Below are 72,089 nucleotides of genomic sequence, written 5' to 3'. Positions count from 1 at the left end.
ATGAGTACAACCCCAATAACACCATCCCAACCGTGAAGCATGGAGGTGGAAACATCATTCTTTGGTGATGCTTTTCTGCAAAGGGGACAGGACGACTGCACCGTATTGAGGGGAGGATGGAAGGGGCCATGTATTGCGAGATCTTGGCCAATAACCTCCTTCCCACAGTAAGAGCATTGAAGATGGTTCGTGGCTGGGTTTTCCAGCATGACAACGACCCGAAACACACAGCCAGGGCACTTTAGGAGTGGCTCGGTAAGAAGCATCTCAAGGTCCTGGAGTGGCCTAGCCAGAACCCAATAGAAAATCTTTGGAGGGAGCTGAAAGTCCGTATTGCCCAGCGACAGCCCCGAAACCTGAAGGATCTGGAGAAGATTTGTATGGAGGAGTGGTCCAAAATCCCTGCTGCAGTGTGTGCAAACCTGGTCAAGAACTACAGGAAACGTATGATCTCTGTAATTGCAAACAAACGTTTCTGTACCAAATATTAAGTTCTGCTTTTCTGATTTATCAAATACTTATGTCATGCAATAAAATGCAAATGAATTACTTAAAAATCATGGATTTTTGTTTTAGATTCCGTCTCTCGCAGTTGAAGTGTACCTATGATAAAAATTACAGACCTCTACATGCTTTGTAAGTAGGAAAACGTGCAAAATCGGCAGTGTATCAAATACTTGTTCTCCCTACTGTAGATTTAATGTATTTCGATTCCTTCTTCAGCATAGCCAGGATTGGAGTGTTTAGGAGAGTGAGGTGAGTTCAGCAGTTCTGCATTAACCAAATCAGCACTGTAGGACCTGCTATTTACAGATAATTTAATAATCATGTTAATAAAAGCACAGGTGTGCACGTTCAAGCACACACCCTAACGGGAGCCTGTGGGGGATTCTCTGTACTTCTACATACTCTGGGTCCTTTTTCAGTGGGTGGACGGCTGAGCGGACACCCCAGGGCCAGCTGGGGTCCTCGACAGTCCTGGGTCCTAGTTAGAGAGATCAGGCACATGCATGGGCTACCACGTCACGAGGAGGCCAGCCCAACGGAACGTTACGTAACAGGACTTTATCCCGAGGGAGCAACCCCTGAGGGCCGGTCACAGCAAGAGAGAGAGATGGAGACAGATAGAGGGAGAGTTTTTTTGTTGTTGTTGTGTAGAACGTTTTGTGTTTTATATTTGTCACCTTTTATTATTTTATTTGTTAAGCACCTTGAAATGCATTTGTTGCAAGAAATGTGCTATGTAAATAAAGTTTGATTAAATAGGGAGAGAGAGAGAGACAGGCAGTCCTCATAATAAGTGTGGCTGGGCTGACTGAAGTGCTGCTTCAAACACAACCAGGCTGCCGAGGCTTCAAAGCACCTTAGATTCTCTCTGTAGGGGCCCACGGATGAGGAGAGAAATATTGACACTAAATTTGCCATCAGTGAGTGTACATTGTGTGTGTGGACGTGTTTAACTATACTTGTGAATAGTAACAAGAATAGAAAACAAACAAAAACTTGACCAACTGGGGACATTTTGTTAGTCCCCACAAGGAAAAAGGCTATTTCTAGGGGGTTTAGGGTTAAGGTTAGAATGAAAGGTTTATGGTTAGGGTTAAGGTAAGGCTTTGGGGTTAAGGTTAGGTTAGGTTTGGGGCTCGGGTTAGGTTTAGGGTTAGGGAAAATAGGATTTTGAATGGGAATCAATTGCGTGTGTGTGAATAAGTAAATGAGAGAGTTAGTGAGTGATATGATGCTCTTATGTCACATGTAAGAGTGAGTTAATGGTCATGCACATGTACAGTACCAGTCAAAAGTTTGGACACATCTACTCATTCAAGGGTTTTTCTTTATTTTTACTATTTTCTACATTGTAGAATAATAGTGTAGACATCAAAACTATGAAATAACACATATGGAATCATGTAGTAACCAAAAAAGTGTTATACAAATCAACAACAGACAAAAAAATATATATTTGAGATTCTTGAAAGTAGCCACCCTTTGCCTTGATGACCGCATTGCACACTCCTGGCATTCTCTCAACCAGCTTCATGAGGAATACTTTTCCAACGGTCTTGAATTAGTTCCCACATATGCTAATTACTTGCTGGCTGCTTTTCCTTCACTCTGCCGTCCAACTCATATCAAACTATCTCAATTGGGTTGAGGTCGGGTGATTGTGGAGGCCAGGTCATCTGATGCAGCACTATCACTCTCCTGCTTGGTCAAATAGCCCTTAAACAGCCTGGAGGTGTGTTCTGGGTCATTGTCCTGTTGAAAAACAAATGACAGTCCCACTAAGCGCAAATCAGATGGGCTGGTGTATCGCTGCAGAATGTTGCGGTAGCCATGCTGGTTAACTGTGCCTTAAATTCTAAATAAACCACTGACAGTGTCACCAGCAAATAACCCCCATACCATCACACCTCCTCCTCCATGCTTCACGCTGGGAACCACACATGCGGAGATCATCAGTTCACCTACTCTGAATCTCATAAAGACATGGTGGTTGGAACCAAATATCTCAAATTTGGACTCATCAGACCAAAGGACAGGTCTAATGTCCATTGCTCGTGTTTCTTGGCCCAATCAAGTCCATGCTTCTTGTTGGTGTCCTTTCTTTGCAGCAATTCAACCACAAAGGCCTGATTTACGCAGTCTCCTCTGAACAGTTGATGTTGAGATGTGTCGGTTACTTGAACTCTGTAAAGCATTTATTTGGGATGCAATTTCTGAGACTAGTAATTCTAATGAACTTCTTCTCTGCAGCAGAGGTAACTCTGGCTCTTCTTTTCCTTTAGAGGTCTTCATGAGAGCCAGTTTCATCCTAGCGCTTGATTGTTTTTGCACTTGAAAGAACGTTCAAAGTTCTTGAAATGTTCTGCATTGAAAGACCTTCATGTCTTAAAGTAATGATGGACTGTAATTTCTCTTTGCGTATTTGAGCTATTCTTGTAATTTCTCTTTGCGTATTTGAGCTATTCTTGCCATAATATAGACTTAGTCTTTTATCAAATAGGGCTATCTTCTGTATACTATCCCTACCTTGTCACAACACAACTGATTGGCTCAAACGCATTAAGAAGGAAATAAATTCCGCAAATTAACAAGGCACACCTGTTAATTGAAATGCATTCCAGGTGACTACCTCATGAAGCTGGTTGAGAGAATGACAAGAGTATGCAAAGCTATCATCAAGGCAAAGGGTGGCTACTTTGAGGAATCTCAAATCTAAAAAAATATTTTGATTTGTTTAAAACTTTTTGGTTAATTCATGATTTCATATGTGTTATTTCATTGTGTCTAATGTCTTCAAAATTATTCTACAATTTAGAAAAGAGTAAAAACAAAGAAAAACCCTTTAATGAGTAGGTGTGTCCTAACCTTTGACTGTGTGTGTGTGTGTGTGTGTGTGTGTGTGTGTGTGTGTGTGTGTGTGTGTGTGTGTGTGTGTGTGTGTGTGTGTGTGTGTGTGTGTGTGTGTGTGTGTGTGTGCGTGCATGTGTGTGTGTGTGTTATCTGACCTCAATGAGACGTCAGCTCTGTAAAGTGGGTTATGGAATGGCAGGGTGGACCGGGGTAGAAAGTGTGCCATCAGGACAAACAGAGCCGAGCCGAGAGCAGGTCTGGTACTGCACACACAGCCTACGTTCCAAATGGTACCGTATTCCCTACATAGTGCAGTACTTATGATCAGAGCCCTATGGGCCCTGGTCAAAAGTAGTGTACTATATCGGGAGTAGAGTGCAAATTTAGGACAAGCCAACACATCCCAGGAAGATATTTAAAGGGCTTCCGTCCTCCCCAATGCACCATGCAGGCTAAAATGGGCCAGGCAGGACCAAGCCCAGAAGACAGAGAGAGAGAGTCACACTACCCAACTCTTTTTATCAGGGTTTGCTGTTTCTAATGTATTTAGGACATATTATTTAGTAGAAAGAATGATAAAAAAGGTACTTTCTGAAACATATTTCAAGGTATGCTTTGAGAAAGTGGGAAGTGGGTGTTTCAGTAACGGGAAGCCTTCTTTACATGGTGATCAGAAATGTTTGGAGAAACAAAGAAACTGTTTATAATTTAAAAGCCTACTTTTTTTCAATCCATACAATGGAGAACTTTCTCAATGGATATTGTATTAATCATCAAGAGAAGTTTCCTTTCTGCAGACTGTTGACTTCCAAGGATCAAAGGACTTCTTATATATTTGGGGGGTTCTGTGGATTATTTTCCTTTTGATTGTTACACAGACTGACAAGTGAACTGGTAGAGATGGAACTTAGGCTTATGAGTGTTTTAACTATGCGTCGTTCCTCCAAAGGCCGCAGATGTATCATGCATTTCCCAAAACACAAAGCATGTGTCGATACTGATTGGATAGAAAAAAGGCAGTGCTCAGATCAGCTTTCTCCATTCAAATCTTACCTTAACATCAGAATTATTTCACAATACTGACAACGGATCAGCTCCTGATATAACCTGTGGCTGCAAATATTGAGGTGGCTTAACCTAGCCTATTCAAATACTTACCCAATATTTCTGCACTAAATAACATATACTGTATGGTACATCATTGCGCTGATGTTACACATTGTGTAATATATTGAGGCAAACATTAGGCTACAATTAGCTAAATATAGCTCAATTGATTGAACATGAAATTAATTTCAACATTATTTAAATAATATAGGCCTTATTAGCCTATACTGTAGTCTATTTATATTTTAATGCATTCATCTCAGTTTTTTATTTGAAGCATCCTTTGCTTGTTTGTAACAATTGCAAAAACACTGGCAACTTTGTATTTGTAGTCAACTTCGTTTGGAAATATACACACCCCTTGACTTTTTTGTTGTGTTACAGCCTGAATTTAAAATGGATTAAATTGAGATTTTGTGCAACTGGCCTACACACAATACCCCATAATGTCAAAGTGGAATTATGTATTCATACATTTTTACAAATGCTGAAATGTCTTGTGAAAATAACTATTTAACCCATTTGTTATTATGGCAAGCCTAAATAAGTTCAGGAGTAACAATTTGCTTAACAAGTCACATAAGTTGCAATAATAGTGTTTAACATCATTTTTTAATGACTACCTCATCTCTGGAACCCACGCATACAATTATCTGTAAGGTCTCTCAATCGAGCAGGGAATTTCCAACACAGATTCAACTATGAAGACCATGGAGGATTTCCAATGCTTCGCAAAGAAGGGCACCAATTGGTAGATGGGTTAAAAAAAAAAGCTGATTTTGAATATCCCTTTGAGCATAGTGAAGTTATTAAGGACACTTTGATTAGTGTATCAATACACCCAGTCACTACAAAGATACAGGCGTCCTTCCTAAAGGAGAGGATGGAAACCGCTCAGGGATTTCACCCAGGCCAATGGTGACTTTAAAATGGTTACAGCGTTTAATGAATGTGACAGGAGAAAACAACAACAATACTAACATAAATGAGTGAAAAAGACGGAAGCATGTACAGAATAAAAACATTTAAAAACATGCATTCTGCTTGCAATAAGGCACTAAAGTAAAACTGCAAAGAAAATTGGCAAAGAAATGTCCTGAATACAAAGCGTGCAAATCCAACACAACACATCACTGTGTGCCACTCTTTATGTTTTCAAGCATGGTGGTGGCTGCATCGTGTTATAGGTATGCTCATGAGTGTTTTCTGAAGGTAGTAAACTTCTTAATTCTATGTTTATCAAAGACCTTCTGTGTATAAAGTGACGAGGAATGGCAAAAAAGCGTCTGATGACGCACTTAGCCTTTCTGATAAATAACAAGCATTTTCAAGTGCAGTAACAATGGTTTAGGGAAAAAGCTCAGAGATTTAACAATGCTCCTACAAAGGTTCTAACGATGAACTTAGCCTTAAGATGCTTTTGGGAAACCGTGCCCTGTTAAGATCTATCCTTATTTCATTGTCTTGCTGATGGATCATTTGGATTTTTGCTTATTATTTTGGATTTCTTGCTTTTGGAACAAAACATGTACTTTAATTGGAGGACAAAGACATTTAACATGATTTAGCATTTTCATTTGTGATTCAGAGGCTGATCCTATACATTTGAGTTGATTTTGGGGGTATTTTGTTTTGCTTAGAGTCTGTATGTCAGTTGATTCAATTGTGAATACTCATAATTGTTTCCATGATATTCGTGACTTACATTATATTTCTATTCGCTGCATTGGGTTTACAGCTAGTTTACCGTTATAAAACACAATCATAAATACCTGTTACTAAATGGTTCCTAGTGGTGCAAAACACAGCAAATCTAGCATTTGTTAATGAGAGCAGTGCAATGGTTTGGGGTCACTCTGGGTCACTGTAGTGCTTCCGTGCTTCTGCCAAGGTTAAAGACCAAAGTGGCAATCCCTGTCCCTGCACACACATACACACACAAGCAGCCCCTCCTCCACTGCGATGGATGATTTTGGGGACAGGTGTTTCTCCCAGGGCCTTAGCGTGCATGACGTGTAGCGTGTTGCGTGTACTGTGTGGGGTGTGAACCTCCAGATGTATGGAAGACACTGTGTAGGACTTCTACTGTGTATCACAACACAGATGGGGCCATGTATATGCGATTTTCCTGGTATAACCTACCAATGTTGTGACAACATCACAGTATGCACCATAACCTTAATGGTTAATATTGCCAGCCCTCGCTATTTTTGACTTTACCTGTGGTCTACCTTGTGTGAGGCAAAATTAGGAATAACTGACTGCTACTGGCACCTGAAAGAGAAGGAGAGAGAACGAGACAAGGATCCACAGCAGTGTAGAGGGACCAAGAAAGAGTGGTGACTGAAGAATAATAGAAAAGTGGCTACAGAGAATGAATGGAATAGTGGCAGTAGAGGATGAATGGAAAAGGGAGAGAGCGAGAAAGAGAGTGCGTGTGATGGTACTGCAAGCCCTTGGCTGAATGGTCCCCTATCTGGAACATGGTCACCCATGGCTAACTGTAGGTTAGTTGGGCCCATTCCATGGTTAGGCTGCCTCTGGCTAGGGAGCATATGCCCGCACTGGGCTACCAGGTGTCCATTTGGAAACCTTGTTAAGTTATTACTTAACAGCAACTCTTCTGTTTCATCACACGTTAGTTCACCACAGGCCCACATAGCAGTCATTTTACCGTTAAAGCTATTGTGGAGAGTATTGCATTTTTTTCTTCATGCCATTATGCCTATTTACTTTTATGTGTCATGACATAGCAAACCTTACCATTAGCTTTTAATAGGTCTTGTCTGATCTCCTCTAACATTTATTTCATGACCCAACACACACACACACACCCTCACACACGGTACACACAAACATTGTACACACACACACTTGTGAGCGTCCGTCCCTCAGCAGCCCATTAGGTGATTAGGTAACATCAAGGCCTCCCACGCGGATGGCAGTAATGAACCACAAATTTGGATCTAGACGATCCAGAAGCGCTGAGAGGCCGTCTCATTGGGTGTCTCACACTTACTCCATGTTCCAAACCCTACACCTCAGGTTCCAAACCCTACAACAGCCCAATTTTACCCCTCTGAATTGGGGCCTTAGAGGGGGGGGGGGAGAGGTGGGAGGGGGTATCTAATATCCTTCCACAGATCAACCAACCGGACGTTTGAGTACTTTCAATTTCCAGCTTCATGCTGTTAGTTAGACCAGACAGGAAGCAGCTCCCAATAGATGTGGGTGTCTAGGCTGCAAAAGGTGGTAAAATTAAATAAATATTACAAATGGTCAGAGGACAAAGGTTGTGTTACCAATATGTGAGTTTAACAAGTGATACTGGCAGTGGCAAGTACAGTGTAGGATTTAATTCTCTCTAAAGTTACATTAGAGCAGACTAACATGAAGGAAAGAGAAGGCTACGCTACCCTTTCTACACACCTGTACCCCTGTTTCAACATCAGTAACTTGATAACTCATGGGAGACCAAGCAGTGTGTACTCTGTACTATTTCCTGATAGCTTCGATGAGATGGTAGCTATTTCCTTGACAGCACATGGTATCCATTGTTTAGATATTACTCACACAGAGTTGGCTCTGAGGCCAACAGAGAGAATAAGAATACATCTGACGAGTGGAAGAGATGTGAGATGTGATGAAGCATGTAAGTCCCACACAAGTATGGACTGACTGTTAATGTCTCTGGCAGCACTATCGTTGATAGTGAGGATGATAAGTAGTCTGGCATCCAAACTGATTTAGGGCTAGATTCAATCCGTAAGTTTGTATCGCGATAAACCTTTTAAGGGAATTTCCGATTGAGCCGACCAATGCAGTGTTTACCATGAATGCAGTCTCTGCAAACGCAGGAACGTTGCTTTTAAATTTCAATCCCGCTATAGGGTGGGTCTTCACTGTTTCACTGTTGTTTCACTTACAACAATGACATTAACGAAGTCAGAAGATCAGACAACCAGTGGGAGAATCACGTGAGCACAGGTGCCACTAGATGTTCCTCACTGAGACGTTACTAGCTGTCAAATCATTGCCTCCTTTGTCCTTGTTTTCTCAAAGAACATTAGAGGTGAGGATTCAAGGTCCCTCCCTAAGACCTCTTCTCCTATGAGCTTTGAGAAGAATTGAGGAAACAAGGACAGAGGAACCAAAGGTACCATATTCTTACATAGTGGACTACTGTGGACCAGAGCCTTGACCAGAAACCTATGGCTCTGATGTCAAGAATGGCGCTACAGACGATAGCTGCCGTTTTACAGGCTCCTGACCAATTATGCTATTTTGTGTGTTTTTTTATGCTGGTCTTAACTTTTTTGGTTCAAAATGCGTCCGCCATCATTTCCTATGACCGAAAATGGCTTCTAGACATCAGAGTAGTGATCACTAACCTCGATTTGAATGAAGAGTTCTAATGAGTGGGAACCTCTAAACATTCGGCTTACTTCAGGCCAGGCCCTAATTCCCGGGACTCGAAAGAGGAAGCGACGACGAAAAAGAGGCATGTGAGGCGGCCTCCTAACGAGATTACGTTAGCGAACAAATAGACCACCATTGCTCACTGTTCTGTTGGCGAATGTGCAGTCACATGAGAACAAACTGGATGAACTCTGCTTGAGACAATTCTATCAACTGGACTTGAGTCTTGACTGAACAAGAACAGGGACAATATATACAATATCTCAAGGGATTCTCCATGCATTGTCTAGATCAGACAGCAACCTCAGGTGTGTTTCTTTGTTAACAGCAGCTGGTGCGCGATCTCTAATGTTAAGTAACTTCCATGTTTTTGCTCGCCTCAGTTAGAATAACTAATGATAAGCTACTGACCAAACTATTTACAAAGATAATTTTCATCTATATTTTTCATAGCTTGTCTATTTACCACCACAAACTGATGCTGGCACTAAGACCAGACTCAATGAGCTGTATAGGACCATAAGCAAACAAAAATGCACATCCAGAGGCGTCGCTGCTTGTGTGCAGGGAAAAAAATATTATTTTACCTCATTTTAACCAGCATGTCACCTGTGCAACTAAAAGGCAACAAAACTCTTGATCCCCTTTACTCCACACACAGAAATGCATACAAGGCTCTCCCTCGCCTTCCCTTTGGCAAATCTGACCATAACTATATCCTCCTTTTTCCTGCTTACAAGCAAAAACTTAAACAGGAAGTACCAGGAAGTACCAGCTCAATATGGAAATGGTCCGATGAAGTGGATGCTACAGGACTGTTTCACTAGCACAGACTAGAATATGTTCCGGGATTCATTCAAAACAATGAGGAGTTTACCACATCAGTCAACGGCTTCATTAATATGCGCATTGATGACGTTATCCCCACAGTGACCATACATAGCACAACCAGAAACCATAGATTACAGGCAACATGACTGCACTGAGCTAAAGGCTAGAGCTGCTGCTTTCAAGGAGCAGGACACTAATCCGGATACTTATAAGAAATCTCGCTACGACCTCCTACGAGCCATCAAACCGGCAAAACATCAATAGAAGACTAAGATTGAGTTCTACTGATGCTCGTTGGATGTGGCAGGGTTTGCAAACTATTAGGGATTACAAAGGGAAACCCAGTTGCGAACTGCCCAGTGACGAGAGCCTACCAGACGAGCTAAGTGCCTTAAATACTCACTTCGAGGCATGAGAGCACCAACTCTGGGTGATCTGTGTGATCTCACTCTCCGTAGCTGGTATAAGACCTTTAAACAGGCTAACATTCGCAAGGCCGCGGGGCCAGATGGATTACCAGGATGCGTACTCAGAGCATGCAGTGATCAGATGGCAAGTGTTTTCACTGACATTGTCAACCTCTCCCTGACCCTGTCTGTAATACCAATACCAAGGTATTACGGACCACCATAGTCCCTGTGCCCAAGAACGACATGGTAACCTGAATATCACCAATCCATAGCACTCCCATCTGTAGCCATGAAATGCTTTGAAAGGCTGGTCATGGCTCACATCAACACCATCATCCCAGACACCCTGGACTCACTCCAATTTGCATACAGCCCCAACAGATCCCCAGACGATGCAATCTGTGCACTCCACATTGCCCTTTCCCACTGCCCTTTCCCACTGCCCTTTCCCACCTGGACAAAAGAAACACCTACGTGAGAATGCTGTTCATTGACTTCAGTTCATCGTTCAACAGCATAGTGCAACTGGATCCTGGATTTTCTGACATGCCACCCCAAGTGGTGAGCGTATGCAACAAAACATCTGCCACACTGATCCTCAACACAGGGCCCCTCAGGGGTGCATGCTTAGTCACCTCCTGTACTCCCTGTTAACCAACGACTGTGTGGCAAAGCACGACTCCAACACCACCATTAAGTTTGCCAAAGACACAACGGTGGTAAGCCTGATCACCGACGATGATGAGAGAACAACCACTCCCCCAAGGTCAGAAAGACAAAGGAGCTGATCGAGGACTACAGGAAATGTTGGGCCAAGGACACCCCTATTCACATTGTGGGGCTGTAGTGGAGCAGGTCGAGAGCTTCAAGTTAATTGGTGTCCACATCGCTAAGGACCTATCATGGTCTAAACGCACCAACACAGTTGTGAAGAGGGTGCAACAACTCCTCTTTCCCCTCAGGAGACTGAAAATATTTGGCATGTGCCCTCAGATCCTCCAAAAGTTGTACAGCTGCACAATTGAGAGCATCTTGACTGGTTGCATCACCTTGGCATCCGACTGTAAGGCGCTACAGATGTAGTACATCACTGCCATCCAGGACTTCTGTATCAGACAGTGTCAGTCGAAGGCCCTCCACCCAAGTCATAGACTTTTCTCTAGGCTACCACACGATACTGGAGCGCAAATTCTGGGACCAAAAGGCTCCTGAACCTCTTCTATCCTCAAACCATAAGACTGCAGAAACAGTTAATCAAATGGCTACCCTGAATATTTGCATTGACACTTTTTTGTTGCACTGACTCTCTTGCACTGGCTCCATGAACACTCACTGGACTGTACCCACACACTCAGAAATACTACACTGACATACACACACACACACTTACACACACACGCTCACACACACATGAATATTGTGGCCACACGCACACTTTTAAACTCTTCACATGCACTGCTGTTACTTTGTTATTATCTATCTTGATTGCCTAGTCACTTTTACCCCTACCTACATGCATGCTGAACACAAATTTAAATGCAACATTTAACAATTTCTAAGATTTTACTGAATTACAGTTCATATCAGGAAATCAGTCAATTGAAATAAATAAATTACGCTCTAATCTATGGATCACACTTGACTACGAATACAGATATGCATCTGTTGGTCACAGATACAAAAATAAAAGTCTGTGGATCAGAAAACCAGTCAGTATCTGGTGTGACCACCATTTTCCTCATGCAGAGTGACACATCTCCTTCACATAGAGTTGATCAGGCTGTTGATTGTGGCCTGTGGAATGTTGTTCCACTCCTCTTCAATGGCTTTGTGAAGTTGCTGGATATTGGAAGGAACTGGAACAAACTCTCGTACACGTCGATCCAGAGCATCCCAAACATGCTCAATGGGTGACATGTCTGGTAAGTTTTCAGGCCATTGAAGAAGTGGGACATTTTCAACTTGCAGTAATTGTGTACAGATCCTTGCGACATGGGGCCGTGCGTTATCATGCTGAAACATGAGGTGATGGCGGCAGATGAATGGCACGACAATGGGCCTCATAATCTCATCATGATATCGCTAGCATCGATAAGATGCAATTGCGTACAACGAAATCTTTTAAAACGGCGTTGGAGGCTGCTTATGGTAGAGAAATGTACTAGTTCCCTTTTTAAAAAATACTCCTCATTGTCGGGAAAGGACTTGTAAATAAGCATTTCACGGTAAAGTCTCCACCTGTTGTATTCGGCACGTGTGTGATTGTGTATGTGTGTGTGTGTTAATGACTAAGACAAATCTGTGCCCCCACTAAAACCGTATTTCCAATTTCGGAAAACACCTCTGTCTTGCCCCCATCAAATCTCAAAACATGCTTGATGGTTTATCATCCATGATGCGCATAAATGCTCTACATTCGTAAATGTAATAGCCTTGCCAATTCTTGTGATTTCAATATTACAATTCACTTGACTCTCATAAATGTTAGCTGACACAAGAATTGTAATTGCAATGCTGTTTACTGCCACACTTTTGCAGGTCCAATATTGTACGTGAAACCTTACTGTATTCTAGCTGGTGTTGTGCTCTCCAGCATTTCAACTCACTCTTATGTAAGGGGGGTTGTGTAACAATTGTGGATACATTTTTATTTGGGATATAGCCTCACCTCCCAAACACTCCCCAATGAGCCAGAAAGGTCAGATCATCCACAGGGATTGCCCGGACAGGGGTGAAGAGGAAGGTGGGGGCGGACAGAGGACACGGGGGGGGTTGGCACACACCCATGCACACGCACACACTTGTAGACACTCACTCACTCTCATGCAGCACTGAGAATTATGGCGCAACCCCTCTTGTTTGATTACTGTAAGTATTAAAAGGACAAGACTACACCACCTTAATGCCGAGACAGTTTTCAAGGTGGCGGCGTAACACAAACGCATATACGCATGCACAGGCATGCACACATACGCCTGCACACACACTCACACAAACAAACATCAGCAATCTATGTAAGTTTAAATTGGCAACAAGAAATCAACCAACACATTCATGACTACACCAACAGGTAGTGCAGTAAATGGATTGTGTGTGTATGTGTGTATTTTATGTGTGTAAACTTGTGTATGTTTTGGACTCTGCAATATTATAATTAATATGTTTATGTATGGTGTCAAGGTTGTTGAAAATGTGTGTTACTTAATGTGTGTTCAGTTGTTTGTGTGTACACTGAGCATCAGGCTGCATCTCAGTGCCAACGCAGTTCTTCGGGAATGGACAAGCGCATAGTCTAAAAATGCCAACCACAGTGACACAGACGGAAAGAGGGAGGTAGAGAGAGAGAGAGAGCGAGCGGGCAGTGATCAACAGTGAGTGAGCGAGAGATAGAACTGCAGCAGACCTGGATCAGATAGCAGAGATAGAGAGAAAGAGCGAGAGACAGAGAAAGAAGAGAGGGTGACTGTGTGGATTGGACAAGGTTGGGGGAAACATTGATTTAAACAAGTGGACCCCTCCAGAGAGAGAGAGAGATCCCCAAAGATCTTTCAGACCGGAATATCATGCTTCTTTTCCCAGAAAATTGTTATCTAGAAATGTTACCTTTGGTCATTTGCGAAGGGCTACTTTCCTTCCCAATTTTCCCATCTGTCTATTTCTGAAAACGAGAGCACCTATCGAGTGCGTCTTGCTGGAACAGGTGTTGTGTTGTGCAGCGGTACGGTCCCTGTCCTGTCACTGCGTTGTGTTGTGCAGACACTTTTCCTGAACGGAGAAAGAGACTATTGACGACCAGGACCAATCGAGATGAAGAAGCTCAGCGGGTTTTTCCGGTTCTGTCTCACTCGGATGGAGTGGTTCTACCCATAAGGGATCTGAAGAGAATTAGCCAGAACCCAGCAGAAAACATGCTACAGTTTGGCTAAAGAACCTTAGCGAGCAGAAGGGGAACTGGAAAACCTCTGTGGAAATCTCTGTACCTCTGTTCTAGAACAGTTGGAGAAAGGGGACTTTAACTTGAACAAATAGGGATCATCACATCACAAGGTAAGCAGCTGGACTATCAGACTGGCATTGATTGACACCTGTGAAGGAATTAATTCACCACCTCTTTCTTCAACAGCTGTCTAGTGCAGATTCATTACCCTGAAAATCTGACAACTGACATTTTGGATGTAGCCTACATTCTCTGTTAAAATAACAGTTGTTGTACAGAAATACACGTTTATAATCATACATATTGTTTTGAGGGCCGGAAAGGGTCAGAGAGGAGTCTAAGAGAACGGTATGGATATTAATATATCTGGTATGGTTCGCCGCTGGCATCCTAGAAACTGTATTGAGCAGCTACGGTGTGAAACACACCAGCTGGCACAGATGACGTTTTCTACCTGCTCCCAACCTGCTGTACATCTGGGACATAACGAATTGAACCTGGGGCAACATGTTAATGCTTAAGCTGTTCTAAAACTGAACCTGCATGGGTCTAATGGGAACACACTGATGAGATCGTTGAGGAGTAGATAGCTTAAATTCATACTCAAATATAGGTACCGTTATCTAGGCTATTAGTAAAGAGAGTCATTTTCCTCTCACTAAACAGTCCAGACAATTTCACCAGGAATCAATGTTTCAAAGTCAATCATTATCTAGCTAAGTAATATATATATTTTACCTTTATTTAACTAGGCAAGTCAGTTAAGAACAAATTCTTATTTTCAATGATGGCCTAGGAACAGTGGGTTAACTGCCTTGTTCAGGGACAGAACGAGAGATTTTTACCTTGTCAGGTCAGGGATTCGATCTTGCAACCTTTCAGTTACTAGTCCAACACTCTAACAACTAGGCTACCTGCCGTTGAACATTATATCAATTGAACATTTTCAAAATAATAATTTCTGCCAGGAACAACATAATTGAATAGGTCTCACGGTTTTGGATCTGTATTTATATATTTTACATTTTTTATACATATATATATATTTTTTTATTTTACCCCCTTTTTCTCCCCAATTTCGTGGTATCCAATTGTATCCAATCTTGTCTCATCGCTACAACTCCCGTACGGGCTCGGGAGAGACAAAGGTCGAGAGCTATGCGCCCTCCGAAACATCCAACCCGGAAGCCAGCCGCACCAATGTGTCGGAGGAAACACCATGCACCTAGCGATCTGGTCAGCGTGCATTGCGCCCGGCCCGCCACAGGAGTTGCTAGTGCACGATGAGACAAGGATATCCCTACATGCCAAGCCCTCCCTAACCCGGACGACGCTAGGCCAATTGTGCGTCGCCCCATGGACCTCCCGGTCGCAACTGGCTGCGACAGAGCCTGGGCTCAAACCCAGAGTCTCTGGTGGCACAGCTAGCACTGTGATGCAGTACCTTAGACCACTGCGCCACCCGGGAGGCCCCCACATATATATACAGTATATATATATATACATATATTTATATATTTTAAACATAGGGGATGGATCAGCTTTAATATTACAGATAGATTGTTGCTTCCATCAATGTAATTGTCTGCATCATTTCCAATCCCCCATATCTTTTTGGGGTACAGTTTTTATATATATATATATACACATAGTGTACATACACATACCCACATACATATAGGTGAGATGGAAGGTCTGTATGAATGGACTTTGGAATGCCAACTGCCAGAATAGCTAGTAAAGTTTTTCAATGGGATCTACCCATAGTGGGAGCCTGGGCAACTGAAATGTCTGACCTTTTTCAACAGTCTGACTGTGTGAAATATCTGTATGAAAACCGAATTAAGGGAGACATAGATATGATTACAAAACAACTGTTGATGCAATATGAAATAAAATGGGTGGAGGTGATTAATTATAAACCCAAATTGAGAGCCTTTTGTTTGATTAAGGGTTAATTCGTGTGTGAGAGATATATTATATATAACCTACCTAGCAAGAGATCGCTATGTGCACAGGTAAGATCGGGGATGTTGTCTCTCTGCGTATTAAAACAGGTGAGTTCAGGGATATTGCCTCTGCGTATTGAAACAGGTCAGTATTATGGTGAAATGAAAGAGGAAAGGACATAACGAATTAATTAAATAGTACGCGCAAAACACTAGTCTCAACGTCAACAGTGAAGCGGCGACTCCGGGGCGCTGGCCTTCTAGGCAAAGTTGCAAAGAAAAAGCCATATGTCAGACTGGCCAATAAGAAGAAAAGATTAAGATGGGCAAAAGAACACAGACACTGGACAGAGGAACTCTGCCTAGAAGAGCTTGTTTATGTGCCAATTCATCCCATAGGTATGGGTTGCCAATTGCCGATTTGACACCAAAATAACATTTCATTCATTCATTCGTCATTCTTTGATTCATATATATATATAAACATTCATACATATACACCTATATGTACATACCAACATATATATACATATATACACATACACAGTTTTTTTAGAATATACCTTCCTTTATTATTCCCCACAAACCCTACCACCGCTCCCCCAATTGGGGTAAACTAATAAACAATAACACTTAGGCTTCTGCTTACAGCTTATACATACTATACACATTTTAGACACAATTTATTTTACAATAGATATATCTGGTTTGTTTTTAGTCTTGGCCTTCCTCTGTTTCTGATGTCCATCCACTTTGATTTCTATTTTCCATATATTTGTAGCTGTGCTATTTCACAAAAATTCTGAACCTATATACACTTGAGATGGGCTCGGTGATGGTGCAACTGCTGAGCATCTGAGTGTATGGTTGCTTGTGAGGGAAAGGGGTTGAGTGTATATGAGTGTATGAGTGTTTGTGTGGGTGTGTCAGTGTGTATGTTAGATGTTAGGGACAATATAGGATGAATCACAATAATTGTTTGCAAAAATAATAATTGCTTTCTAAATGTAATTTTTGTAATACTGGTAAGAGTTAACAAACCTTTGCATAAACTGCCTAGATTACTACAAATATGAATAGCTAATGGAAATGAAGAGAAACAGGATTTTTTTAAAAATACATTTATTTTTTAATAGCTATATGTAATACAAATCGAGGTGAGGGCAATGGAAATGCTTTTGGCGTTTGATCTGCTTCTGTTCTGTGGGTGGCACTGTGTGGTCTTTCGAAGGATGGTCACGGTCTCTCCAGGGCCATGGGATCCGGGTGGTTGGGGGTGGTCTGTCGGTCATTGGGATGACAACCCAACTTGGGATGAGGAGGGGTTTTAGCGGGTGGAATAGTGGTGACCAATTGGAGTTTATTTAGTTGCAATACAAATATCATGATCATGGTACAGCTATATAGACACTCAATCATCATGTTACTGTTTAATGGTACGTTTACAAACATATATTATGATACCTCTAATTGAAACTTGTGTCTCATTATGGTAATTGGTGAAATAAGTATAGCCAGTTATAATTGTAATGGCTTAGCAGATAATAAGAAAAGAAGATCAGTATTTACCTGGATAAAAGTGAAGGAATATATTATCTATTGTTTACAGGAAACTCATTCAACAATTTTAGATTACGTTTTGTGGAAAAAAGGACTGGTGTAAAGAAATTCAAAAGGGGTGATGATCTTAATCAACAGTAATTTTGATCCAAATGTGCAAATTGTCTAAACAGATCCTCAAGGTAGATGGATGATTTTAAGTATGTTATTGGACCATGAACAGATATGTCTTATTAACCTATATGGTCTAAATAATGATGATCCAAGCTTCTTTGAAAATGTATCAACCCTACAAGCAACACAAGGCTCCATTATTATGGTGGGAGATTATAATACGGTTTTAAATACCTTTATGAACCGTAAAGGAAATCACACTACAAACTATCACCCTCAGGCATTTAAGGAAATCATGAATGTCATGGATATATTGGAATTAGTGAATATATGGAGGCTTAAATACCCTGACCTAGTGAGATATACATGGAGGAGGCTTAAACAAGCTAGTCATCTTGATTACTTTCTTATGTCGTTCCTTTCTGGCACCAAAAGTTTAAAAAGTATTGATTGGAGACAGAATGCGGTCGGACCATCACATAATTGGCATACATATTACTCTTACAGAATTTCCACGTCGGCGAGGACATTGGAAATTGAAACAAAGCCTACTGGATGATAACTTGTTTTTAACTAGGACAGAGGCTACCATAGAGTCTCAGAGTAAGTAGAGGAAAAACAAAAATAAATGGAGGAACTTATTCAACAAAGATACAGTGTAATATATTATGAAAAATAAAGCGAACTGGATGGAATATGGGGGAAAATGCACCAAATTCTTTTTCAATTTTCAACATAGAAATGCCACCAATTTTTTTTTACTGAAACTTCTTCCAAATGATGGAGTCACTCATGATTCACTGAACAATATTTTGAAAGAGAAAGTAAAGTACTTTTCGTTTCAGTCTCCTCCATCTCCACTAACCGAAGCTAATTGTATGGATTTTATTTATATTAATAATGTAAAATTAACATCTGTACAGAAAGACTCATGTGAAGGCCAAATTACAGAGGAGGAACTTATTGATGCAATTAAAGCCTTTATGTCTGGGAAAACTCCAGGGCTGGATGGCATACCAGTGGAAGTACACCAAACTTTTGTTGATATACTCAGAGGACCATTATTAGCATGTTTTAACCAATCCTATATAAATGGCAGATCCAAATGTTTTGAGTAAATAACAATACATACTTTTTTTTGTTTAGCTCGTTGAAAGATGAATAATCACAATAAAGTTGATGTATCATGCATTTTTTCCCACTATTAAAAGCAGAATGATAGCCTGCTCACTTGGTATTATGGATATTTTACAATATACAATGTTTCTTTACCAAATATTCTTATTACTCGCTCACAACTATTTTGTTTGATCACTGAAATAAGCAAATGGTTGTTAGTTACATCAGAAGTTGAAATAAGTACCTGAAAATGCCATGTACCAGCACTATGTGTCCTGTAATACACACATGTTCAGGTCCAATCATATTGTGGCTCCCGAGTGACGCAGAGGACTAAGGCACTGCATCTCACTGCTAGAGGTGTCACCACAGACTCTGGTTTGAGGCTGTTCCAGGCTGTATCACAACTGACTGTGATTGGGAGTCCTATAGAGCGGTGCACAGTTGTCCGGGTAAGGGTTTGGCTGGGGTAGGCCATCCTTGTAAATAAGAATTTATTCTTAACTGACCTAGTTAAATAAAGGTTAAATAAAAAATATATAAACCTTTCTCTATTCATAGGTGTCAGCTGGTCTGAATTGGGATTCAGTTCAAATCAATGGATCAACAGAAACAGCCATGCTTACATTTAGTCATTTATTGTACTTTGTAGTTTTAGTTGATCATCTGGTAATAAAAATGTGTGATTACTGAATCACTGTATAGCTTGAGATCAACAAGGTGGTTTATTTGGAGTCTATCTGATTCAGGGCAAAACTTACCCCATGAGCTGTTCTAATTGTCTTTCATTTACAGTGGCAGTTGCAATATCAATCAAATGACTGTACATAATGATTTCTAGATTGAATAGACAAGTATTTACTTGACAGATTTTTCAGATACAAATGTAAGTGGAATTCATTTACATACAGCTTCCAAATATTTCTGAGACCTTCACAGAATTTAAAATCATTGTAAAATGTCTGTGTCTGTTTCATACAATTAACATTTAATGAGTGTGCCACTTCATATTTCACCATGTTTAATAGAACGTGTACAGTACGTGTACTTTTGGACAGTTGTTTGGACAGTTAAATTAGTGTGTGTTCTGTTGCTGTCTGTCATCACCACCACCATCCGACACCATACCAAGACCAGCTCTGTGCTCTCTTTCCCTCTTAGTTTACAGCAATAGCAGGACACACATGTAAACCCCCTTCCACCATCCCACCTCTCCCTCCCTCCCGTTTCACAATTTGTTTCTGCCCCAAACCTGCCAGCTTCCAACACCAGCTGGCTGTATCGGAGTCACAAGCGCCTTCCTAACGAATCAATCAGGTTTCGGTGCACGGCGGTGGGAAACCCAATTATGTAGACGATGATGCTTCCAAGCTATGAACTACGTGTAAAGAGCATCTGGCTGGTGGTGGGGTGTGATGACAAATAGCACCCTATTTCCTAAAGTAGTGCACTAAATAGGGAATAGGGTACCATTTGTGTTGACAAAGCATAACGAGTGTCTCATCACTTATTAATCTTACTTTGGAACAGATAGTACCTCCAGAAAATATTGACGCCCCTTTACATTTTTTCACATTTTGTTGTGTTACAAAGTGGGATAAAACGGATTAAAACTAATAAAAAGTCATTTTTTGTTAGCGACCTACACAAAATAATGTCCAAGTAGAAGAACAATTTTAACATTTGTAAAACAATTAAGAAAATTAAAACTGTAATATATCTTAATTTGATAAGTATTCAACACCCTGAGTCAATACATGTTTGGCAGCGATTACAAGAGTCTTTCTGGGTAAGTCTAAGAGTATTGCACACTTGGATTCCATAATATTTGGACCCTATTCGGTCCCGCTTTAAATTATGTTTAGCTTATAAAAGTGATGTAAAATCCAGAAAATTATGTCATGGCTTTAGAAGCTTCTGATTGACTAATTGACTCTAATTTAAGTCAATTGGAGGTGTCCCTGAAGATGTACTTTAAGGCCTACCTTCAAACTCAGTGCCTCGTTGCTAGACATCATGGGAAAACCAAAAGAAATCAGCCAAGACATCAGAAAAAAAATTGTAGACCTCCACAAGTCTGCTTCATCCTTGGGAGCAATTTACAAACGCCTGAAGGAACCACGTTCATATGTACAAACAATAGTACCCAAGTATAAACACCATGGGACCACGCAGCCGTCATACCGCTCAGCAAGGAGACGCGTTCTGTCTCCAAGAGATTAACATACTTTTATGCGCAAAGTGCATTTCAATCCCAGAACAGCAGCAAAGGACACTTTGAAGATGTTGGAAGAAACAGGTACAAAAGCATCTATATCCACAGTAAAACAAGTCCTATATCGACGTAACCTGAAAGGCTGCTCAGCAAGGAAGAAGCCACTGCTCCAAAACTGCCATAAAAAAGCCAGACTACGGTTTGCAACTGCACATGGGGACAAATATCGTACTTTTTGGAGAAATGTCCTCTGGTCTGATGAGACAAAAATAGAGCTGTTTGGTCATAATGACCAACGTAATGTTTGGAGGAAAAAGGGGGAGGCTTGCAAACAGAAGAACACCATCGCAACTGTGAAGCACGGGGGTGGCAGCATCATGTTGTGGGGGTGCTTTGCTGCAGGAGGAACTGGTGCACTTTACAAAATAGATGGAATCACGAGGAGGAAAATTATGTGGATATATTGAAGCAACATCTCAAGACATCAGTCAGGCAGTTAATGCTTGGTCGCAAATGGATCTTCCAAATGGACAATGACCCCAAGCATACTTCCAAAGTTGTGGCAAAATGGCTTAAGGACAACAAAGTCAAGGTATTGGAGTCGCCATCACAAAGCCCTGACCTCAATCCCATAGAAAATGTGTGGGCAGAACTGAAAAAGCGTGTGCGAGCAAGGAGGCCTACAAACCTGACTCAGTTACACCAGCTCTGTCAGGAGGAATAGGCCAAAATTCACTCAACTTATTTTGGGAAGCATGTGGAAGGCTACCCGAAACATTTGACCCAAGTTAAACAATTTAAAGGCAATGCTACCAAATACTAATTGAGTGTATGTAAACTTCTGACCCACTGGGAATGTGATGAAAGAAATAAAAACTGAATAAATCATTCTCTCTGCTATTGTTCTGACATTTCACATTCTTAAAATAAAGTGGTGATCCTAACTGACCTAAGACAGGGAATCTTTACTAGGATTAAATGACAGGAATTGTGAAAAACTGAGTTTAAATGTATTTGGCTGTATTTGGTATTTTCACAATTCCTGTCATTAGCCAAATACATTTAAACTCAGTTTTTCACAATTCCTGTCATTTAATCCTAGTAAAAATTCCCTGTGTATGTAAACTTCCAACTTCAACTGTACATACATGCCTTGTATCATATGACACTATACTTACTATAAGGTCAGACACCTTTGGTCATTCATAACACAAACATAAAGGCTTAATGATGTAACAGCTAAACAACTAAAACAAATAAACATTAAAGACATGTTCAAACAATACATTTCCATTTATTTGAACATTAAAAATAAAAATAAAAAACGTTACGTTTCAAAAAGTCCAGCAATGCAATTACACTATATATACACAATTATGTGGACTCCCTTAAAATGTGTGGTTTTGGCTCTGTCAGCCACAAGATTGCTGACAGGTGTATAAAATCGAGCACACAGCCATGCAATCTCCATAGACAAACATTGGAAGTAGAATAACCTTGCTGAAGAGCTCAGTGACTTTCAACGTGGCACTGTCATAGGATGCCACCTTTCCAACAAGTCAGCTCTTAACATTTCTGCCTAGCTAGAGCTGCCGGTCAGCCATAAGTGCTGCTATTGTGAAGTGGAAATGTCTAGGAGCAACAACATCTCAGCCTCGAAGTGGTTGGCCCCACAAGCCCACAGAACGGGACCGCCGAGTGCTGGAGTGTGTAATGCATAAAAATTGCCTGTTCTCGGGTTGCAACACTCACTACCGAGTTCCAACTTCAGCACAAGAACTGTTAGTCGGGAGCGTCATGAAATGGGTTTCCATGACCGAGCAGCCGCACACAAGCCTAAGATCTCCATGCGCAATGCCAAGCATCGGCTGGAGTGGTGTAAAGCTCACCGCCATTGGACTCTGGCGCAGTGGAAACGTGTTCTCTGGAGTGATGAATCACTCTCCGCCATCTGGCAGTCCGATGGACGAATCTAGGTTTGGCGGATGCCAGGAGAACGCTACCTGCCCAAACTGTAAGGTTTGGGGGAGGAGGAACAATGGTCTGGGGCTGTTTTTCATGGTTGGGGCTAGGCCCCTTAGTTCCAGTGAAGGGAAATCTTAATGCTACAGCATTCAATGACATTTTAGACAATTCTATGCTTCCAACTGTGTGGAACAGTTTGGGGAAGGCTCTTTCCTGTTTCAGCATGACAATGCCCCCATGCACAAAGCGAGGTCCGTCCAGAAAAGGTTTGTCGAGATCGTTGTGGAAAAGCTTGACTGGCCTGCACAGAGCCCTGACATCAACCCCCTTGAACAACTTTGGGATGAATTGGAACGCGAACTGTGAGCCAAGTCTAACCGTCCAACATCAGTGTCCGACCTCACTAATGCTCTTGTGGCTGAATGGAAGCAAGTCCCCGCAGCAATGTTCTAACATCTAATGGAAAGCCTTCCCAGAAGAGTGAAGGCTGTTATAGCAGATAAAGGGAGACCACCTCCATATTAATGCCAATGATTTTGTAATGAGGTGTTCAACGAGCAGGTGTGCTCATAATTTTGGTAATGTAGTGTACATGGAACATTACACAGGACTGTGGATAATGTAGCTTGTCCCTGAGCTGGAGGACGAATGGTTCTTGCCTCTCTTCCTGCTGGAGGTATTGCATGTTGGTTCCAACCTTAAAGTAACAATAAAGAATGTTAGCAGGTCTGTTAGGAAATGCCTTTGTCACATCATCTGGATAAGGGCATTTCTCTGCTGCGCCAGAAACTCTACAGTACATGGGAAGCTGGGAAACTCCATTCAATTAGTCTTATTAAATTCCTCTTTCATTTACAAATCTCATGATGTGACTATGAGACATGGCTGTATTTAGGGGGATTGTCACACCGTGGTCTTAGTATTTTGTGTTTTCTATATTTATTTGGTCAGGCCAGGGTGTGACATGGGTTTATTTTGTGTTGTGTTTATATATGGGGGTTTTTCGTAGGTTTTGGGATTGTGGCTTAGTGGGCTGTTCTAGCAAAGTCTATGGTTGCCTGAGGCGGTTCTCAATCAGAGGCAGGTGATTCTCGTTGTCTCTGATTGGGAACCATATTTAGGCAGCCATATTCTTTGAGTGTTTCGTGGGTGATTGTTGCTGTCTCAGTGTTTTGTATTTCACCAGATAGGCTGTATAGGTTTTCACGTTCCGTTTGTTGTTTTGTATTTCCTGTTTATTTGTTTATTAAACATGTATCTAACTTACCACGCTGCATTTTGGTCCAACTCTCTTTCGACGGAAGAAAACCGTAACAGGGATTTGTATTTTGATGAGCTAGATAGGAATACTGTGAAGTCACTGAAATTATTTGAAACAACGATTGAGGTAGCTACAGTAAGTAATCTATAACTCAACACTTAACTACTACAAACTCATTTAAATTACAATAAATAAAAGTTAACTTACCTGTTTTTCGCTGTCCAGTGGCAGCAAAATACGGGGCATTTGATTTGCAAACTCGTCACATTACCAGCTTCTTGTTAGCGACACTAAAAAAGTACTTCCTGGTCAGGAATTTTGGAAATGTTCAAAATGAAAGCCTTCACGTAATATTAGAAAAGCCAATAACCATTCACGATATATGAAAACTTGTCACGACTTCCGCCGAAGTTGGCTCCCCTGCCTGTTCGGGTGGTGCTCGGCGGTCGTCGTCACCGTCCTACTAGCCACTACCGATCCCTTTTTCGTTTGTCTGTTGGTTTTGTCTTATTAGTTTCACCTGTGTGTATTTTAGTTTAATTAGTGTCCTTATATATAGTAGGTTGTCCCGCCCTTGTTTTGTGCGGGATTGTTTTTGTTACTCTGTTGTATGGTGGTTTTTTCGTGTGGTTATTCTCCGGACTATTTTGGTCCTGTGTTTGGGCTGGTCTATTGTATGCGCCCTGTGTGTTGGCGTGACCGTTTTTGTGCGCCGGAGAATAAATTGACAATCTACTGAACCCTGCTCTCTGCGCCTGATTCCACCCACCACTCCTAGTAAATCGTGACAAAACTTGTCTAAGCATTAACAGTAATTTATATTTGTTTATATAAATTATTCATATATAAGTGACATTTGCATAACAAGGTGGGTTTCAAAATATGTTTCAATACATATGTATACAATATATAAATATAAATGTATGTATATAAATATATATACAGTGAGGGAAAAAAGTATTTGATCCCCTGCTATCCAGAAAAACGCATGTCAAAACTTTTATAAATTGATTTCCATTTTAATGAGGGAAATAAGTATTTGACCCCCTCTCAATCAGAAAGATTTCTGGCTCCCATGTGTCTTTTATATAGGTAACGATCTGAGATTAGGAGCACACTCTTAAAGGGAGCGTGTTACCTCCGCTTATCTCAGCGTGTTACCTGTATAAAAGACACCTGTCCACAGAAGCAATCAATCAATCAGATTCCAAACTCTCCACCATGGCCAAGACCACAGAGCTCTCCAAGGATGTCAGGGACAAGAATATAGACCTACACAATGTTGGAATGGGCTACAAGACCATCGCCAAGCAGCTTGGTGAGAAGGTGAATACAGTTGGTGCGATTATTCGCAAATGGAGGAAACACAAAAGAACTGTCAATCTCCCTCTGCCTGTGGCTCCATGCAAGATCTCACCTCGTGGAGTTGCAATGATCATGAGAACGGTGAGGAATCAGCCCAGAACTACACGGGAGGATCTTGTCAATGATCTCAAGGCAGCTGGGACCATAGTCACCAAGAAAACAATTGGTAACACACTACGCCATGAAGGACTGAAATCCTGCAGCGCCCGCAAGGTCCTCCTGCTCAAGAATGCACATATACGTGCCCATCTGAATGATTCAGAGAACAACTGGGTGAAAGGGTTGTGGTCAGATGAGACCAAAATGGAGGTCTTTGGCATCAACTCAACTCGCCGTGTTTGGTGGAGGAGGAATGCTGCCTATGACCCCAAGAATTACCATCCCCACCGTCAAACATGGAGGTGGAAACATTATGCTTTGGGGTTGTTTTTCTGCTAAGGGGACAGGACAACTTCATCGGATCAAAGGGACAATGGACGGGGCCATGTACCGTCAAATCTTGGGTGAGAAACTCCTTCCCTCATCCAGGGCATTGAAAATGGGTCGTGGATGGGTATTCCAGCATGACAATGACCCAAAACACACGGCCAAGGCAACAAAGGAGTGGCTCAAGAAGAAGCACATTAAGGTCCTGGAGTGGCCTAGCCAGTCTCCAGACCTTAATCCCATAGACAATCTGTGGAGAGAGCTAAAGGTTCGAGTTGCCAAATGTCAGTCTCGAAACCTTAATGACTTGGAGAAGATCTGCAAAGAGGAGTGGGACAAAATCCCTCCTGAGATGTGTGCAAACTTGGTGGCCAACTACAAGAAACGTCTGACCTCTGTGATTGCCAACAATGGTTTTGCCACCAAGTACTAAGTCATGTTTTGCAGAGGGGTCAAATAATTATTTCCCTATTAAAATGTAAATCAATTTATAACATTTTTGATATGCGTTTTTCTGGATTCTTTTGTTGTTATTCTGTCTCTCACTGTTCAAATAAACCTACCATTAAAATTATAGACGGATTATTTCTTTGTCAGTGGGCAAACGTACAAAATCAGCAGGGGATCAAGAACATTTTTCACTCACTGTATATATACAGTGAGGCAAAAAAGTATTTAGTCAGCCACCAATTGTGCAAGTTCTCCCACTTAAAAAGATGATATAATTTTCATCATAGGTACACTTCAACTATGACAGACAAAATGAGAAAATAAATCCAGAAAATCACATTTTAGGATTTTTAATTAATTAATTTGCAAATTATGGTGGAAAATAGGTATTTGGTCAATAACAAAAGTTTATCTCAATACTTTGTTATATACCCTTTGTTGGCAATGACAGAGGTCAAATGTTTTCTGTAAGTCTTCACAAGGCTTTCACACACTGTTGCTGGTATTTTGTCCCATTCCTCCATGCAGATCTCCTCTAGAGCAGGGATGTTTTGGGGCTGTCTATGGGGTTGAGATCTGGAGACTGGCTAGGCCACTCCGGGACCTTGAAATGCTTCTTACGAAGCCACTCCTTCGTTGCCTGGGCGGTGTGTTTGGGATCATTGTCATGTTGAAAGACCCAGCCACGTTTCATCTTCAATGCCCTTGCTGATGGAAGGAGGTTTTCACTCAAAATCTCACGATACATGGCCCCATTCATTCTTTCCTTTACACAGATCAGTTGTCCTGGTCCCTTTGCAGAAAAACAGCCCCAATGCATGATGTTTCCAGCCCCATGCTTCACAGTAGGTATGGTGTTCTTTGGATGCAACTCAGCATGCGACTCCAAACACGATGAGTTGAGTTTTTACCAAAAAGTTATATTTTGGTTTCATCTGACCACATGACATTCTCCCAATCTTCTTCTGGATCATCCAAATGCTCTCTAGCAAACTTCAGACGGGCCTGGACATGTACTGGCTTAAGCAGGGGGACACGTCAGGCACTGCAGGATTTGAGTCCCTGGCGGCGTAGTGTGTTACTGATGGTAGGCTTTGTTACTTTGGTCCCAGCTCTCTGCAGGTCATTCACTAGGTCCCCCCGTGCTGTTCTGGGATTTTTGCTCACCGTTCTTGTGATCATTTTGACCCCACGGGGTGAGATCTTGCGTGGAGCCCCAGATCGAGGGAGATTATCAGTGGTCTTGTATGTCTTCCATTTCCTAATAATTGCTCCCACAGTTGATTTCTTCAAACCAAGCTGCTTACCTATTGCAGATTGTCTTCCCAGCCTGGTGCAGGTCTACAATGTTGTTTCTGGTGTCCTTTGACAGCTCTTTGGTCTTGGCCATAGTGGAGTTTGGAGTGTAACTGTTTGAGGTTGTGGACGTGTGTCTTTTATACTGATAACAAGTTCAAACAGGTGCCATTAATACAGGTAACGAGTGGAGGACAGAGGAGCCTCTTAAAGAAGAAGTTACAGGTCTGTGAGAGCCAGAAATCTTGCCTGTTTGTAGGTGACCAAATACTTATTTTCCACCATAATTTGCAAATAAAATCATGAAAAATCCTACAATGTGATTTTCTGGGAAAAAAAATCTCATTTTGTCTGTCATAGTTGAAGTGTACCTATGATGAAAATTACAGGCCTCTCTCATATTTTTAAGTGGGAGAACTTGCACAATTGGTGGCCGGCTAAATACTTTGTTGCCCGACTGTATATATATATATATATATATATATGTCCCCTTGTCCTCAAGTTTTATCATTGGAGTGGGATACAAAAGGACTCACGGGTGTGCTTTAGGACCATGCGGACGCCTCCAAGCAGTCGGGTAGGCTGTTTGGAGTGTTTATCCTACTGGAGAATTAAAACAAAAATACAAATATGCCCCCCCACTTCTAAAACCAAAGTTGCGCCCCTGCATATTGGTTTAGAGCAGGAACTATTAAGGGTGCAGCAGTAAAAGTATGGGAATACTCAGTAGGGTCTGTAGACTGTATACATGGTGTCATTTCATGGGGCTCTGAATAATACAGTGTTGCTGACCTTTTACTCCACCCATTCCACTGGCGGCTGCATCACATGTGCGATTGCTGCACTACAGAAAACCTGCTAGCCAAACAACAGTGCTGGGCATGCTCACTGAATTAAAGGGCAACTACACTCAAAAATCTACATTTCTTTCGACTTCAAAAGGCATCCCCTGATGTGGTTTAAGCATTGTTGTGAACAAATGAATCCAATGAGTGTGAATAAATGGGGTAAACCAGAAAAAAATGGGGGAAATCCGAAGCCTGGAAAAAAAATAAAGAAAACGGAATTTGAAAAAAAAAGAAGTAGGCAGATTTTAAAAGGCCCTACCAACCATTTTTTTTGCTGTGTATGACTGCACTTTAGAGTGTGTGTCATCCTGCAGCACTGCATTTTGGGGAAGTTGAGGTCAGATCCAATATTGTCTATGCACCCAAGAGGGAAAGAGGTTGGGCCATCCTAGGAATATTTTGGTGAAATATAATATATACAGTTTTGCAGACACTTTTATCCAAAGCTACTTACAGTCATGTGTAAATACATTTTAACATATGGGTGGTCCCATGAATCGAACCCAATATCCTGCCATTGCAAGTGGTGCTTTTGCCACCCTGTATAAAGCATAAGTTTATGCCATATTTGTCAGAGTGGGTTATGTCACATTTGACATTGGTGGTTGATTCACAGTTATGCAACATTTATAAAAATCATGGCATACAGTTATAGCTGATTTGTAACACATTTAGGATGTCTTTATGAAGCCTCTATAAGCTGTATGTAATTTTAAGCGGGACGCATTATTCTCTAAAAAATTCTTCAAGTTCTGTCAAGTTGGTTGTTGATCATTGTCAGACAGACATTTTCAAGTTTTGCCATAGATTTTCAAGCCGATTTAAGTCAAAACTGTAACTAGACCACTTAGGAACATTCATTGTTAAGCAACTCCAGTGCAACTCCAGTGCCTTCAGAAAATATTCATACCTCTTGACTTATTCCACATATTGTATGTAAGCCAATCAGGAACATTCAATGTCGTCTTGGTACAAAACTCCAGTGTATATTTGGCCTTGTGTTTTGGGTTATTGTCCTGCTGAAAGGTGAATTTGCCTCCCACTGTCTATTAGAAAGCAGACTGAATCCTTGAGGATTTTGCCTGTGCTTAGCTCAATTCCATTTATTTTTATCCTTAAAAACTCCCTTGATGATGACAAGCCTACCCAGAACATGATGCAGCCACCACCATGGTTGAAAATATGAAAAGTGGTAGTCAGTGATGTGTTGGGTTGAATTTGCCCCAAACATAATGTCTTGTATTCAGGACAGTAACGGCAGATCTCCTCTTCTACAGAAGAGGAGTAAGGATCGGACCAAGATGCAGCGTGGTAAGTGTCCATAATGTTTTTAATAAAGACAAATGAACACTCGAACAAAAACAATAAACGATAATGTGAAATCGAAAAAACGAAACAGTACCATGTGGCGACAAACACACACACACGGAAACAAACACCCACAAACCAACAGTGAAACCCAGGCTACCTAAGTATGATTCTCAATCAGAGAACCATACTAGGCCGTAACAGAAACCAAACATAGAAAAACAAACATAGACTGCCCACCCCAACTCACGCCCTGACCACACTAAATAAAGACAAAACAAAGGAAATAAAGGTCAGAATGTGACAGTACCCCCCAAAGGTGCGGACTCCAGCCGCAAAACTTGAACCTATAGGGGAGGGTCTGGGTGGGCGTCTGTCCGCGGTGGCGGCTCTGGCGCCTCCTCAACCTCCCCCGTGGCCTCTTATGAGCGGCGACCCTCGCCGACGAACTCCGACTGGGAACCCTAGCCATGGGTCCCAAATGGACGGGAGATTCCGGCAGCGCCGGACAGGCGGGAGACTCCGGCAGCTCCGGAGTGAAGGGCGATTGATGGCTCTGGCAGCTCCTGGCTGGCTGATGGCTCTGACAGCTCGTGGCTGACTGACGGCTCTGGCAGCTCCTGGCTGGCGGCTCCTGGCTGACTGACGGCTCTGGCGGCTCCTGGCTGACTGACGGCTCTGGCGGCTACTGGCTGACTGGCAGCTCTGGCGGCTCCTGGCTGGCGGCTCTGGTGGCTCCTGGCTGGCTGACGGCACTGGCGGCTCCTGGCTGACTGGCAGCTCCTGGCTGACTGGTGGCTCTGGCGGCTCAGGACAGACTGACGGTTCTGGCGACTCCTGGCTGGCTGACGGCTCTGGCAGCTCCTGGCTGACTGACAGCTCTGGCAGCTCCTGGCTAACTGGCGGCTCTGGCGGCTCCTGGCTGACTGGCGGCTCTGGCGGCTACTGGCTGACTGGCGGCTCTGGTGACTCCTGGCTGGCTGGCGGCTCTAGGGGCTCCTGGCTGGCTGACGGCACTGGTGGCTCCTGGCTGACTGGTGGCTCCTGGTGGCTCTGGCGGCTCAGGACAGACTGGCGGCTCTGGCGGCTCAGGACAGACTGGTGGCTGACTGGCGGCTCTGGCGGCTCCTGGTGGCTCTGTAACGGCATTCCTCCTCCTCCTCTGAGGAGGAGAAGCGAGAAGGATCGGAGAACCAATGCGCAGCGTGGTAAGTGTCCATAATGTTTTTAATTAAGACAAATTAACACTCGAACAAAAACAATAAACGATATTCCTTACAGGCTTCCTTCTTTTCACTCTGTCATTTAGGTTAGTATTGTGGAGTAACTACCATGTTGTTGATCCACCCTCAGTTGCCTCCAATCACAGCCATTAAATTCTGAAACTGTTTTAAAGTCACCATTGGCCTCATGGTGATATCCCTGAGAGTTAGGAAGGACACCTGTATTTTTGTAGTGACTGGGAGTATTGATACACCATCCAAAGTTTAATTAAATAACTTCAACATGCTCAAAGGGATATTCAAAGTCTGCTTTATTTATTTCCTATATCCACCTACCAATCAGTGCCGTTCTTTGCAAAAGGCATTGGAAAACCTCCCTGGCTTAGCCGCTGGTAGTAGGGGTGCTGAGGGTGCTGCAGCACCCCCAGAAAAATATGCATGAAAAAATGTAATTGTTCAAAAAAGTACTTCACTGTGTCTTTCCCAGTCCTGTATTAGCAGACCGATAGTAGCATGGGTAAAACAAAAAAAATATGCGCCTCCGTGGTAAGCTCTTAACAGCTAAGACTGCAATTTATTGTCCCAGAGTCCCACTTAACAGACAGTTTGAAACCTGCTTGACAGCTGTTAACCTGCTTAACCTTAGCTGCTAGCTAAGCTGCTAGCCATCAACTAACGAAGATAGCTGCTTTGATTTTCCCAATTTGGGACTGCCTCTTCTCATGGAGGCCTCCCCATTACCGACCGGATATTTAATGCAAGAACTAAGGAGGACTGTAGGACAGAGCTGTCTACCCTAAGCAAGCAAATCTCGGCGTTGCACAACTTGCAGAGAAAGCCATGGCCGACTACCTTCTCCTTCTCTACACCTCAGGCTGGATGTCGTTTCGATCTGGTGAGAGTATCACCACCCTGTTACCACTCTTTGACTGACTGGCCAGTCCTTCACAGGGACCTCTCGCGGGCGAAGTCTCCCCTGTCTGTGGACAATGGAACAGGACTGACACTTTTAGAGGACCTAGCGGATGCCACAGGCTCCAATCCCATTCTCCAGCAATGGGACGGCAGGTAGCCTAATGGTTAGAGTGTTGGGCCAGTAACTGAAAAGTTGCTAGATTGAATCCCTGAGCTGACAAGGAAAAATGTGATGTTAACCCACTGTTCCTAGGCTGTCATTGTAAGTAAGAATTTGTTCTTAACTGACTTGCCTAGTTAAGTAAACAAATGGAAACATGTCAGTTGCTGTAAGCCTATGGTGAACGGGGCTTCTTTGGCTTTGTGAAGCCCAATCCAGACATTAAGGATCCCTGTGGCCTTGGAGGTGGGATCCTACCTCGGGTTAAGATCTTCCCAGCTCCCCCCTTATCAGACTGTGAGGGTGTCTGAACTCCGGCCCCTTTATCAGCCATGATGGACTCTACGGCTGGCTACTCGAGGGGCCTCCTAAACCATTCGAGGCGATTAAATGTCTGGAACTCCTCTGCCATTTCACCAGCTGTCATCATTGGCAGCTCTATGGTGAAAAAATATTTTGGTTCCCGGGGCCAAAACCCTGTGCTTTCCTGGAGGATGATTACATTACAAGGCTGCTTCTTACCGTTCTACGACAGCTGCCGGGGGCTGATGCTGTCATAGTTCATGTGGGGTCAAATGACATTAGGAATGTTAGATCGGAACTAATGAAACTGGATTTTAGAGAACTGATTCTAGCTTTGAAAGACTCCAAAAATAGGCCAATTATGTCAGGCCCTGTACCATCGCTGGGCCGCGGCTGAGAAAGATTAAGGAGGCTACTGGCATTACACATCTGGCTAAAAGACTACTATAGCTCTGTTAGCTTAACTTTTAAAGAGTCCCTCCAAGTCATCTTGGTGTCTGGACCTTGTCCGCGTATTTCAAGGCCGAGTTGAGACAATTATTTATCTGTGACTCAAGCCCTGTTCACTTAATCCCTACCATTGTGTCGCTGGGTTGTCGTAGTATGCTGCAAATGTACATTGTCCCAGGGGTGTTGTGAAGTCATAATGTAAGTAACCTAATTTATAATCCTCTAACTCCCCAGAATGCCTGTCAATGCAACGGCTATTTTCAGCAGTAATCATGTGCCTATGAACCTGAGTTATACTGTAAGCAATGAGGCGGTTTGCCCTAGTAGGAAGCCCACTGTGTGCAATTCACCCTGCACTATCAGCTCCAACATAAATATTACTGTCATGTCTACCTCTACTAAGCCTCATAGTAAAGCAATAAAAACGACTGAGAATCCCAGAAAAGTGCCCACATTAACATACAGTCAGGTCCATAAGTATTTGGACAGTGACATAATTTCCATCATTTTGGCTCTGTACGCCACCACAATGGATTTGAAAGGAAGCAATCAAGATGTGATTTAAATGTAGACTTATGTCTTTAATTTAAGGGTTTTGTCAAAATTATTGTATGAACCGTGTAGGAATTACAACCATTTTTATACATAGACCCTACATTTTTGGGGCTCAAAAGTAATTGGACAAACTAACATAATCATAAATGTGAGTTTTAATACTTGGTAGGAAATCATTTGCTGTCAATGACTGTCTGAAACCTGGAACCACCAGACATCACCAGATACTGGGTTTGTTCCCTGGTGGTGTTCTGCCAGGCCTTTACTGCAGCTGTCTTGGAGCATTTTGGCTCCAGTTTTATCTTCAGCAAGTGAAATGCATGCTCAATTGGATTCAGCTCAGGGGAATGACTTGGCCATTGCAGAACCTTCCACTTCTTTGCCTTAAAAAAGTATTGGGTTGCTTTCACAGTATGTGTCGGGTCATTGTCCATCTGCACTGTGAAGTGCCGTCCAACGAGTTTTGAAGCATTTGGCTGAATCTGAGCAGATAATATAGCCCTAAACACTTCAGAATTGACCCTGCTGCTTTTGCCAGCAGTCACATCATCAATAAATACAAGGTAGCCAGTTCCATTGGCAACCATACATGCCCATGCCATAACACTACCTCCACCACAATTCACAGATGAGGTGGTATGCTTCGGATCATGAGCAGTTCCTTCCATTCTCCATACTCTTCTCTTCCCATTATTAAGGTGCAAGTTGATCTTTGTCTCATCTGTCCATAGGATGTTGTTCCAAAACTGTACATCCTTTTTTAGATGTTTTTTGGCAAAAACTCTAATCTGGTTGTTTTTGAGGCTTACCAATGGTTTACATATTGTGGTAAACCCTCTGTATTTACTCTGATCTTCTCTTGGTTGTTGACTTTGACACAGATACGCCTACCACCTAGAGGGTGTTCTTGATCTGGCCACCTGTGAAGTGGTTTTTCTTCATCAGGGAAATAATTGTTCTGTCATCCACCACCGTTGTTTTCCGTGGCCTTCCTGGCCTTTTGGTGTTCCTGAGCTCACCAGTGTGTTCTTTCTTTTTAAGAATGTACCAAATAGTTGATTTGGCCACAGCTAATGTTTTTGCTATCTCGCTGATGGGTTTGCTTAGATTTTCCAACCTTGCTTCACTGGCAGTGACAGCTCTTTGGACTTCATATTGAGGGTTAACAGCAACAGACTCCAAATGCAAATGCAACAATAGAAATCAACTCTAGCCCTTTTGTCTGCTTACTTGTAAATGAACTAATGAGGTAATAACACACACACACCACCTAATTTAAACTCCAATATGCTGTGGTAGACAGCTAAAATAATAATAACTTGGTCAATGTCCAAACATTTATGGACCTGACTGTATGTAGCCTAAGAAAGGTTCATGAAAGGTTCATGAAAGGTTAATGAAATTGATAACTTGCTGGTAACAGATAACATGAACATCTCTGAAATGCAATTAGATAATACTTTGATGATAGCAATACATGGTTACAACATCTTCAGAAGAGAAGATGTTCAGAACAGAAGAGACATGAATTCAGAAGAGACACGAATGCCAATGGGGGTGGTGTTGCTATTTATATTCAGAGTGATATTCCTGTAAAGTGGTCCCTTGTAGCTCAGCTGGTAGAGCATGGCACTTGCAATGCCAGGGATGTAAAAAGGAAGGATGTAAATATAAGGCTTAGAGAGGAGGTTCACCTGCCTCACCTAAAGTCTAATCTTGTGGGAAGTTGCTAAGATAAATGAGATCATACAAGTGTTTTTTTAGTGATTCCTGTGTTGAAGCTGTAAAGAATATTTGCTGGACTGTTGTATGTAATGAGAATCAACCAGACACTGCACTTGATGTATTTATTACATTAGTTATTCCAGTTACTAATAAGCATGCACCCATTATGAAAATGACTGTAAAAACGGTTAAGTCCCAGTGGATAGATGAGGAATTGAAAAATGGTATGGTTGAGTGGGATGAGGGAAAAGGAATGGCAAATAAGTCTGGCTGCACAGCTCATCTGTCACGTTTTATCAAGGTGGGTGGAATCAGGCGCAGAGAGCAGGTTTCAGTGATTCGACAGTTTATTCTCCGGCGTACAAAAAACATGGTCAACCCAACATACAGGGTGAATAATCCAACACAGGATCAAAAATAGGCCCCCCACCCGGCGTCTCGAATCCAGAATGCCCCGAACTGTGTACGCCGGGGACCCCTCGATGTCCAGAGGGGGCGGAGCGACCTCAGGCACCTCACCTTCTTGCAGGGGACCAGCCACCACCGGCCTGAGGAGAGACACATGAAACGAGGGGTTAATACGGTAATACCTAGGAAGTTGTAACCTGTAACACACCTCGTTTATTCTCCTCAGGACTTTGAACGGCCCCACACACTGCGGCCCCAGCTTCCGACAGGGCAGGTGGAGGGGCAGGTTTTGGGTCGAGAGCCAGACCCTGTCCCCCGGTGCAAACACGGGGGCCTCACTGCGGTGCTGGTCAGCGCTCCTCTTCTGCCGTTCTCCCGCTAACCGTAGTGAGTCCTGAACGGCTTTCCAGGTGTCCTTGGAGCGCTGTACCCATTCCTCCACCGCAGGAGACTCGGTCTGGCTCTGATGCCATGGGGCCAGGACCAGCTGGTAACCTAACACACACTCAAAAGGGAACAAGTTAGTTGAGGAGTGGCGTAGGGAGTTCTGAGCTAGTTCAGCCAAGGGAACATACCTTGCCCACTCACCAGGCCGGTCCCGGCAATAGGATCGCAGAAACCTGCCCACATCCTGGTTTACGCGCTCCACCTGCCCATTACTCTCGGGGTGAAAACTTGAGGTTAAGCTGACCGAGACCCCCAGTCTCTCCATAAACGCCCTCCACACTCTGGACGTGAATTGGGGACCCCCGATCAGAAACGATGTCCTCAGGCACCCCATAGTGCCGGAAGACATGGGTAAACAAGGCCTCCGCAGTCTGCAGGGCCGTAGGGAGACCGGGCAACGGGATGAGACGACAGGACTTAGAAAACCAATCCACAACGACCAGGATCGTAGTACTTCCCTGGGACGGGGAAAGGTCGGTAAGAAAGTACACTGATAAGTGTGTCCATGGCCGTTGTGGAACGGGGAGGGGTTGTAATTTCCCTCTAGGCAGGTGCCGAGGAACCTTGCTCTGAGCACACACTGAGCAGGAGGAGACATAAAATCTCACATCTTTAGCCAGCGTGGGCCACCAGTATCTCCCTCTCAGACTCCGCACTGTCCTCTCGATGCCAGGATGACCCGAGGAGGGGAGAGTATGAGCCCACCGGATCAGCTTGTCCCGGACCCCCCTCGGCACTTACTGAGTCCCCACTGGACAGTTAGGGGGGGCCGGCTCTGACCGTAAGGCCTCCTCTATCTCCGCGTCCACCTCCCATACCACCGGTGCAACGAGACATGACGGTGAAATGATGGGAGTTGGCTCAACGGACCACTCCTCGGTATCATAGAGGTGGGACAGCGCGTCGGCTTTGGTGGTTTGGGAGCCTGGCCATTATGAGAGTGTAAACCGGAACCTGGTAAAAAACATGGCCCATCTAGCCTGACGTGGATTTAGTCTCTTCGCTGCCCGGATATACTCGAGATTACGATGGTCAGTCCAGATGAGAAAAGGGTGTTTAGCCCCCTCAAGCCAATGTCTCCACACCTTCAGAGCCTTGACTACAGCTAACAACTCTCGGTCCCCCACATCATAGTTTCGCTCCGCTGGGCTGAGCTTGCTCGAAAAGAAAGCACACGGGTGAAGCTTGGGTGCACGCCCGAGCGTTGGGACAGCACGGCTCCGACCCCAGCCTCGGACGCATCCACCTCCACTATGAACGCTAAAGCGGGGTCCGGATGCGCCAACACGGGCGCATTGGTGAACAGCTCCTTCAAACGACTGAAGGCTCTGCCCGCCTCTGCTGACCAGCGCAAGCGCACCGGTCCTCCCTTCAGCAGTGAGGTGATGGGAGCAGCCACCTGACCAAAACCCCGGATAAACCTCCGGTAGTAATTGGCAAACCCTAAAAACTGCTGCACCTCTTTCACCGTGGTCGGAGTCGGCCAATAACGCACGGCTGTAACGCGGTCATCCTCCATCACCACCCCGGAGGTGGAAATACGATATCCCAGGAAGGAAACGGACTGTTTGAAAAACTCGCATTTCTCCGCCTTGTAATACAGGTCATGCTCCAGCAGTCGCCCAAGTACCTTACACACCAGAGACACATGCGCCGCGTGTGTGGCAGAATATATCAAGATGTCATCGATGTACACTACCACTCCCTGCCCGAGCAGGTCTCGGAGAATCTCATCTACGAAGGATTGGAAGACGGCTGGAGCATTCTTCAACCCGTATGGCATGACGCGATACTCATAATGACCAGATGTAGTACTAAATGCGGTTTTCCACTCATCTCCTCCCCGGATACGCACCAGATTATACGCGCTCCTCGGGTCCAGTTTTGTGAAGAAGCGCTCCCCGTGAAATGATTCCACCGCCATAGCGATGAGAGGTAGTGGGTAACTAAACCCCACTGTGATGGAATTTAGACCTCTATAATCAATGCACGGACGCAGACCTCCATCCTTCCTCTTCACAAAAAAGAAGCTTGAGGAGACGGGTGATGCGGAGGGCCGAATGTACCCCTGTCCCAGCGATTCAGCAACATATGTTTCCATCGCTACCGTCTCCTCCTGGGACAATGGATACACGTGACTCCCAAGAAGTGCAGCGTTCTCCAGAAGGTTTATCACGCAGTCCTCTCGACGATGAGGTGGTAATTGGGTCGCCTTCTTTTTACTGAAGGCGATAGCCAAATCGGCATATTCAGAGGGAATGCGGACGGTGGAAACTTGGTCTGGACTCTCCACCGTAGTCGCACCAACGGCAACTCCTATACACCTACCTGAACACTTCTCTGACCATCCCTTAAGAGCCCCCTGTCGCCAGGAAATCACCGGGTTGTGTTGAGCTAACCAGGGAACCCCCAACACCACTGGAAATGCAGGTGAATCTATAAGGAACAGACTAATCTGCTCCTTATGATCCCCCTGCGTTACCATGTCCAGCGGCACCGTAGCCTCCCTAATTACTCCTGACCCTAATGGTCGGCTATCTAAGGAGTGCACGGGGAAAGGTAGGTCTAACGACACCAGGGGAATCCCTAGCCTTAACGCAAGCCCACGATCCATGAAATTCCCAGCTACGCCTGAATCGACTAGCGCCTTATGCTGTAGAGAGGGAAAAAACCCAGGGAAAGAAGTCAACACATACATATGACCGACAGGAAGCTCTGGGTGAGTCTGGTGCTTACTCACCTGGGGTGATAGAGCAGTGCTCCGCCTGCCCTCCCGACTCCCAGACGAGTTCCTCCAGCACCGGTCGGACGTGTGCCCTCGTCGACCACAACTGGTGCAGGAGGACACTCCTCCTCCGGTCCCCCTCGAAGCAGCCCCTCCTAATTCCATAGTGATAGGGGCAGGAGGGCTGGGAAGTGGAAACGACAGGGCCTGATCCGAACGCCCGCGGGCAGCCAGCAGGTTGTCGAGACGGATAGCCAAGTCAATGTGTTCATCCAGTGTGCATGTGGTGTCCCGACATGCCAGCTCCCTGCGGACGTCCTCCCTGAGACTGCATCTGAAATGATCGATCAAGGCCCTGTCGTTCCATCCTGCTCCTGCGGCCAAGGTCCTGAACTCCAGAGCAAAGTCCTGTACGCTCCTCGTCTCCTGACGCAGGTGGAACAGCCGTTCACCCGCCGCCCGACCCTCTGGTGGATGGTCAAAAACAGCTCGGAATCGGCGGGTGAACTCTGGGTAATTATCCCTCGCCGAGTCCGGACCATTCCACACTGCGTTGGCCCACTCGAGGGCTCGCCCAGTCAAGCAGGAGACGAGGGCGCTCACACTCTCCTCTCCAGAGGGAGCAGGACGCACGGTAGCCAGGTATAGTTCCAGTTGAAGGAGGAAACCCTGGCACCCAGCCGCCGTTCCGTCATACTCCCGTGGGAGTGTCATCCGAAGAGCCCCGGAGCCAGATGTGGTCGCAGGAACAGGAGGTGCTAGAGAAGGGGGTGCTAGAGATGAGGTGGGAAGGCCACTCCTCTCCCATCGATCCATCCTCTCCATCATTTGGTCCATGGCAGAACCAATCCGGTGAAGCACGCTGGTGTGATGGAGGACCCTCTCTTCCATCGATGGGAGAGGAGACGCAGCTGCTCCTGCTGATTCCATGGGGGTGCGGGATTCTGTCACGTTTTATCAAGGTGGGTGGAATCAGGCGCAGAGAGCAGGTTTCAGTGATTCACAGTTTATTCTCCGGTGCACAAAAAACACGGTCAACCCAACATACAGGGTGAATAATCCAACACAGGATCAAAAATAGACCGGAGAATAAAACACAAGTACTACACCAAATGACATGAATACAAAAACAATCCCGCACAAAACAAGGGCGGGACAACCTACTACATATAAGGACGTTAATTAAACTAAAATACACACAGGTGAAACTAATAAGACAAAACCAACAGACAAACGAAAAAGGGATCGGTAGTGGCTAGTAGGACGGTGACGACGACCGCCGAGCACCGCCCGAACAGGCAGGAGAGCCAACTTCGGCGGAAGTCGTGACATCATCATCAAACATACTGTCAATTGAGAAATCATGTGACTAAACTAAACAAAAATAAGAACAAACTGTACTATGAAACAAAGATAAAGAATCATAGTAAAAAGCTTAAATGAAAATGTGGGCAAAAACGTGAACTCAGCTCCATCCTTCATTGAATCAGATGGTTTATTCATCACAAACCCACTGATATTTCCAATTGCTTTAATGAATTTGTCACTGGCAAGATTAGCAAATTTAGGCATAACATTCCAACAACAAACTCTGAATCTACATATGCATTCATAACTGACCAAATTATGAAAGACAAACATTGTAATTTTTAATTCTGTAAAGTAAGTGTGAACAGATTATTGTTGTCTATCAACAATGACAGCCACCTGGGTCTGACTACATGAAAGGAAAATTACTGAGGATGATAGCGGACTATATTGCCACTCCTATTTGCCATCTCTTCAATCTAAGCCTACAGGAAAGGGTGTGCTTTCAGGCCTGAAGGGAAGCAAGTCATTCCAGTACCCAAGAATATCAAAGTACCCTTTCCTGGCTCAAATCTCACCATTGCTGTTTTTAATGAGAATGTGACCAAAAAACAGGTGCCTTTTTTTAACAGAAGGATTTGTATGCAAAGGCAAGTTGAAGCCAACATTAGATGTTGTCCTCCTCATAACAACCGCACGTGGTTTTACCACAACAGAGTAGCGCAAAAACCCTTCAACTGAAGCAGTAGGAAACAAAAGAAAGTGACCACATTTCTCACAAAAACTGAAATCACATAATTATAAGGGAGCAGGATAACTTATAAATTGGCTACAATAATTACAAGGACATTTCAAGCACTAAATTGACAAAATGTCTGATTTTCAAGGTAGGCCTATTCCAGTATTTGAATTTCGGAGGTCCAAATTCAAGCTAGATGCAAAACAAAATGTACGTGTCATGTTATTTCATTACCAGATCATATTGTGAATAAACCCACTAGTCCATCTAATTTTGTGTCATTATCTACAGAATAAGGAATAGAAATAGTGTTGGGTGTTGCGCAATAGTATATCCTAAACAATTGCGCACAGTAGACTCGGTGTCCAATCCGAGGCACAAAAGCATTACCTTGATACTTTCTCTGTTAAATCTAACGAGACAACGAAATCTAACGAAATCAAGCAGACAACAACCGACGATCAACATCAATTCGCTAGGGATATTTTGTATCCAACGTGTATCCAGGAACAGCTGTCTTCACAGGTGTAAGGAATGAGACACCAAAATGTTCCGGACATTCCTCATGAACACCTTTTTTCCAGCACTTAGAATGTTGTTGCATTGCTCTATCACAGCAGCTGTTCATCACTTGACTGTCATTCTGAAAATTCCTTCCTGGATCAGATGATGATGTGTGAAAATATCACAGCATAACTAATCAGCTGTACACAAAATGCCACTCCAACAAGTATTATGCATAATTATTGAAGAACCACAGTAATGACGGTATCAATTTAGAATTTAAGTGTCAAGGTAAGGTGACGCTTTTGGTTAGAAGCATTCAATTTTGCAATCACATTTATTACAGGGTTCAAGTTCCATGTCTAATTTGACTAATTAATGCTTAATATATGATATGACAACTTACACTTCAATAAATGCAGCAAAAGAAAACTAATATTTTAAGTCACACAATTTTGGACAAATCCGTCAAGACACCAACCAAGCCCTCAACTGGCAGCTTCATTAAATATTACACTTAAACCACCAGTATCAACGTCAACAGTGAAGAGGCGACTCCGGGATGCTGGCCTTCTAGGCAGAGTTGCAAAGAAAAAGTAAAATCTCTATCCAGCGTCTGTGTTATTTAAAATATATATATTTTCTTTTTATTGGCCAGTCTGAGATATGGCTTTATCTTTGCAACTCTGCCTAGAGGCCAGCATCCCGAAGTCGCCTCTTCACTGTTGATGTTGAGACTGGTGTTTTGTGGGTACTATTTAACGAAGCTGCCAGTTGAGGGCTTGTGAGGCGTCTGTTTCTCAAACTAGATACTTTAATGTACTTGTCCTCTCGCTCAGTTGTGCACCGTTGCCTCCCACTCCTCTTTCTATTCTGGTTAGAGACAGTTTGTGCTGTTCTGTGGAGGGAGTAGTACACAGCATTGTACGAGATCTTCAGTTTCTTGGCAATTTCTAGCATGGAATAGCCTTCCTTTCTCAGAACAAGAATAGGCTGACAAGTTTCAGAAAAAATGTCTTTGTTTCTGGCTGTTTTGAGCCTGTAATCGAACCCACAAATGCTGATGCTTCAGATACTCAACTAGTCTAAAGAAGGTCGGTTTTATTGCTTCTTTAATCAGGACAACAGTTTTCAGCTGTGCTAAAATAATTGTAAAAGGGTTTTCGAATGATCAATTAGCCTTTTAAAATTATAAACTTGGATTAGCTTACACAATGTGCCATTGGAACACAGGAGTAATGGTTGCTGATAATGGGCCTCTGTACGCTTATGTCGATATTCTATAAAAAGATCTGCTGTTTCTAGCTACAATAGTCATTTACAACATTAACAATGTCTACACTGTATTTCTGATAAATTTGATGTTATTTTAATGGACAAAAAATTTGCTTTTCTTTCAAAAACAAGGACAGTTATACGCGACCCCAAACTTTTGAACGGTAGCGTATGTTTTTTCTCATCAATCTATAATGACAAAGAAAAAACAGTTTTTTTAGAATTTTTTGCAAATGTATAAAATAAAAAATAAAAAAACAGAAATACCTTATTTAACTAATTATTCAGACACTTTGCTATGAGACTCTAAATTCAGCTCAGGAGCATCCTGTTTCCATTGATCATCCTTGAGATGCTTCTACAACTTGATTGGAGTCCACCTTTTGTAAATTCAATTAATTGGACATGATGTGGAAGGGCACACACCTGTCTATATAAGGTCCCACATTTGACAGTGCATGTAAGAGCAAAAACCAAGCCATGAGGTCGAAGGAATTGTCCATAGAGCACCGAGACAGGATTGTGTCGAGACACAGATCTAGGGAAAGGTAACAAAACATTTCTGCAGCATTGAAGGTCCGCAAGAACAAAGTGGCCTCCATCAATCTGAAATGGATGAAGTTTGGAACCACCAAGACTCTTTCTATTTTTAACTAGGCAAGACAGTTGTTTATTTACAATGACAGCCTACCTTGGCCAAACCCGATGAAGCTGGGCTAATTGTGCGCCGCCCTATGGGACCCCCAATCACGGCCGGATGTGATACAGCCTAGAGCTGGCCACCGGGCCAAACTCAGCAATCGGGGGAGAAAGGCCTTGGTCAGGGAGGTGACCAAGAAGCTGATGGTCACTCTGACAAAGCTCCAGAGTTCCTCTCTGGAGATGGGAGAACCTTGCAGAAGGACAACCATCTCTGCATCACTCAACCAATCAGGCCTTTATGTTAGAGTGGCCAGACAAAAGCCACTCCTCAGTGAAAGGCACATGACAGCCCGCTTGGAGTTTGCCAAAAGGCACCTAAGGGCACATGACAACCATCTCTGCAGCACTCCATCAATCAGGCCTTTATGTGAGAATAGCCAGATGAAAGCCACTCCTCAGTAAAAGGCACATGACAGCCCGCTTGGAGTTTGCCAAAAAGCACCTAAAGGACTCTCAGACCATGAGAAACAAGGTTCTCTGGTCTGATAAAACCAAGACTGAACTCTTTGGCCTGAATGCCAAGCATCACATCTGGAGGAAACCTGGCACCGTATCTACGTTGAAGCATGGTGGTGGCAGCATCATACAGTGGGGATGTTTTTAAGAGGCAGAGACTGGGAGACTAGTCAGGGTCGAGGGAACGATGAACGGAGCGAAGTACAGAGAGATCCTTGATGAAAACCTGCTCCAGAGCACTCAGGACCTCACACTGGGGGCGAAGGTTCACCTTCCAACAAGACAATGACCCTAAGCACACAGCCAAGACAATGCAGGAGTGGCTTCGGGACAAGTCTCTGAATGTCCTTGAGTGGCTCAGCCAGAGCCCGGACTTGAACCCAATCTAACAACTCTGGAGAGACCTGAAAATAGCTGTGCATTGACTCTCCCCATCCAACCTGACAGAGCTTGCGAGGATCTGCAGAGAAGAATGGGAGAAACTCCGCAAATATAGGTGTGCCAAGCAAGGACTAGGGAGTTTTCAAAGATAAAAATAAATGCAATAGAGCTAAGGACAGGCAAAATCCGAGAGGAAAACCTGGCTCAGTCTGCTTTACAACAGACAATGGGAGACAAATTCACCTCTCAATAGGACAATAGCCTAAATTCAAGGTCAAATATAAACTGGAGTTGCTTACCAAGAGTTTTGACTTAAATCGGCTTAAAAATCTATGTCTGTCTAGCAATCTATTTAATCCATTCGAAATTCAGGTGGTAACAAAATTTGGAATAAGTCAAGTGGGGTATGAATACTTTCTGAAGGCAATGTCTGATTTGTTATAGTTACCAATTTACCAAAAACTGCCCTTCTTTATGAGGTGAATACTTATGCTATAACTATTTTTGTCATTTAATTTGTAAACATTTGTATCATTTTCTTTTCACTTTGACATTATGTAGTATTTTGTGTAGATCAATGACAAAAAATGACAAAATCTTTTTCAATCACACTTTGTAACTCAACAAAATGTGAAAAAAAGTTCAAAGGGGTGTAGACTTTGTATACACTCTTAGAAAAATATGTGCTATCTAGAACCTAAATGGGTTCTTCGGCTGTCTCCATAGGAGAACCCTTTGAACCCCATACAGGGTTCTACATTTAACCCAAAATAGTTCTACCTGGAACCAAAAAGGGTTCTACTATAGGGACAGCTGAATAAATCATTTGGAACCCTTTATTATAAGAGTGTTGGCTCTGTAGATATATAAATCAGAACTCTGTTTGTCAAGGGCTTAGGGTAGGATGGGAGGCAGGGATGCATAGGAGTAATGTTCAGTTAACACTATTTACTTAAAGGATGGTATTGATAACACCTTTCCTTGCACCTGTGAGTGTTGCCACATCTTTGTTGACCACGCATTCATTCAACATCATTGTCATTTCTAACATTACAGCTTGGCAGCATTAGTCAAAATAAAAGTGTCTCCGTACTTTTTGGACATGCATTTATTCGATCTTTATTTTACTGCAATGAAAGGGGTGCTTTTATTTTCTTCTCTCCAGGCATATTATAATAAATAAATTGAAGGAAAGGTGTAATGAAACATTCATGTAAGGCATTATGAGATGTTGAGATGCCACTATCCTACATACCTCCTTCTAGTAAAGTGTGGCAGAACATTTCTTCCTCAGTTGTCAGACTCACTGGGACAGAAAGGGCACAAATGGGTCTTGTGTGCCCAGCTGCTCCCCTCCCCCCTCTGTTCTCCCTCCCCACTGTCTCCCCTCCCTCTCCTATCTCCTCTTCATCCCCTTGTATCTCCTCCCTCTGTGTCCACGTCGGTCCCTCCGTCTCCCCTTCCTCCCTTCTGTCTCCCCTCCCCATTTTCCCCCTTCTCCCCTATATCCCATCCATTCCCCCATCTCCGCTGTCTCCATCCAGGTGGGACACTTTGACCTTGTTCTGCTGCTGGCTAGACCAATCTCTGAACAGAGCTCAGATAGACTGAGCAATACCAGGCCAGCTCTTCTTAACTCCACATCTGAATACAGCAGATAGTACAAAGGATATGGTATAGTGGTAGTTAACAACACACTTGGCTCTTAACAGAGACCAGGATTAGATCCCTGTGTCCACTCTTCCTACTGTGTCTCCTCCTTATTTATCTTCCGCTCTGTTTCCACCCTGTCTTATAAAACGTGAAAAAACTCTGCATTATATTAGACCAGATTTCTCTCCAGACCATCTCGCAGAGCAGATAAAAGATCCTAAAGTCCTAAATTGGCAGTGTAATATTATGTATAACATTCTGCCGTTCAGACAAACAGCCAAGCAAACAAGCATCCCTGACTGTTCTCCTGTTGCCGTGGTGATTCTTTGAGAGCACCGCTGGGTCTCATGGGAGCTGGTCTGGTGATGGGCATGTCGACAGTCTGGTCTATCAGGGACCTGCCGTCCTTTGCTGTCACGTCTACTCCCGCTCCTCCCCTCCAGCGTTCATGTCGCTGGTATACTAACCACCGGGCCTGGCATCTATCATTACGCGCACCTGCACTTCATCATGAGGCACACCTGACCTCCATTACCTCACTTATTACCTCTGCTATATCTGGCACTCCCTTAGGTTCTTTCACCAGTCAGTATTGTTTATGTGAAGACGCCACTGCTATGTTGTCTCGGTCCATGTTTGTTGTTTTATTAAACGTACCACCTGCACCTGCTTCATCATTACATTTGCATATGGATGCCTTCCCCGATCAGCACGTGTCATGATGTCATCCTCCTCCGGTGCTGTATGTCGGGAGTTTTACATTCAGGTTGCATCCCAAATGGTACCCTTTTTTCCTAAAGTGCACAATGGGCCCTAGTCGAACGTAATGCACTATATAGGGAATAGGGTTCCATAGGGGATGTAGCTTCAGAATATGAGCACAGTAAGATGACAGCTGTCTCATCTGATTGGGCACAGGTAAACCTGAGATGAAAGGATGCCAAGGGGGACAGAGAGACGTGTAATTATTTATTTATTTGTTTATTATTAACATTCTGTTATGAGGGAGACCTGGACAGGGACAGATGGAAATAGTACATTACATCAAGTCTGTCCTTGATCTCATGCCTTTATCTAATCTCTGTCTCATTTGTCTGTGCAGCCTGTCTGTCTCTCCCCTAGGCATATATAAATGTGTCATAAGGTTTTATCTGCCTCGAGTTCACCCACCTTTTTGACGTCTACATCACTGCTGTTGATGTTATTGTGGACGGAAGAGGAGATCTCGATTGACTAACATAATGGCTGAAACTAGTAGTAGTTAAATGGCTAGAGAGGAAGGGAAGAGAGGATTTGAGGATAGGACAGAGGAAAGACTGAGATTCAACCTTCGTAGTTTGATTCAGGAAGCGCAGAGGACGCGAAGGACTGAGACAGGAGTGAAGTCCTGACCAGCCAGAGACAGCCCCGCAATATGACAATAGCACACTAAAGCTCCTCTAGTCAGATGATTATCTACAGTACATCACTGAAGTCTGGAATAACCTAATCCGGACTCAATCCACCCAGCTCAAACACACACATGTGCACAAATACACATGCGCACGCACACAGTCTTATATAACTAACCTTGTGGGGACACACAATTCAGTCCCATTCAAAATCCTTTTTTCTCTAACGCCTAATCCTCACCATTACCTTACCCATACCCTAACTCTAAACCCAAAATCTAACCTTAACCCTAACCCTATAAACCTAACTATAGCTCCTATTACTTGAACAGACATCCCCATTAAAGTATAAACGGGTAACAATTTAAAAGTGCTGAGCGATGAGGTCGGTTCAGTTTTGGTTAGAATATTTTAAAAATAATTTGGTTTGGATAACTTTTTTAAACATTAAATGAACTATGCATTATGTGGGTTGAATGCTGTAACAACTCAGAATAAAACAATTAATAAAAGTCCCATAATGGTAGTGACTGCCCATTACTTCACATTACTTTAATAAAATATTTCAGTTATTGTGTATATTACATTTGTTTTATTTGATGACTATTATTTAATTCCAAGTCACCATCTCATCTCTATAGAGGTGCTGCCTAACCAACATTTCTGTTAATCGCTCAGCACTACATTCTAGTAATTATATTTCTTTTCCCTCCGTGTTGTCTTTCTCCCTATTGTCAAAACACCTCCACTGCAGCTGGATTCCAGATCCAGAGCATTCTGTGGTGCAGGGAGGAGAGAGGGAAGTGAGGCTTGAAGGCAGAGGTGGATATTTAGGCCATGGGCTGTGTGTGCTGTGAGAAGAAGGGGGAGAGGAGAAAGGGACAAGCAAGGTTCCCTAGGGGTCTCCTACAGAAGTCCCAGGGGACGCAACTGCACAGTCCTTCCTGTATCCAAAAGACGTCACACAACTAAACAGACACGGAATGAGCACATTCTCAACACTTGGGACCAGGTTTATCCGCATTGTCCTGACTGACCCAATGCTTCACTAAGGTATCATTCAACCGTGGAAATCTTTAAGCCCCAAGGAAACCCACCATGACAATTTGAAACACAGCAATTTCTCACACTCATAGGACACCCAGGAATCAGCTCAATTTAAATGCTACTAATTATAATTTCAGTATTACTAATAGGCATAACTTGAATACATATGACTCATGACTCACACACCAAAAGCACAAGGGAGCCCTAATACCCTCATTTACACACAGAGTTATGGAACAGGTTGCCTCTGAAGCATACTGTCTGGACTTACAGTACTGTAGGTGTTTGTCCCCATAGGTGTATGGCACCCTATATAATGTACTATTTTTGACCAGGGCTCAGCCCTGCCAACAAGACCAACCAAGCATTGTAATTTTAAATTCCGTAAAGTGAGTGTGGAAGAGGGGGGAAATGATTGTTGTATGTCAATAATGACAAGCCACCGGGGTCTGACAACTTGGATGGAAAATTAGTTAAGATAATAGGGGACGATATTGCCACTCCTTTTGGCCATATCTTCGATCTAAGCCTACTAAAAAGTATGCCCTCAGCCTGGAGGGAAGCAGAAGTATTTCTGTTACCCAAGGATAGTAAAGCCCCTTTACTGCCTTAAATAGCTGACCAATCAGCCTGTTACCAACCCTAAGCAAACTTTTGGAAAACATTGTTTGACCAGATACAATGTTATTTTATTGTAAACAAATTGACAACAGACTTTCAGCACGGTTATAGGGAAAGACATTCAACTGCACTTACACAAATGAATGGCTGAGAGAAATTTATCATAAAAAATTGTGGGAGCTGTTTTGTTAGACTTCAGTGCAGCTTTTGACATTATCGATCATAGTATATTGCTGGAAAAGCTTATGTGTTATGGCTTTACACCCCCTGCTATATTGTGGATAAAGAGTATAACAGAACACAGAGGGTGTTCTTCAATGGAAGCCTCTCCAACATAATCCAGGAATTCCCCAAGGCAGCTGTCTAGGCCCATTACTTTTTTCAATCTTTACTAATGAATTGCCACTGTCTTTGAGTAAAGCCAGTGTGTCTATGTATGTGGATGACTCAACACTATACACGTCAGCTATTACAGCAAGTGAAATCACTGCAACACTTAATTTAACAAAGAGCTGCAGTTAGTTTCAGAATGGGTGGCAAGTAATAAGTTCAATATTTCAAAAACTAAAAGCATTGTGTTTGGGACAAATCGTTCACTAAACCAGAAACTTCAACTAAATATTGTTATAAATAATGAGGAAATTGAGCAAGTTGACCACTGTCATGGTCAAAACATGTTGATGCAACAGTAGCTGAGCTGGGGAGAAGGCTGTCCATAATACAGCACAGCTCTGCCTTTTAACAACACTATCAACAAGGCAGGTCCCACAGGCCCTAGTTTTGTCATGCCTATTCAGTGGTGTGGTCAGGTGCAACAAAGAGGGACCTCAGAAAATTATAATTGGCTCAGAACAGGGCAGCACGGCTGGCCCTTAAATGTACAGTGGGGAGAACAAGTATTTGATACACTGCCGATTTTGCAGGTTTTCCTACTTACAAAGCATGTAGAGGTCTGTAATTTTATCATAGGTACACTTCAACTGTGAGAGACGGAATCTAAAACAAAAATCACATTGTATGATTTTTAAGTAATTAATTAGCATTTTATTGCATGACATAAGTATTTGATACATCAGAAAAGCAGAACTTAATATTTGGTACAGAAACGTTTGTTTGCAATTACAGAGATCATACATTTCCTGTAGTTCTTGCACACACTGCAGCAGGGATTTTGGCCCACTCCTCCATATAGACCTTCTCCAGATCCTTCAGGTTTCGAGGCTGTCGCTGGGCAATACGGACTTTCAGCTCCCTCCAAAGATTTTCTATTGGGTCCAGGTCTGGAGACTGGCTAGGCCACTCCAGGACCTTGAGATGCTTCTTGCGGAGTCACTCCTTAGTTGCCCTGGCTGTGGGTTTAGGGTCGTTGTCATGCTGGAAGACCCAGCCACGACCCATCTTCAATGTTCTTACTGAGGGAAGGAGGTTGTTGGCCAAGATCTCCTGATACATGGCCCCATCCATCCTTCCCTCAATACGGTGCAGTCGTCCTGTCCCCTTTGCAGAAAAGCATCCCCAAAGAATGATGTTTCCACCTCCATGCTTCACGGTTGGGATGGTGTTCTTGGGGTTGTACTCATCCTTCTTCTTCCTCCAAATACGGCGAGTGGAGTTTAGACCAAAAAGCTATATTTTTGTCTCGTCAGACCACATGACCTTCTCCCATTCCTCCTCTGGATCATCCAGATGGTCATTGGCAAACTTCAGATGGGCCTGGACATGCGTTGGCTTGAGCACAGGGACCTTGCGTGCACTGCAGGATTTAATCCATGACCGCGTAGTGTGTTACTAATGGTTTTCTTTGAGACTGTGGTCCCAGCTCTCTTCAGGTCATTGACCAGGTCCTGCCGTGTAGTTCTGTAGTTCACCTTCCTCATGATCATTGATGCCCCACGAGGTGAGATCTTGCATGGAGCCCCAGACCGAGGGTGATTGACCGTCATCTTGAACTTCTTCCATTTTCTAATAATTGCGCCAACAGTTGTTGCCTTCTCACCAAGCTGCTTGCCTATTGTCCTGTAGCCCATCCCAGCCTTGTGCAGGTCTACAATTTTATCCCCGATGTCCTTACACAGCTCTCTGGTCTTGGCCATTGTGGAGAGGTTGGAGTCTGTTTGATTGAGTGTGTGGACAGGTGTCTTTTATACAGGTAATGAGTTCAAACAGGTACAGTTAATACAGGTAATGGGTGGAGAACAGGGGGGCTTCTTAAAGAAAAACTAACAGATCTGTGAGAGCCGGAATTCTTACTGGTTGGTAGGTGATCAAATACTTATGTCATGCAATACAATGCAAATTAATTACTTAAAAATCATACAATGGGATTTTCTGGATTTTTGTTTTAGATTCTGTCTCTCACAGTTGATGTGTATCTATGATAAAAATTACAGACCTCTACATGCTTTGTAAGTAAGAAAACCTGCAAAATCTGCAGTGTATCAAATACGTGTTCTCCCCACTGTACATGGAGAGCTAACATTACTAATATGCCTGTAAATCTCTCATGGCTCAAAGTAGAGGAGAGATCGACTTCATCACTATTTGTTTTTGTAAGAAGTGTTGACATGTTGAATGCACTGAGGTGTCTGTCTAAACTACTAGCACACAGCTCGGACATGAACCCACAAGACACGCCACCAGAGGTCTCTTCACAATCCCCAAGTCTAAAACAGACTATGGGAGGTGCACAGTACTACGTAGACCCATGGCTACATGGAACTCTATTCCACATCAGTTAACTGATGCAAGCAGTAGAATCAGATTTTTAAAAAACTGATAAAAATACACCTTATGGAACAGCGGAGACTGTATAAGGGCACAAGGCGAGACCCAGATGCGGACATGGGAGGCAGATAGTTTGAGTATTTGATATTTATTAGTCCAAAAGGAGTAGGCAAGGCAGGCAGGCTCGAGGTCAGGGCAGGCAGAATGGACAGAGTCCAGAAAACAGGCAAGGGTCAAAACCGGGAGGACTAGTAAAAGAGAATGTAAAAGGCAGGAGCACGGGAAAAACACGCTGGTTGACTTGGAACGTAAAAGACGAATTGGCACAGAGAGACAGTAAACACAGGGATATATACACCAGGGATAACAAGCGACACCAAGAGGGGGTGGAGACAATAACAAGGACAGGTGAAACTGATCAGGGTGTGACATGAAGATATACGTGAGCGCGTGCACACACACACACAGATATGCACACTCACACACTCTACACATACGTGCATTGTAATATTGTTGTATGGTGATGTTGTACATTTTATGTTGTGGATATGTAGTGGTGTAATAATGTTGTATGATATACTGCGTTTATCTTTTGTTTATTGTGTGATATAAGTGCCGATGTGTTTGGACTCAGGGAAGAGTAGCTGTTGCCTTGGATCCCTAATTAAAACAATCCAATAAATGGCATATACGTACAATGCCTAGAAAGTCTACACCCCCTTGAACTTTTTTCACATTTGGTTGCATTACAAAGTGGGATTGAAATACTGTAGATTTTATTGTAATTTTTTTGTCATTGATTTACACAAAATTCTCCTTAATGTCAAAGAGAAAAGAAGTCTACACATTTTTACAAAATAATATAAATTAAATAACTAAAATGTAGTTGTTACATAAGTATTCACCCCCTTTGTTTAGGCAAGCCTAACATAGTTCAGGAGTAAAATGTGGCTTAACAAATCACATAATAAGTTATGTATGTAAGGTCCCTCGGTCAAGTATTGCATTTCAAGCACAGATTCAACTACAAAGACCAGGGAGCTTTTCGAAAGCCTCAGAAGGAAGGGCAGTGATTGGTAGATGGGTAACAATAACAAACCAGACATTGAATATATCTTAAAGGATGGTCAAGTTAATAATTATGCTGTGGATTATGTAGTAAATCACCCAGACACAAAGATGCAGTAGTCCTTCTGAACTGAATACAAATTTACAGACTGAAGCCGTTTTTTGCATATGTACAGTATGCAACAAGGCACTAAAGTAATACTGCAAGAACACACAGCAAAGGAATACACTTTTTGGCCTAAATGCAAAGTCTTGTGTTTGGGGCAAATCCTACACAACACTGAGTAACTGCCTCCTTATTTTCAAGCATGGTGGTGGCTATATGGGTATGCTTGACATCAGCAAAGACTGGGGAGTTTTTCAGGATGAAAAAATGGGATGGAGCTAAGCACCAGCAACAACCTAGAGGAAAACATGCTTCAGTCTGCTTTATACCAGACACTAGGAGAGGAATTCACCTTTCAGCAGGACAATAACCTACAACACAAAGCCACATCTATAATGGAGTTGCTTACCAAGAAGTCAGTGAATGTTCCTGAGTGGCCACGTTACAGTTTTGACTTAAATCTGCTTGATAAATCTGTCACCTTGACAGAGCTTGAAGAATTTTTAAAAGAATAATCGGCAAATATTGTACAATACAGGTGTGCCAAGCTCTTATGAGATTTACCCAGGACTCACAGCTCTAATCGCTGCCAAAGGTGTTTCTAACATGTATTTACTCGGGGGTGAACACGTATCTAATCAAAGTATATTAGTGTTTTATTTTTCATTTTAAAACAAATTCTGAATTTTTTTCCCACTTTGAAATTATTTCATGTAGATTGTCGACAAAAAAATGTCAATTCAATTAATTTTCATTCCACTTTGTAACACAATAAAATATGAATAAATCCAAAGGGGGGTGTAGACATTCAATAGGCACTGTATTATTATTATTATAAAATGTTTTTGTAATCGTACTTCTTTGTACGCTCCTTTCTTTCTCTTGCACAGGTTTGTGTGTGTGTGTGTGTGTGTGTGTGTGTGTGTGTGTGTGTGTGTGTGTGTGTGTGTGTGTGTGTGTGTGTGTGTCACGATCGTTGTATTGAGGAGACCAAAGCGCAGCGTGGTGTGAATGCATGATTTAATGATTGACGAAAAAAACTCTAAGTACACGCTAAAACAAACAAACAAACAAACTAACCAGACGAAACGGGACCGCTATAGAAAATGAGTGCTAACATGCAACATCACATAGACAATAACCCACCAACCACAATACAAAACAGGCTACCTAAATATGGTTCCCAATCAGAGACAACGACAAACACCTGCCACTGATTGAGAACCATATCAGGCCAAAACACATAGAAATAGACAAACTAGACATACAACATAGAATGCCCACTCATATCACACCCTGACCAAACAAAACATAGAAACAAACAACGCAAATCATGGTCAGAGTGTGACAGTGTGTGTGTGTGTGTGTGTGTGTGTGTGTGTGTGTGTGTGTGTGTGTGTGTGTGTGTGTGTGTGTGTGTGTGTGTGTGTGTGTGTGTGTGTGTGTGTGTGTGTGAGAGAGAGAGTATGTGTTTGTTTGTGTACAGTAAATAAACCACTTTTATAACATGGCTTAACAAATACTATACTCACATCAGTCTATATTCTAGAAATCTTGGTAACACTTTACTTGACACCCAATGTCATAAGACATTATTACATGGTTATAACATAACTTGACATTATTACATGGTTATAACATAACTTGTTATAATATGCTCATAACGCTGCCATATACTTACATCTGTTGTGACATATATTGCGTTATTTTATTGCTGGTTATGACACCAACACAAGTTTCAAAACCCAAATTTATTCAAATTAGTTTTTCCCTTCCAAGAAGTTTCCTTTGATTTGAAAGTTTGTTTCTTATGTATTTTGTTGTTGTTGCAATTAATTCTTTAAAGTTGTTTTTTTCATCATATTTTAAGTAACTTAAAAAAGAAAATACACTTTATGGCTGTCATGAATCATTATAACCATCCTGGACTAAGAAAATACACTTTATGACTGTCAAGAAGCATTATGACCATCATAATCAAATAAGCCAGATAGTCCTATCATGTACATGCCCTTATATCAGACATCAGTCAAAAAGAAGGTGTCTTGACCTGCTCTTGAAATCTGTTCCTGCATTCATCCTAGTCATCAGCAACAGAGCATTGGGGTAGGAGCATGTCTGACATCAATGTGTGCGCAATTACAATGACAATTTAACATGGTCAATAAAAAAAGTATTATTTAACATTAACAGACCTTTGTCAGGTAGACTATGGTGTAATGGAATGGTGTTATGGCCCAATGTTTTGTGGTAGGTTTTGACACTCTTATGTAGATGTGATAACCAGCCATAAAATAACGCAATATTTGTCACAATAAGGTCTAAATATACAGTGGGGCAAAAAAGAATTTAGTCAGCCACCAATTGTGCAAGATCTCCCACTTAAAAATCACATTGTAGGATTTTTTATGAATTTATTTGCAAATTATGGTGGAAAATAAGTATTTGGTCACCTACAAACAAGCAAGATTTCTGGCTCTCACAGACTTGTAACTTCTTCTTTAAGAGGCTCCTCTGTCCTCCACTCGTTACCTGTATTAATGGCACCTGTTTGAACTTGTTATCAGTATAAAAGACACCTGTCCACAACCTCAAACAGTCACACTCCAAACTCCACTATGGCCAAGACCAAAGAGCTGTCAAAGGACACCAGAAACAGAATTGTAGACCTGCACCAGGCTGGGAAGACTGAATCTGCAATAGGTAAGCAGCTTGGTTTGAAGAAATCAACTGTGGGAGCAATTATTAGGAAATGGAAGACATTCAAGACCACTGATAACCTCCCTCGATCTGGGGCTCCACACAAGATCTCACCCCGTGGGGTCAAAATGATCACAAGAACGGTGAGCAAAAATCCCAGAACCACACGGGGGACCTAGTGAATGACCTGCAGAGAGCTGGGACCAAAGTAACAAAGCCTACCATCAGCAAGGGCATTGAAGATGAAACGTGGCTGGGTCTTTCAGCATGACAATGATCCCCAACACACCGCCCGGGCAACGAAGGAGTGGCTTCGTAAGAAGCATTTCAAGGTCCTAGAGTGGCCTAGCCAGTCTCCAGATCTCAACCCCATAGAAAATTTTGGGAGGGAGTTGAAAGTCTGTGTTGCCCAGCAACAGCCCCAAAACATCACTGCTCTAGAGGAGATCTGCATGGAGGAATGGGCCAAAATACCAGCAACAGTGTGTGAAAACCTTGTGAAGACTTACAGAAAACGTTTTACCTCTGTCATTGCCAACAAAGGGTATATAACAAAGTTTTGAGATAAACTTTTGTTATTGACCAAATATTTATTTTCCACCATAATTTGCAAATAAATTCATTAAAAATCCTACAATGTGATTTTCTGGATTTTCTTCTCATTTTGTCTGTCATAGTTGAAGTGTACCTATGATGAAAATTACAGGCCTCTCTCATCTTTTTAAGTGGGAGAACTTGCACAATTGGTGGCTGACTAAATACTTTTTTGCCCCACTGTATGTGTCATGACAGTTATAGCAGGTTATGACAAGTTATGTCAGCTGTTATGACATATAAAGGGTAAAGGGTTACTGAAATCTTACAGAACACCCAAATAATTATAATTGTGTCTGGGGAAGACAGAATTCTGATATTTTACAAGTTTCCAAATTGTGTGATAATTAATCTCTAACTGTAAGCAGTTTACTTGGATTGGCTATGAATGTGGTATGAGACAAATATGAAAAAGAACCACACAAGGTTCACATAGCCATGTTATTCCATCCTGTAGTCTGTGCATTCTGTTCCATGTCAGATGAGCATTCATACATACTCTACTATGAAGATTGTGAAACACTCACACACCTGTGGTGTCCCGTCTGCATGCTGACAGCTCTGGGAGTTTGATTTCAGTATAGATCAAAGCTGGGAATTATGAGGTCCTCTCATTTCAACTCAGTAAAAATAATAGTTCTGTAAATCATGAAATTCGCTTGACCCTACTCCTTTGCTGTGAATATTCAGAAAGTAGATGACATAAACCAAACCAACAGGTAGCCAAAATGTCTGTAACTACATGTCAATCAAACCAAACTACAGCAACAAGATCGTCTTGGCATGGACTTCATTCATTGGACTTTAAGACCCTCTTGAAATATAATAGTCATAAATACCAAGGAGATAATCATGGATGGACACAAATTTCTGAGTCTGTCTGTATTTCGGTCTCTCTGTCTGTCTTTGTCTCTGTGTTTGAACGTTTGTGTTGTTTTGAGGGTTCGGACTTCGGAGTGTGTTTGTTAGCCAGTCAGGCAGTGGGTCACATAAGTCGAGGGTGGGGGATCAGCTATAAAGGTCGGATTACAATTGGCTATGTGCTGAATCATCTCACAGTAGATGTCTCTCTCTACAGTGCTCTCTGACTCACTTAGCCTGTGTCCCAAATAGCACTTATTTTGAGCAGGGCCCATAGGGAGCTTTGAAAGATTGTGTGTGTTCCTCTGTTCAGCTCTCATTTATTTTATTCCTCTCCCACTAACTCTGTGATAATGTCATTGCAATTGGAACCAGCAGGCTTTCAATAATGACATGAAATTTAAAGTGTTTAATTAATACATGTTCAGTGTACATTATAGACGATATTCAGCCCCACTTCATCTGAAATCCATTAAAGAGAAAAGTGACATTAAGTACAAGGCCTGATCTAAACTAGTCTAACCAGCCTTGTTTCAATGGCCAGACAGACTAATATATATTCCAATGTCCAGCCATAGACTAATATACAGTATATTCCAATGGCCAGCCATAGACTAATATATGTTTTTCCCCCTCTGAAGATGTTCCAACTCCTGTCCTGTCCCCTCTACTGTGTAACATCTAACACCGCCGTGTGTCTATTCGTGGCATTAAAACTTTCATATGATCTGCGAGTCATCTGGCAATAGTGCAGTCTCTGCATATAGCCATGTGTGACTCTGCCATCTCAGACGGCTGATCAAGTTCAGATGGCAATTATCTCATGGTTTCACTGTCGTAGAAGAGGCAAATCAACTTTGGGTAACATTATGTGTTGCACAGGGACAGTGTAATGGACTTAAATTCTCACTCTGCAAGATGTGCGTAATGCATTACATTTAAGGGTGGGCCTCTGACAAATACTTATTTTCCCTTGCAGATAGCGCCTGAGTTATATTTTATATCTGTAGAGAGCAACATTACATTCTTTTTAAGCATGTTTTCAAGCTATAATACATAACTTGTTTACCAAGTCTTCTATGACAACTAAAACATAATTTGTTTCTTATGACTCTAAGACATTACAAGGGGTCACACAGACATCATAACGGAAATCCAAAATCAAATAAAATTGTATTTGTCACATGCGCCGAATACAACAGGTGTAGACCTTCCCGTGAAATGCTTACTTACAAGCCCTTACAATGCTGTTTAAAAAAAAAATGAGTTAAGGAAAATATTTGCTAAATAAACTAAGGTAAAAAACAAAATAGCAACAATAAAATAACAATAACAATACCTATATACAGGGGGTACCGGTACCGAGTCAATGTGCGGGGGTACAGGGTAGTCGAGATAATTGAGGTAAAGTGACTATACATTGATAATAGATAATAAACAGTGAGTTGCAGCAGCGTAAAAAAGGGGGGTGTCAATACAAAATAGTCCAGGTAGCCATTTCATTAGCTCTTCAGTAGTCTTATGGCTTGGGGGTAGCAGCTGTTAAGAAGCCTTTTGGACCTAGTCTTGGCACTCTGGTACCTCTTGACGTGCAGTAGCAGAGAGAACAATCCATGACCAGGGTGGCTGGAGTCTTTGACACCACCTGGTATAGAGGTCCTGGATGGCAGGAAGCTTGGCCACAGTGATGTACTGGGCCGTACGCATTACCCTCTGTAGCGCCATTGCGGTCGAAGACTGAGCAGTTGCCATACCAGGCGGTAATGCAACCAGTCAGTATGCTCTTGATGGTGCAGCTGTAGAACTTTTTGAGGATGTGAGGACCCATGCCAAATCTTTTCAGTCTTCTGAGGGGGAATAAGCATTGTCGTGCCCTCTTCACGACTGTCTTGGTGTGGTTGGACCATGTTAGTTTGTAGGTGTTGTGGAACTTCAAGGAACTTGAAGCTCTCAACCTGCTCCACTACAGCCCCTTCGATGAGAATGGGGCTGTGATCGGCCCTCCTTTTCCTGTAGTCCACAATCATCTCCTTTGTCTTAATCATGTTGAGGGAGCGATTGTTGTCCTGGCACCACACTTCCAGGTCTCTGACATATAGGCTGTCTCATCATTGTCTATGACCAGGCCTATTACTGTTGTGTCGTCGGCAAACTTAATGATGATGTTGGAGTCGTGCTTGGCCACTTGGTCATGGGTGAACAGGGAGTACAGGAGGGGACTAAGCACACACCACTCTGAAGGGCCTCTGTGTTAAGGATCAGCGTGGCAGATGTGTTGTTGCCTATCCAGGATCCAATTGCAGAGGGAGGTGTTTAGTCCCCCAGGGTCCTTAGCTTAGTGATGAGCTTTGAGGGTACAATGGTGTTGAATGCTGAGCTGTAGTCAATGAACAGCATTCTCACGTAGGTGTTCATTTTGTCCAGGTGGGAAAGGTCAGTGTTGAGTGCAATAGAGATTGTGTCATCTGTGGATCTGTTAGGGCGATATGCAAATTGGAGTGGGTTTAGGGTTTCTGGGATGATGGTGTTGATGTGAACCATGACCAGCCTTTCAAAGCAGTTCATGGCTACAGAAATGAGTGCTACGGGTCGGTAGTCATTTAGGTAGGTTACCTTGGTGGTCTTGGGCACAGGGACTATGGTGGTCTGCTTGAAACATGTAGGTATTACAGACTCGGCCAGGGACATGTTGACAATGTCATTGATGACACTTGTCAGTTGGTCAGCGCATGCTCGCAGTACACGTCCTGGCAATTGGTCTGGCCCTGCGGCCTTGTGAATGTTCACCTGTTTAAAGGTCTTGCTCACATCGACTACGTGATTACACAGTCGTCCGGAACAGCTGGTGCTCTCATGCATGCTTCAGTGTTGCTTGCCTCGAAGCGCGTATAGAAGTCATTTAGCTTCTCTGGTAGCCTTGTGCCACTGGGCAGCTCACGGCTGGGCTTCCCTTTGTCATCTGTAATAGTTTCAAAGCCCTGCCACATCCGATGAGCATTGGAGACGGTTTAGTAGGATTCCATTTTAGTCCTGTATTTACGTTTTGCCTGTGGGAATAGTGGGATTTCTTATAAGCGTCCGGGTTAGAGTCCCGCTCCTTGAAATCGGCAGCTCTACCCATTAGCTCAGTGCGGATGTTGCCTGTAATCCATGGCATCTGGTTGGGGTATGTGCGTACGGTCACTGTGGGGACAACGTCATTGATGCACTTATGATGAAGCCGGTGACTGATGTGGAATACTCCTCAATACCATTGGATTAGTCCCGGAACATATCCCAGTCTGTGCTAGCAAAATAGTCCTGTTTTCACACCCTGACCTTAGAGATCCTGTTTATGTCTCTATTTTGGTTTGGTCAGGGTGTGAGTTGGGGTGGGTATTCTATATTCTATTATTTGTATTTCTATGTTTTGGCCGGGTAGGGTTCTCAATCAGGGACAGCTGTCAATTGTTGTCTCTGATTGAGAACCACACTTATGTAGCCCTTTTTTCCACCTGTCTATGAGGGAAGTTGACTTTTGTTTATGGCACATAGCTTCATGGTTTTTGTAGTGTTTATTGTTTTGTTCGGCGTCATTTTCCAAATAAAAAGAACCACGCTGCACCTTGGTCCACTTCCTTCAACAGCCGTGACACTTCCGTATTAAGCGAGTCACTGGTACTTCCTGTTTTAGTTTTTGCATGTAAGCAAGAATCAGGAGGATAGAATTATGGTCAGATTTGCCAAATGGAGGGCAAGGGAGAGATTTGTACACATCTCTGTGTGTGGAGTATAAAGCTGGTCTAGAGTTTTTTTCCCCCCTCGTTGCACATTTGGTAAAATGGTTTTAAGTTTCCTTGCATTAAAGTCCCTGGCCAATAGGAGTGCCGCCTCTGGATGGGCATTTTCTTGTTTGCTTATGGCTTTATACAGCTCGTTGAGTGCGGTCTTACTGCCAGCATCGGTTTGTGGTGGTAAATAGACAGCTATGAAAAATATAGATGAAAAGTCTTGGTAAATAGTGTGGTCTACAGCTTATCATGAGATGAGGTGAGCAAAACCTAGAGAATTCCTCAATAATTGATTTCGAGCACCAGCTGTTATTGACAAATAGACACAGACCACCACCCCTTGTATTGCCGGAGGCAGCTGTTCTATCTTGCCAATGCACCTAAAAACCAGCCAACGTTATATTATCCATGTTGTCGTTCAGCCATGACTCGGTGAAACATAAGATATTACAGTTTTTAAAAGTCCAGTTGGTAGGATAGTCTTCACCGGAGCTCATCCAGTTTATTCTCCAATGATTGCACGTTGTCCAATAGGACGGATGGTAGAAGCGGGTTACCCACTCGCCAATGAATGCTCCCAAGGCACCCTGACCTGCGTCCCCTGTATCGGCATCTTCTCTTCATGCGAATGACAACGATTTGGGCCTGGTCGGTGATCTCGAGTAAATCCTTTGCGTTCGACCTGTTAAAGAAAAAATAAATCTTTCTCCAATTCGAGGTGAGTATTCACTTTTCTGATATCCAGAAGCTCTTTTCGGTCATAAGAGACGGTGGCAGAAACATTACGCACAAAATAAGTTGCAAACAACGCGAAAAAACTGACAAATTAGCATAATTGGTTAGGAGCCCGTAAAACGGCAGCCTCTTCTGGCACCATTCTATTCATGCATACTGGCATCATAATGCATTGTACCTGTTGGCTGTAGCCCTTTCCTGTAGTAAAATGACCTAGTGGCCTCATGGGTCAAATTTTATTAATATATTTCAGAATTTCAGAATTAATTTTGTAACAACATTGCGGGTGTCGGAAAATCCTGTAATATTAGGATGCAAACTCAAAATTGAATACATTTCAACTCGATATCTGACATGACCATAACCATGTGTGTGAGGTGTACACTTTTGTTGATAAGTAGATTTGTTTTAAGACTACCAAGAAACACTATGTGATCCTGATTTCCCCAACTGCAGTAAAATTAAGTAAAATTATACTGAAATGTCTATCAGCAGGTAGGTACAAAACAAGATGAGAGCAGTAACCACGGTGACAGCATCAGTGTTTTCTTTGGTTATCGGAGAGATAGCGGAGTCATTTCTTGGCAGACATTTGACGAAACAGACAGACAAGCTATATTTAGACCAGTATCCATTTCTCCCTCCCTTCTACAATCTTAAGGGTCCCCCCTGTTTTCTGCTTCCTTCTCTACCCTTTCGTCATCCTTATGTCCTTCCACAGTGCCTCCCCTGTCTTCCCTGACCTCTATCCTTTTTTAATCCTTTCTTCTCACCTCTTCACTCTCTCTGGTTTCTCTGTGTTCCATTACATTACTTCCCTCTCACCATCACTAGCCCTCTCCATCTAATCTTTCTCAATCTGTCTTGCTGTTGGCTGGTTTCTCTGTACATGGGCTGAGTTCCAAATGGCATTCTGACTGTTTTGCCACCTGGAGGGAACCAGAAATACTTAAGTTTGGGTGGCAAGACACGAAGACGGGCCAGGCCAGTTATTCCTGTGAAAAAAAGGAAGATTTACAGCCATATTCTGGGAGAGGAGGAGATAGTGAAGAGGGCAGGAAGGAAAGACTGCCCCCGGATGATTTTAAGTTACCTGTGTACTGAGACAACAACAATCCACCAACATTAGGAAATTACAAACCACCTCACACCTGCGATCAAACCAGCCTCCAAAGTGAACACATGTTACTGTAGGTATTGCTACAGTATGCCGCACACCCAATCTCAGTAGACCTCAGTCTCAGCGTGGTGACTTGTTTCCATGGTGATGGCTTTTACCACTCTCTTACATTGAGCCGTCCCACAATACCTCAGCAAATCAGGTTCCCTTTCGGCAACTCCTGTTTACTGGTTGGTCGCTACACTGAGCCAAACACACCATGTGGCAATATTAGAGAGAGAGAGACTTGAGAGAGAGAGAGACTATGAGAGAGGTGACTGTTAGTTAGGTCAATCAACAACGATGTGGTCCACATGCCATAACCTACTTTTTGTGTCGCTAAACATTTCACTGCAATATGGTATCTGTTCTGTCTTCCTCTTCAGCACCTGAGGAAAACCTAAGAGTCAAAACATTGTTTCATTGGAATTAGCTTCTCAGTTGCGTTGACATGAACTGTGCTGGAGATGCATTGAAATAAAATGGTCTGTACAGTACTTGTGTTGAAAAGAAACACACTCAGAACACAGTGCGCTCTCAGAGCCTGAGCTGTGGAAAAGGGGACTCAACGTGACTGGCAGCTATTATTAGAGAGACAAATCACACTGCTCAGCCACTAGACTACAGTACAGCCAGAGCCAGACCAGGGGGTGCTGATGACAGGTGGTGGTGGGAGGTTACTCCTAAATCAGGTCCATTAATGGTATTAGATACCAATAGATTCTTAAAGAATATCACTTATAAATGCCTTATTAGCTTACTACAGTTGCAGTACAAAGGGTCTTACTTTATCTATAATTACCCCAAATCTAAGGTTGTATTGTTCAATTCAGAAGATGAGTTCCAATTCAATTTTAGGGCTATAAAAACATACATAGTGAAAATTGTTGCCAGTTCCCAATTGAATGAAAACATAGGTGATGAATTGATTGAGTTCAAATGGAATTGAACCCCCAACCCTGAATCTGTTGTTTAGATCTAGGATGCTTCCCAAATGGCACCCTATTCCTTATATAGTGCACTACCTTTGACTACAGCCCTATGGGGCCTGGTCAAAAGTAGTACACTATAAAAGGGAATAGGGTGTCATTTGGGACACAACCCGAGTTTAAAAACTACTATTATCAGCCTCAAGACCAGGATCCCAGCTGAATGGCTGCTTACAATTTTCACAAGAAAGAGTGTGAACTTGGTTTAATTAGCAACATCTGCTGCTGCTAAGGCGCACCGAGCCCAAAGTGACAGAGTACTACACACTACACCTTTGTAGTGATAAAACACTGCTGAAAATAAAGTTAAAAAGCCACTGAGTAGATGAGTCTTTGAGGCAGAATGTGAGGGGTGTTGTTTAACATGGTCTGCATGTAACAGCTTAGTTTTTATTCAAGTGTTGCACATATAATACACATCAGTGTTTTAGATATTTCATTTATTAATTGTTTTATCATAAAAACAGTAGATAATATCAGGATTTTGTGTATAGTAGACTAACCTCTGGCTTCTCTTCTCTCCTCAGGTCAGGAAGGGTGTGTCTAGGACCCATTTGGCCACTTGGACAGAGATCTGTTTTGGCATCAGGGGGGAACCGCCTGTGCCCATTTCCTGTAATCCCCAGTGCTGTTTCCTGTGTCTTGCCTACCACTCTGACTGTTGAGTTGGAGCAGCGACTCTCTGGTGCCCCACTGGCTGAGCCTGGCTCGGTCATGAGTGTGGTCGGGGCGCACCGCTACAGCATTGTGTCCTCGGAGGAAGAAGGCCTGCGTCTCGGTGCCATGCCTTCCGTCACAATGGGCAATGGCTTCGGTAACGGCAAGATCCACACGATGCGCCGCAAGTGCCGCAGCCGCTTCGTGAACAAGAACGGCCAGTGCAATGTGCACTTCTCGCACATGGACGAGAAGTCGCAGCGCTACATGTCAGACATCTTCACCACGTGCGTGGACATCCGCTGGCGCTGGATGTTCCTGATGTTCACACTGGTGTTCGTGGTGTCCTGGCTGGCATTCGGCCTGGCCTTCTGGGTCATCGCTTTGCTTCATGGAGATATGGACAACCCGGGTGGTGGAGACGATAACTTCACCCCCTGCGTCCTGCAGGTCAACAGCTTCGTGGCCGCCTTCCTGTTCTCCGTGGAGACACAGACCACTATTGGTTATGGCTTCCGCTGCGTGACGGAGGAGTGCCCCTCAGCCGTCTTCATGGTGGTCTTCCAGTCCATTTTCGGCTGCATCATCGACTCCTTCATGATCGGTGCCATCTTAGCCAAGATGGCGAGGCCTAAGAAGCGTGCAGAGACGCTGCTGTTCAGCAACAATGCAGTGATCGCCATGCGGGATGGGAAGCTGAGCCTTATGTGGAGGGTGGGCAACCTGAGGAAGAGCCACATGGTGGAGGCCCATGTCCGGGCCCAGCTCATCAAGCCCCGCATCACAGAGGAGGGTGAGTACATCCCCCTGGATCAGATTGACATCAACGTAGGGTATGACACGGGCATCGACCGCATCTTCCTGGTCTCCCCGCTCACCATTGTGCACGAGATCGATGAGGAGAGCCCCCTGTTCGGCATCAGCAAGCTGGACCTGGAGTTGTCCGACTTTGAGATAGTGGTGATACTTGAAGGGATGGTGGAAGCCACAGCCATGACAGCGCAAGCTCGCAGCTCCTACCTGTCCTCAGAGATTCTGTGGGGTCACCGCTTCGAGCCTGTCGTCTTCGAGGAGAAGAGCCAGTACAAAGTGGATTACGCTCACTTCCACAAAACCTTTGAGGTGCCGTCCACCCCCCAGTGCAGTGCCAAGGACATGGCGGAGATGGAGGACGAGGACAAGGATCCTACGCCCACAGCCAACTCTTTCTGCTATGAGAATGAGCTGGCTTTCATCAGCCAGGACGAGGAAGATGATGAGGAGGGGCAGGAGGATGGGGACAGGGTGCCAGAGCTGGAGAGACTGCAGGCCACCGTCAGCCTAGACCAGAGATCATATCGTAGAGAATCGGAGATATGACCTTTGACATTTCAAAATAGTTTTCTTGTAACTCAGTTCTAGCGGGTTGTTTTCCATGTGAATACATGCAGAGCAATGCAAGTGCCATATGAAACCCATGACTTATTGCATCACGCTACAGCCATGAGGAAGGAGGAAATCACTCTAGAAACAGCCATGAGTGGAGACAGCAGTGCTGCTTACTCATAGCACGGAATAACAGGAACAGTCATCAAAAGACCCCTCTCTCTTTAAGAAAACTTTAAAACTTTTGGTCATGAGATGGTTTGAGGTAGGAGCTTTATATAATGCAATATTCATTGTCTATTAGGAAATAATATCTTAGCTATAAAAAAATATATATTGATTTCTTAGTTGAGTGTGTGAAGTATTTTCAACAGATCAAGAGGGTATTTTGAGGGATTCTTATAACTGCCCTATATTGTAGTTTACAGAGTCAAAGACACAGAGTGTGCTTGAAATAGAAACACTGGATACTGCTGTTTAGTTAAACATTTTCTATATGCACACCTGTAGTTTTAAAGGTGCTTTCCATAAATATTGCCTGCTGCTAATTAGCTATTTGAAATAAATATGAAATATAAACTTAAAATTGGAAGAATACAGTGATAAAATGCATAAGTGCATAAATTGCATAATTGTGTTGTGTATTTTGCATTTCTATACAATTTGAATCCTTTAGAAAGTGAACAATTGATAGCATGAAATTAGATTTTTGTTATATTACTGGGAACCTGTATAGAAAACAATTAGTGGGCACAATTCACTATCAAGTGAACAAAACACTATGTTTTGCTGTCTAAATCACTCTCTAGCAATTGCACCCCACCACTTTATTTGTTTTGAACAGGGAATCTGATTGATTTAGACAGCTCCAGTTATTGCACACAGCTGAACGGCAGACCAGGCAGCAACATTGATAAAGCACAGTTACAGGTTGGCTCGTACCGAAATCTAGCACAAATAGAACAAAGCACTGCATTAAGGGGCTACACTCGGCTACACTTGAAAATCAAACAAATTAACCCATTAGCCACCGCACAGAAGCAAAAGATTGGCTAACAAAAGAGCAGTAGCCTTAGCTGTATATTAGGCTACATTTCAGCTGATAATACTAAAATGGGAGTTGGCTGGGTGACTGAAGTTAAAGACCAGATAATATAGAACTGTAGAATTGACCTACTGACAGTCTTACCAAAAACCTTAAAACAGAGGAAATAAGTGACAAGTGGGAATAAAAGAGGGACAAAGAAAGAAGAGGAGAGATTAAAGTTGGTAGGTAAAGTCAATCAATCATCACGTAAGTAAAGTCTGGTACGGTACTAAAAATGGGTATATAATTTGCACTGTTACATCTCCTTCCAGTGTTCACATTGGCTGAGGAGACATCAATCAAGACATGGGTCATGTTCATTGGGTACCAAAAGGGAGAAAAAAACATATGCAATAGTAAACAAAAAAAATGGTTTACTATTGCATATGTTTTTAAACGTTGTGTGCCCTAATGAACACGGCCATGAGGTTGCTTAAAGAGGAGATACCATTGGACATCCCTAAACAGACCCAAAGGAGGAAATAGTGAGAAATAGAATAATGGAGAGAGACAAAAGAGGATTACATTTGCGACCTGTTCTCCCACAAGGGCTCTTTGCAGACAGGCAGCACTTGGAGAAATGAACATGTCTAATTACAGTACGGGGGAATATGTAACATAATTTAAATAAATTAAATGTGTTGTAGAAATAGATTACTGCCTGCAAAACTTGTCACCACAAATTAGAAAAACTCTGGGTGGGAAATAGTGCCAAATGGTACCTATTCCCTATATAGTGCACTACTTTTGACCAGGACCCATAGTACTTATTCCCTACATAGTGCACTACTTTTGACCAGAGCCCTATAGGTGTGTAGGGAATAGGATGCCATTTGTGACGCAGCCTAGCTCTTTCTGCGTTTCATATCTGAACTATGCACCTTAGATACAGTTTTGAGAAAAGAAGAGTGAAAACTAATAACAACACGAAAACAATACTATAGAGTAAAGACACAGGTCATTAATTTAGGTTCAACACAACAGTAAGTGTACACCTGACAGATTTGGACATATGTCAGTAATATGGTAGTAGACCAGACCCTCTCTTAGGTTAGGTTACTACTGTTTAACTTACACCAATTTATGCTACTCCAGTTTTGAACGGGAATCAAGAAGTGTACGGTGGTCAGGACTAGTACTACAGTGGTTTATGTTACTTTAAAACTGGGTTGTACAGTCCTGCTATCCAGAATATGCCTTGTCTATCAAGGTCCATTCAGATAAGCATTATTCTCAAGGTGAAGCTTGCTGTTGGCTTTTGTGGGCGTGTATCCGAACCTCTCATGCTGTATCCAATCCAATCAACTGACTCTTATTACTCAAACCCTTGGCGATAGACAGAAGACAGGCCCAGAATAGACCTCCTGATGCTTCTTTTCTTTCAACACTTTCAAGCAACACAAAACTTTGGCTTCAAGCCCTAACTACCCTTCGGGACTCTTCTTCCCAAATGAAACCTAAACCAAAGTTGTGTACTGGACTGTGTAGTCAGAGCCAGATAAAGCTGGTTTTAGTGCATGAGCTTGAGCAACACTCGTCCATGTACTGTATGTGTCAGGTTGCGATATCCAAAATGGCACTCTATTCCTTATATAGTGTACTATGGTGCTCTTGCTCTGGTAGAGCAAAGTAAAATAGAGTACTACAGTACATAGGGAATAAAGCGCCATTAAGGGTGCACCCTCAGTCCTCCCTACATACCCAACAGAGCCCCAGGACATTGTATGGAGGATCCACAGACTGGTCAAACAGATTACTGTTTTCTAGTATATTTTTGTAGAGTACCAGAATTCCTTGTCCCTCCTACTGCACAAAGTAACTCACTATATAGCCCTATATGACCTATAATAGTTTTTGTGGCAATCTTTCATAGACTAGACATTAGGGACATAGAAATGTATTGTATAGAATGGCCATCCCTTTTTGAAAAGCAATGTTGGATGGATGCCAGTCAGATGGCTAATGAACTTGGAGGAGTAGTGGTTTGACAAAATATTCAAGTAATTGTTGATTTTTTTGTTTTGTTTCAGAACTTTGTGTAATTCACACACCATCTGATCTGTTAAATTGTGCGGCTATATCGTTTTGTTCATAATAATTCATGTGGAATGGAGAGAACATTATCAATACTTTGTCATTCTTAACTAGCTCCCACAGTCTCACGTCAGAATTAGACCAGTCATCCATGTCTCTCAAACGTCCAATTTCTAAGTTCTTCCAAACGTCAAATTGTGTACTTAGACATTTTGCGGAGTTAAAATCTCAAAAACAACTTTCTTTCACTGAATTTGAACATGCAACCTTTGACAGCAGAGACAGATGCCTATGCCTATGCCTACCCACCATCCATGTCTAAGCAAAACCAAAACCTACTTGAAGGTAACAGCGCTCCCTGTTGCACCTAGTGGCCAGTTTTCACGTGATATCAGATATTGATATATGTCGACTACTGACTGGTGGTCACGGGTGAACTGGCTGGTAATTCTACAGCATCACATTATTTTGTTTTCTGGGAAGGTTAATGAATCACATGGCAAGGAAGATCGGTTGCGTCCAAATGGCACAATATTTCTTTAATAAAGCACAACTTTGGGCCCTGGTCAAGGAAACGTGCTGAAAGGAAACGTGCTGCTACTACTGTACAAGGTGTCGTCTCTGTAACAATGATGGCAATGGGCGATCATAGAGATGCAAAACCATTATCAACATCTGCTTTATCCACAGTACCATAGGGTAGTGGATGACCATTGATGTTTAATGTAACGAATTAACACGTTTGACACCAAATTCCCTATATAGTGCACTACCTATGCCCTGGTCAAAAGTATTTCACTATGTAAGGAATAGGGTGCCATTTGGGACTTAGACTTAGTTGTCCATGACTCTTAATAATACTCCCATATGGGTCCGTAGATAGGACAGTCTGTCTATGTGCAGTGGAAACTTACTTGCTCACTATTTTCATAAATCAACACTATTCTATTTTTATATCAATCTTGATGAGCAGTTTTTTTTTCTTAATATCTCTGAATATGCTTGGAGTACGAGGAAAGGGGTTGAGTTAGCTTGATACTTGAGCACAAACTGAAACTGCAAACCTGGGGATGAGGAGAGGGAATTGGGGGGAAGATACAAACTGAAACTGCATTCAAACTGAGCTTTTAGCACGTCATAACTACTGATCTAGAATCTTAAATCTAGAATTAACATACCAATAACATAAGCCATCAGATGATACCAACCAGAGAGTTGTGGAGATATAAGAGATGTCCGAGCTGCTCACTAAGTCTCTGATTAAAACTAATTGCTATTTATCTTCAGAAAGGAGAAGGGATTCTGTAACTGACTCGACTGGATGGACTGGTTGAACTTTGACCTCTATCGGACGTCTTCCACTGTCTGAACGAGCCCGAGATGCTGATTTACACTGACTGGGTTGTTGTTGATATATTTTTCTCCTACCTTTTGGTTTATTTCAATGAACAATGAACGGCTGAAAACGTTAATAAATCATTAAAAAAAAGATATATAATTACAAAACGTAACTGCGTTTTAACGGTGTCTCTTTTCTCATTGACATAATGATTTGTGATGTGACTGAAGAAAAAGAAGTGTGGGAGTTAAGCGGAGAGAAGAGAGGGAAGAGAAGAGGAGTGAGAGAGAAGGATGGAGAGAGAAGAGAAAAGGGAGAGGGACAGAGAAAAGAGAGAGACAGGTGTGATTTATGATTGGCAATTTGGGGTACAGTGTCAGAGACTCCTACACACACACACACACACACAACACATACACTTTCAAGTGGAGAGGATCCACAGTTACAGTATAGATTGATGTGTAAGTCCTTATAAGGTCCCTGATCCTACAGGACTAATCAACTTTGATTAATAAATGGAAAGTGTAATCTGCTATGGGATAAATAGTGTGTGTGCGTGCGTGCGTGTGTGTAACATGTTATGTTATGTGTATATATCCAACAAATGAAACATTTCTTATTTTTCAAAAGGCTATGTATCAGGGTTATGTATCGACGCCTGAAAATATGGGGTAAAAAAAATGCCACAGCTGGGCCAACAACAAAATAACACAGCGGTCACATCCCAAATGGAACCCTACTCCCTACATACATTTGAACAGACCCTTATTGGCATTGGGCACAGACCTCAATTCAACATCTATTCCACATTGATTCAACCAGTGTATGTCCAGTGGGCAGTTACCAGCTGCCAGTATAACCACCTCTCCATTAAGCACTGTGGCTTGACCCTTGACTGTGTGTGTGCATGCGTGCGTATACAGAGACACAGCAATTGAAATACAGTACCAGTCAAAAGTTTTTGAAATGTTCCGGATTGACTGTCTTAAAGTAATGATGGACTGTCGTTTCTCTTTGCTTATTTGAGCTGGTCTTTTACCAGGGCTATCTTCTTTATACCACCCCTACCTTGTCACAACACAACTGATTGACTCAAACGCATTAAGAAGGAAATAAATTCCACAAATGAACTTTTAACAAGGTATACCTGTATTCCACTACTACCTCCAAAATGTATTCCAGGTGACTACCTCATGAAGCTGGTTGAGAGAATGTGAAGAGTGTGCAAAGCTGTCATCAAGGCAAATGATGGCTACTTTGAAGAATCTCAAATATAAAATATATTTCGATTTGTTGAACACTTTTTTGGTTACCACATGATTCCATATGAGCTATTTCATAGTTTTGATGTCTTCACTATTATTCTACAATGTAGAAAATCATTTAAAAAAATAAAGACAAACCCTTGAATGAGTAGGTGTGTCCAAACTTTTGACTGGTACTCTATGTGGTCCATTTGTGTGTGTGTGGCCAGGATTCAATACGATCTCGGTTATAGGAATTGCGATCTCCGCAAAAGCGGGAACATTGCCTTTGAAAGCTGAAATTCCTATAATCTGCGATGGGATTGAATCCTGGCCTGTGTCTATGTGTGAGTGTGTGCGTGTCTGTAAACATGTTACATGTGTGTGTTAAATCCAAGCATGTACCTGAAGGATCAATGGTAATATTCTTCTCTCAAAAAAAAACATCTTCAGACCAATCAGATTAGATTAGTGATGATGATGTAATGTCACCTCCATAGTTCCTATAACAGCCAGAGTGCGGCAGTGCCATGAGTCAGTGTGAAGCCTAATCTGGTGCCTAAACCTGCTGGTGCATCCTGTCGATTAATCCCTGACAAGATCACAGGTCAAAGGGTCATACGCCATTGCTTCCCAAATGGCACCCTGTTCCCTTTATAGTGACTACTTTTGAACAGGGCCCGTAAGAGCCTAGGCACTATTTAGGACATAGGGTGAAATTTGGGAGTCAAC

General features: G+C 42.8%; 1 protein-coding gene across 1 annotated transcript; it reads left to right on the top strand.

The window, feature by feature from the left end:
- Nucleotides 1–13,464: 13,464 nt before the first annotated feature.
- LOC112246419 (ATP-sensitive inward rectifier potassium channel 12-like) lies at nucleotides 13,465–70,285 on the top strand. Its single transcript, XM_024414731.2, has 2 exons — nucleotides 13,465–14,171; nucleotides 64,159–70,285. The coding sequence occupies exon 2, from the start codon at nucleotides 64,346–64,348 to the stop codon at nucleotides 65,645–65,647; it is 1,302 nt and encodes a 433-aa protein (XP_024270499.1). The 5' UTR covers nucleotides 13,465–14,171; nucleotides 64,159–64,345; the 3' UTR covers nucleotides 65,648–70,285.
- The last annotated feature ends 1,804 nt before the right edge of the window (nucleotides 70,286–72,089 follow it).

The sequence above is a fragment of the Oncorhynchus tshawytscha genome, linkage group LG09 (genome assembly GCF_018296145.1).
Source record: "Oncorhynchus tshawytscha isolate Ot180627B linkage group LG09, Otsh_v2.0, whole genome shotgun sequence".
NCBI classification, from domain to species: domain Eukaryota; kingdom Metazoa; phylum Chordata; class Actinopteri; order Salmoniformes; family Salmonidae; genus Oncorhynchus; species Oncorhynchus tshawytscha.
Note: the sequence above shows the minus strand (reverse complement) of the source record. Positions and strands in the feature narration are given on the sequence as shown.

Excerpts from the sequence above, each read along its gene's own strand:
- LOC112246419 (XM_024414731.2), top strand. The coding sequence starts at position 64,346 with ATGAGTGTGGTCGGGGCGCACCGCTACAGCATTGTGTCCTCGGAGGAA.